General features: G+C 34.3%; 2 protein-coding genes and 1 non-coding gene across 3 annotated transcripts; 2 read left to right on the top strand and 1 right to left on the bottom strand.

Annotated features, from left to right (window-relative positions):
* Positions 1-13,508: 13,508 nt before the first annotated feature.
* Positions 13,509-13,616, bottom strand: LOC112781777 (small nucleolar RNA R71). The gene has a single exon (XR_003192537.1). It is a non-coding gene; the product is annotated as a small nucleolar RNA R71 (small nucleolar RNA).
* A 26,387-nt stretch (positions 13,617-40,003) lies between these two features.
* On the top strand, positions 40,004-43,169 carry LOC112776383 (malate dehydrogenase). Its single transcript, XM_025820534.3, has 7 exons — positions 40,004-40,208; positions 41,091-41,249; positions 41,378-41,553; positions 41,987-42,264; positions 42,377-42,512; positions 42,600-42,711; positions 42,848-43,169. The coding sequence occupies exons 1-7, from the start codon at positions 40,166-40,168 to the stop codon at positions 42,940-42,942; spliced, it is 999 nt and encodes a 332-aa protein (XP_025676319.1). The 5' UTR covers positions 40,004-40,165; the 3' UTR covers positions 42,943-43,169.
* Positions 43,170-48,858: 5,689 nt separating this feature from the next.
* LOC112776382 (malate dehydrogenase, cytoplasmic) lies at positions 48,859-52,228 on the top strand. Its single transcript, XM_025820533.3, has 7 exons — positions 48,859-49,152; positions 50,119-50,277; positions 50,395-50,570; positions 51,049-51,326; positions 51,437-51,572; positions 51,658-51,769; positions 51,891-52,228. The coding sequence occupies exons 1-7, from the start codon at positions 49,110-49,112 to the stop codon at positions 51,983-51,985; spliced, it is 999 nt and encodes a 332-aa protein (XP_025676318.1). The 5' UTR covers positions 48,859-49,109; the 3' UTR covers positions 51,986-52,228.
* Positions 52,229-72,089: the final 19,861 nt, after the last annotated feature.

The following is a 72,089-nucleotide window of genomic DNA, read 5'->3' as shown; positions in this document are numbered from 1 at the left end:
TCCTTTAAGATTAGCGCTCTAAATCGCACTTTAAAAATTTCTACCTCCCCTAATTATAATTCCTCATTCCTTAATCTTATTTACTCATAATCAATTTTCTCAACTGTAGTACCAGACAGATCTTAGCAGGTACTGCCGGTCAAAATTCTACTGCGCGCTTTTACGCAGAAAACTATGTTTTCCGACTCGGAAAAATTCACTGAATCCAAATATCATATTTAAATTATCAAATTCCAATTGTCAAATCTTCCAAGCATATTCGCTCCTATTTAACTCATTATTTAATTAATTTCGGTTAGACCGGGTATTACATCTATAAATATTGTTATCAATGAGAAAGCATTCTACTTTAAAGAAAACTATTTTTTTTTCTATGGTATTTTTTTAACTGGACAAGTTGTGAACTATTCCACTACGTATAGGGTTGGCAGTGAGGCCGGTTTTTGCCTTACCCGGCCATACCCGCTATCCTTAAACTTCTCAACTACTCGCTCCACCTATACCTACGGGTAGTAAAATATTGTATACTAACCCTTTTCTGCGAGTAGTAAAATATTGTACCCCAACTCTTTCCTGCGGGTACCCTCCCCATTCTTATCCGTCCTATAACAATTAAATAATACTTTAAGATTTACATATTCATAAATAAATTAAGATAAAAAATTAAAATTTATACATAAATTAAATTGCAAACATAAAATTCATATAATGTCAAATAACATGAAATAAAAAAAATTAATGTCTGATCACTACAAATTTAACATGAAATGTATTAGCATTACTCTAAATGTTAATCTCAATATCATTAGGAGCAACAATGTTGTTGTGTGTGTCCTTTCTAACATTACTAGCCATGGAATAATCTTAAACTACCTATATTTAAAAAATTGAAAAATCTAAACAAACCATATATAAAGTATTTATTGGAAAAAACTGAGCAAACTATTACAACATCAGCAATTAAATCCATTGCACATATATTAATCAACCAAAATCACAAAAACTCTAATTCTCAATCAACATATATAAACTATTGCAACATGCCAACATCAGTAATTAAAACCCAAAGTCAATAACGATTTAAAATGAAAAATACAAAATAAACTTTATGTAATGACAACATTCACATTTTAACGAAGAATCAATCATGAAACATATTTATTTTTATATATAATAATCTTATAATCAATCATGAAAACTATTAGTACATAATATGGACAGAAATAATTAAAATGTAGATTAGACCCATTGGACATATATAAACAAAATTGCAACACAAATTCACAACTTCACCAATAAAATTGTAACACAATGCAAACTCACAACTTCACCAAGTAGTCAAGTACAGATTCAACGAAATACGGATTCAATCATTCATAGAGAGAGAGAGAGAGAGAGAGAGAGAGAGAGAGAGAGAGAGAGAGAGAGAGAGAGAGAGAGAGAGAGACTTATCTGCAGACAGATAAATAGAGGAGGAAGACAGCGACACTCTCAAGAGAAAGGGGCTCCGGTGATAGACTCACACAAAGTTGCAGCAACGACCAAGTGATGAGTCTGTGAAATAAGAAAAGAAGAACTTAACAGACTCATAATGTGATGGGAGAGAGAGGGGGAGAGGAATTTACCTAGAGAAAAGGGGTTCAACAGGAGGAAGGCGGCGACAAGCTTAAGGAATTTACCTAGAGGAAAATGGGCTTAGCAGAAAGGTAGCGACGGGCTCAACAACGACGGTGACGGGTTCAGCAGCGACGGCGACGAGAGCTGTGAAGGTAGGTAGTGACAAGCTCAGTAGCGAGACGACGGAAGCTGTGACGAAAATGAGAGATGTGAGGTTTTCTGTGGAGAAGTCGAGAAGAAGAAGACTCTGGGTGCGGATGACTGAGTCTCTCTGATGTGGCTATGGAGTGTGGACTCAGACTGTGAATTATTGAATCTATGATGTGAGGCAAATTCTAACCCATAAAAGGTGTTTATATGTATATACCCTGAGGCGGGTACACCTTAAACCTGATCTCATTCTGCCCCGCTCGAACACTCGCCCTGAACAAAACCTGCCACACCTCGAGTCGAGTTATTATTCGTTTTGACTGGGTAGGGACGGGTCGGATACTCACGGATTTCGATACTCCTGTAAAGTCTAACCACGTAGTGATACTCCATTTATTAAGGGTCAATCGCTTGCCAATGGATTGCTATGCACGCAAAGCGAGATTCAAACATCCTAATACTTACTTAAGCGGATGAGTGAGATAGTCACTCAACAAACTCAAATTGATTAAGACAAATATTAATTATTTTTAATATTAAAAATCCTTAAAGTTTGATTTTAATTATAATTTTGTAAAATATTTATAATAATTATTATTATATATATTTTTATTTAATTTTCTTTAATAAAAGTCTTTATATAATTTTATATGTTATCTCGTATAAAGTACGAGAACATACACTAATTTTAAATTAAAAATAAAAATATTCAATTAATACTAAATTAATTTAATTATCTATTTTTAGAATAAATCATTCTGATTATACGTGATTGATTTGTAAAATTAAAATTTTATTATAATTTTTTAATTAATATTTTTTTTATTTATGTAGACGTTTATATTAATTATTTAATTAATAATTTTCATATTCTTAAGATATATTATTTTGTTTACATAATTCTAAATATTTTTTATTTATATATACATATATATTTATTATACGTAAATATATTTAAATCATGTATATTAATTATTTTTTTATTATGATTATTTTTTAGCCTACAAACATTTAATAATTTTGTATTTTTTATTATTAATATTATTGTACGTGTAATTTTTATAAATCACAGTTATCTTTATTAATCACGATAATCTTTATAAATCACATTGGACAACTAAATTTTAATTATAGTCATTAATTTAATATATATTAATGCTAAATTAATCACACTAGACAAATAAAATTTTAATTAATGCTAAATTAATTATATATATATATATATATTAATTATAGTTATTAATTGTAGTTATTAACTTAATTTTCTTTATACCTATGATTTTTTTATATATCTAAATATACATTATTCGACAACTAAATATTAATCCAATGATCCTATTAATTATATATTAGTAAAATTTTAACTTAACTAAGAGTTTATTTGGAAAGTATTTGAGGGTAAAAAAAAATTTTACTTTCTTTAAAAAAAGAATTTATTTCTATTTAATATTCAATTTCATGATTTAGAATAACTTTAATATACTAATAGAATAAAATTTAATTCATTGGTTTGAAATAATTCTTACATGAGTTAAATTTTTTTCTTTTACAATTTTGTCCTTAACAAAATTATTTTATTAAACATCCACTTATTTAAATAGGAATATTTTTGACATTTGACATATTAAGTTAAATTGATGTGAGAATTAATTTCAAAATCAGACCTCTTCTAGTTGGATTTGTAAATAAGGAAAAAATTAAAATTAAAATTTTCAAAGGATTTTAAATTATTGCTTTTTACTTATTCCAAAATAAGAAAAAAAATTCTAATTTTTGAATGAATTCTAATATATAGATTTCCAAACAAGCTCTAAATATATCGTATTGGACAACTAAAATTTTTAATTTTATAGTTGTTGATAAACTTTAAACCAACTATTAACTATTTTATACAACGTTAAAAAATTTTTTTAGTACAACTAATAGTATTATATAAGATTTAGTTTTTGTTTGAGTAATAAATCTAAAAGTATTATTTATTATTAGCAAATTTTTTAACTTAATTATTTTGTTTTTTTAGTTATACTGGGAGTCAATAAAAATAAAAATAAATTTAAAAACAAAAAAAATCATATTAAAAATTTTAAAAATAACATAACCAAAAATAATAGTCGTAATATATAAATTGAGGTAACAATTTAAAAATCTATATATGTTTTCCTTACCTTTACGCTTTAGTTATCGTGTGTGAACGCTTCGCGCTTTTGTATCTCTATTTTCTGTGTCTTTGAGCTTTTATTTTTTCATCGAGCTTTTAGTGTATTATATCCCTGATTATATATTGTTGTATGGAGTTTTAGAACTGTCGTGACGCCTTGTCGTCCTTTGCTTTACGGCTAGAGGTAAGGCTTAGGGTGATAGGGTGTTACACTTAGTGGTCTTTTCAGGTGAACGTGTACTAGTTTTAGGATCTGTGTGGTTACAAACCACACTAGGTGAGCATTCTCTAACTAAAACTTTAGATATTCAATATCTTGTCATTGATTGTTTCAGTCCTTATAATTTAATACTTGGTCGTCCTTTTTTGAATAACTTTGGTGCCATAGTATCCACAATTCATCTGTGTGTCAAGTTTCATGTATAGGATGATCTTATTGCTACCATCTACAGTGACCACCATGAGGCTCAGCACTGCTACAATGCCAATCTAAGGACGTCTGCTTCTAACCGAGCTATAGGTGCACACGTCAATGTTGTTCACAACTCGGTTGATCTTCCACCATTAGTCGAGTTATATCCGAGAATCGAGCTTGAAGACCGACCTACTCCAATGGAAGAACTACAAAGAGATTTCTTTAACTAATTATCTAAACAAGTTTACTTATGTATGTGCAGCTTTGCAGGGAGACAAGAAGGATAAGCTCCAACAATTTCTTCAACAAAATGTAGATTTGTTTACTTGGACTCCCACAGATATGCCCGGCATAGAGCTTTCTGTTATCTCTCACAAGCTGGCATTAAATTCATCTGTCCGACCTATAGCACAGAAAAAGCGCAACCTTGGCATGGATAAGCATCAAACATCCTTAGAGGAGACTAAGAAACTTATTGATGTTGGCTTCATACGTTAAATTAGGTTTACAATGGTTAACTAATGTTGTCGTGGTAAAAAAGCATAATGGTAAATAGCGCATGTGTGTTGATTTTACTGATTAGAACAAAGCTTGCCCAAAGGATGCATATCCTTTACCATCTATTGCGGCTTTTGTTGATAATGCCTCTGGTTTTGGTACTTTAAGTTTTATGGATGCATATTCTGGTTATAACCAGATTTTGATGCATCCTTCATATCAAGATAAAACTGCTTTTATAACTAAATATGGTAACTTTTGTTATAAGTTATGCCTTTTGGTCTTTAGAATGCAGTGGCTACCTATCAATGAATTATGGATAAAGTATTTTCCAAACAAATTGGTCGGAACATGGAGGTATATGTTGATAAAATAGTGGCAAAGACCAAGATTGGTCAACCTCACATTGTTGACCTTACTGAAATCTTCGCTGAAATAAGAAAGTACAACATGCGATGAACCCAGAAAAATGTGCTTTTGGTGTTTAAGGAGGTAAATTTCTTGGTTTCTTACTCACAAGCTGAGGTATAGAAGCCAATCCTGACAAATGCCGAGCTATCCTAGAAATGAAGAGTCCTCAGACCGTCAAAGAAGTTCAATGGTTAATAGGGAGATTTGCTGCTTTATCTAGATTTCTGCCTTATTTAGCTTCTAAATATTTTTGCTTTTTTCAATCATTGAAAAAGAAAAATAATTTTAATTAGGATGATGTATGTGAGAATGCTTTTACAAACCTTAAAGCTATCCTTTTGAAACCCCCATCTTACAAAAGATTGAGCATGCGAAGGAGCTTTATCTTTATTTATCTATTACTGATTGGCCATTAGTTCTGTTCTTGTCATAGAGAGGAATAAATTACAACATCCTATGTACTTCATCAGCAAATCACTGCAACATGCCGAGCTTCACTATCCAAAGATAATAAAGTTTGGCCTGGCTTTAGTGTTTATGGCTAGGCATCTCCAACCTTATTTCCAAAGCCATGTTATTATTGTTCGGACTAAGCAACCATTACGATAAGTGCTTACTAAACCAAAGTTAGCCAGCCGACTTATCAAATCGTCTGTCAAACGTTCTGAGTTTGATATTTAGTATCAAAGTCAAGGATCCATCAAATCCCAATATTTAGTGGACTTTGTCGCCTATTTACCGCTCCTAACTCAGATGACCATTCCATTGAATGGACCCTTTATGTTGATAGTGCTTCTAATTCACAAGGATGTGGAGCTCGTATCCTTCTTGAAGATGGTAATGGAATTATTTTAGAACATTCTTTACATTTCTCCTTTAAGGCAAGCAATAATCAGGCTAAATATGAAGCCCTCCTTGCTGGCCCAAAATTAGCTATAGACGTGCATATTTCAGAACTAAAGGTGCATTGTGACTCTTTGTTAGTTGTTCAATAGGTAAATAAATTATTCCAAGTCAAAGACCCTCTTTTGATATAATATTTAGCTATTGTCGATTCCCTCATTTCTCATTTTACTAAATTTGAAATGCTTCATATTATGAGAGAACAGAATCTCAGACCTGATATTTTATCTAAATTAGCTAGTACACAATCACATACTTCAACTTTATTACAATCTACTTTGTTACACCCGGTGTAAAATTAACCGATGTTTTAAATGTTACTCAAATTCATGATTGGCGATGGCCTTATATTAAGTATTTAAAAACCGGAAATATACCATCAGAAGTTGGCGATCTAAAGAAGTTTCGACGACAGGCTTTCTTTTTTACCCTATTTAGTGATCAACTCTATAAACGAGGTTATACTCGTCCACTTTTAAAATTCTTAAATAGATCGGAGGCCGATCTTGCTTTAGTAGAAGCTCCTGAAGGAATCTGTGGTATATACATAGGAGCTCAAAGCTTATCTTCAAAAATACTCCAGGCAGGATTCTACTAGCCAAGTTTACAAAGTGATTGTTTTGAAAAAGTGAAGACCTGTATAAACTGTCAGAAACATGCTCCATTAATACATGTTCCAACCGAGCTATTACATAATTCTGAAGTAAGTTGGCCTTTCTACAAATAAGGAATTGATATTTTGGGTCCTTTTCCTATGGCACTAAGTCAGGTCAAATTTTTAGTAGTCGCTATTGATTATTTTTCTAAATGGATTGAAACCCAACCATTAGCAAAAATAACATCTCAAAAAATGATTTCATTTGTCTGAAAACATATCATATATAGATTTGGTATACTTTGACATATTATCACTGACAACGGTTGCTAGTTTGTCGATCATAATTTTACTTTTTTCTTACAGAACTTTAGAATTCATCAACATTTTTCCTCAGTTGAGCACCCACAAACTAACGGATTAGCCGAACCAGCCAACAAAGTCGTCTTACATGCCTTAAGAAAGAAACTGTATGATGCTAAAGGCCTTTGGGCCGAACTAATCTCAGAAATACTTTGGGAATACATTGCTATTGTACATTCTACCATTAAGGAAATTCCTTTCCATTTAGTTTATGGTTATGAAGCAATGATTCCTTTGGAGTTGGATTTTGTCAAAGAAATTTGTGATACGACTACTTTCAAACACCGAACAATGCAACATCATATAGCTCGTTGATATAATTATAAGGTTCACCCTCGATTATTCCACGTTAACGACCTGGTACTCAGAAAGACCGAGAATGCCCGACGACCTCCATCTCATAGAAAGCTTGTTACCAAGTGGAAAGGTCCATTCCGAGTTATAGATGTTCTCGACAACAGAGCATATCGTCTCTAATCTTTAGATGGTACACCTTTACCTAATACTTGGAATATTTCGTCTTTATAGTTGTATTATAGTTAAAAGACAGGGACAGACATGTACTAATTTTCCTACTTGCATGATTTTTTCCAAAAACAAATTTTGCTTGAAGAGATTTTAACAAGGCATGCCTACCTGCACCTTTTTACATTAAGGTATAATAAATTTCACAAACCCAGCATATCCGACTTATACATCGACTATTCTTTATTCAGACTGCAATGATTCAACAATCCATCAATCAAAATTATCTATCAATTTGATCTATACAACCAATATCTGATCTAATACGAATTCTGATATATATGTCATCAATATGACAATCAAATTCAACTAAAACCAATAACCCAAAACTAACCTATACGTCATCACAATGACAATCAAAATCAAACTTCAAATCTATCAATCAAATTATATACATTGGCCATGTATCATTATCAATCAACATTGCTATATCCATTAGTAAATTATGTTTACTATCAATAAGATAAATATCAATCCCAAAACTGATTAATCAAATTCATGAAAATATTGGTGATTACAAAACCAAGCTTATCATTCAACATCATCTGTTCACAAAAGGATGATGCCAACAAACATAGTCTAAATAAGCCACAAAACAAAAGATTATCTAAAATACAAAGATTCGTAAACCCTATTCTTCTGCCACATTTTTACTCTCTTCCTCGACAGTAGCATCATCATCTACAAGCACTCCCTTGCATACAATTTTGGTAGCATCCATTGGGAAAAAGTTTTGCTCAGGCACCAAAAACTTGACTTGAGTAACTGCTCGTTCAAAACCTTCAACAAATATATCAATTTTGGTAGCATCCATTGGGAAAAAGTCTTGCTCAGGCACCAAAAACTTGACTTGAGTAACTGCTCGCTCAAAACCTTCAACAAATATATCAAGGATCTTTGTTTCTTTGTTTTTCTCTAACTTCTTCATTTTTGTAGTAACTTCTATCACCTAATCTTTCATGTTACAAATGTTGCTTTCTTTTCTCTTTAACAACTCTAGATCTTTTTTATGAGTGCACTTCGTTGCTTTCAATTCCTCTTCCTTTCCGAGGAGCTTTTTCCTTAACTCTTCTATCATTTTACTTTTCAACTCTAGTTCATCTTAAAATCATTTGGAGTCATTCTTCTTCTCTAAAATATTTTTATGTTTCTCCTCTTGACTTCGGCCAATACTCGCCAAACAAAAACCGAGCAACTACCCAACAAAAAAGTGTGTTATAATTCAAGTTTATGGCTATTATTCACAAAGCCATACTTATACATACTTGTAGACATTGGTCGATACCAATATCACCGACTTTCTTGACTAGTGTCACATCAGATATTGACTGAAAAGCTTCATCAACTACCACCATAAAAGGAAAATTGTGATCCCACAATGAGATTTCATCACCCCATCTGAAAACCAATACAATTTTTCTTGATTACTCACAAAAACAGTTAGTTCTTCTAAAGGAATTTCTTTCATTCCACCATATAAGTCGTCATTCGCATCATCCATGGCTAAGTCTGTCGTCCTTTTTTGAAGACCATTGGTTTCTTTTTCGAGGGTGGTTGGTTAACTTTCCCCTCCCCATTTCCTCTAACAAAGTTAGACGAAGACCCTTCCACATTCTTGCTTTTGAGGCAAGCTCTTAAACTAGCAGCAGTAACACCTGGGTACTTTCCACCTACAAAAACCAAAATCGAATTCTTAAAATAGTCAAATACAATTATTTTTAAAATAAATCATATTTATCAATCTTACCAAGGTATTTCACCACGGACCCCCTGTTTTCCTCCTAGGGAAACAGTTCTGACACAGATATTAACTTATCTATTTTAATTCCTTTCAACAAAAACTCTATTATACATTCATTTCTAGTATTAATTTTTTGGACCCTAACTCATGCAGTGGCTATGAACACCAGTAAAAGGAAAAGTTTTCACTCAAATGTTCATCCAAAGAAAAGGAAAAATCTTCTTCTATGACTTTAACTTTCAAAAATATTTTTTTGAAATTTTTAAAAGAGAATTTATATAGTTCAAAAATTCCTAAATCAGGAGATCTATTTAGATTCACCCAAATCCCTTTAGCCTAGAAAAGTACAAAAAACAACTTCACCGAGGGTTTTATTTCGAGAAAATCAGTTAAAATCTCAAAATATTTTAAGAAAGTCCAACTATTTGAGTGCAGTTGAAATGGAGCACAATTTAATTGTTTTTACACATAACACTCAAAATCAGTAAAAAGTAGTTTTACTCGAAACTCTTGCAAAACACAACTATGCATATAAAAAAAATTCAAAATCATGTTTTATGTGAAAAACTTTTTCAACCCTACTGCATGATAGCAACTTCACTCAAACATCATACCCTTCTCTCACAATTTTTTATTTTTTTGTAGTTTTTGTTAATTCAGTTATCAATTATTTTCATCTTTTGGTATCAAAATGTGTATCTGGTTTGCTACCAATTTCAATATTTTTTACATACAAAATATAAAATACATCTACTAAATTTTTGTTCTATTGTATAATTTTTTTCTGTTATTTTACTCTTCAGTTATGATCAGATTAATTGTTGTATCCATTAAATCTTATCATGGACAAAAAAAAATTATTCCATAAATTCATACAAGAATTAAAATATTAAAAACAAAGAGAATTATAATTTTTTATGTCAAATATGTTACATACTTATTATTTTATTAGCTCATTATCAAAGAGATGTATACAAGTATACCATATAACAAGCATGAAATCACTGTATGTGTAGACAAAAGCAAAAAGGATTTTAACTAAAAGGCACATGAAAAACAACATATATTATAAAATTAATTAACATCACTTACAAGAAAAAATTATGAAAAACAATAAACGATTTTTCAATTGCAAAAAGTGATCACTTTAATATTATTATTGCTTCAATGCTAACCTAAATCATCACGGATACACATTTAATAATATATAAGTTCATATAATTTTTTAATATTTATCTTGTATTTTAAGATTAAACTTGTAATTTTAAAAGAGAATTAGATCCTTATTCATTAGCTCAAGTATGAAAAAGAAACTAATTCCTCTTCGTATATTTAATTTCTTAAGCATTTTTGGCTTTTTCAAAGCACAAGCTTTAGAATATTCTTAGTTTATTATGGGAAAAACAACACGTGTTTGATTTCACACCAAAAATATATAAAAAAGTTAAGAGAAAAAGAATTTTATTAGAACTTTCTTAGTTAATTACAGGCCAAACAACATGGGTTTGATTTCACGTCAAAAATATATTAAAAAAAAATTAAGAGAAAAAGAATTTGATTTTATAATATAAGGAAATGGGGATAGTTAGAAGAAAAAACATACTAGAGAAATACAAAAAGAAGAGGAAAAAAAAATACAAGTAGATAGAACATACATGATGTGTGATGGAGATGTGTCTGCACTCTGCATTGGAGTTTCTGAATGTTAGGGTGAAAGATATATAAGAACTCAAAGGGCAAAAATTGTAGGAAAAAAAATAAACAAAATTAGAAAATTTGGTGTTAATAAGGGTAATTTTAGATATTTATTATTATATAAGGTTATATTAGACTTTTAAATTTTGATTAGCACAAGTTAATTTTAAAAAGTTTTTTTAGGTATTTTTAAAAGTACCTTTAACTTTTACAAAAAAAACTGCAAGTAGAATGATGAGCGGATAATTTATACGCTTTTTGGCATTGTTTTTAGTATGTTTTTAGTAGGATCTGGTTACTTTTAGGGATGTTTTCATTAGTTTTTATGTTAAATTCACATTTCTGGACTTTACTATGAGTTTGTGTGTTTTTCTGTGATTTCAAGAGTTTCATGGTAACATGTTGAATCCTATCTGGCTGAAAAGCCATACCCAAACTCCTTTGGGATTGGTCTTCAACTAATCACCTCAATGGATGTAAATCCATTCTAAAGCTTGACTGGCTATTAAGCCATGTCTGACCCTTTGATTGGAGCTTTAGATTAAGAACATAAGATTCTTGGAATTCATATTAAAAATTTTGGAATCCTTATTTTTCTTTTTCAAAGAATTTTCGAAAAAATACAAAAAAATTAGAAAATCATAAAAATCAAAAATATTTTTTGTGTTTCTTGTTTGAGTCTTGAGTCATGTTATAAGTTTGGTGTCAATTGCATGTGCATCTTGTATTTTTTTTTGAAAATTCATGCATTCATAGTGTTCTTCATGATCTTCAAGTTGTTCTTGGTAAGTCTTCTTGTTTGATCTTTGCATTTGCATGTTTTGTGTCTTTTCTTGTTTTTCATATGCATTCTTGAATTCTTAGTGTCTAAGCATTAAAGAATTCTAAGTTTGGTGTCTTGCTTGTTTTTCTTGCATTAAAAATTTTTCAAAAATATGTTCTTGGTGTTCATCTTAACATTCATAGTGTTCTTGGTGTTCATCTTGACATTCATAGCATTCTTGCATGCATCACATGTTTTGATCTAAAATTCTCATGCATTGCATCATTTTTCTTGTTTTTCTCTCTCTTCATTAAAAATTCAAAAATAAAAAAAAATATCTTTCCCTTTTTCTCTCTCATAAATTCGAAAATTAGATTTGACCTTTTAAAAAATTTTTAAAATCTAGTTGTTTTTATGAGTCAAATCAAATTTTCAATTTAAAAATATTATCTTTTTCAAAATCTTTTTCAAAAATCAAATCTTTTTCAATTTTCTTAGTTATTTTCGAAAATTCTAAAAACATTTTTCAAAAATATTTTTCTTATTTTTATATCAAATTTTCGAAAATAACATCACCAATTAATGTTTTGATTCAAAAATTTCAAGTTTGTTACTTACTTGTTAAGAAAGTTTCAAACTTTAAGTTCTAGAATCATATCTTGTGATTTCTTGTGAATCAAGTCATTAATTGTGATTTTAAAAATCAAATCTTTTTCAAAACTAATTTCAATCATATCTTTTCAAAAATATCTTTTCTAACTTCCTAACTTCTTATCTTTTCAAAATTGATTTTCAAATTTGTTTCAACTAACTAACTAACTTTTTGTTTGTTTCTTATCTTTTTCTAAACCACCTAACTAACTCTCTCTCTCTCATTTTCGAAAATATCTTTCCCCTTTTTCAAAATCTCTTTTTAATTAACTAATTATTTTAATTTTTTATTTTAATTTTCGAAAATTACTAACCTTTTTCAAAAACTATTTTCGAAAATCACTAACTCCTTTTTCAAAAATAATTTTCGAAAATTCTCTTCTCTCTCATCTCCTTCTATTTGTTTATTCATCTACTAACATCTCTCCCTCACTCAAAAAAAAAAAAGGATCTCTATTATTATTATTTTTCTGTGCCCTCTTCTTTGTCATATGAGCAAGAGCAAGGACAAGAATATTCTTGTTGAAACAGATCCAGAACCTGAAAGGACTCTGAAGAAAAAACTAAGAGAAGCTGAATTACAACAAACCAGCAAGCACCTTTCAGAAATTTTCAAACAGGAAGAGGAGATGGCAGCAGAAAATAATAATAATGCAAGGAGAATGCTTGGTGACTTTACTGCATCTAATTCCAATTTACATGGAAGAAGCATCTCTATCTACCATTGGAGCAAACAATTTTGAGCTGAAACCTCAGCTAGTTTCTCTAATGCAGCAGAACTGCAAGTTTCACGGACTTCCATCTGAAGATCCTTTTCAGTTCTTAACTGAATTCTTGCAGATCTGTGATACTGTTAAGACTAATGGAGTAGATCCTGAAGTCTACAGGCTCATGCTTTTTCCTTTTGCTGTAAGAGACAGAGCTAAAATATGGTTGGACTCTCAACCCAAAGACAGCCTGAACTCTTGGGATAAGCTGGTCACGGCTTTCTTAGCCAAGTTCTTTCCTCCTCAAAAGCTGAGCAAGCTTAGAGTGGATGTTCAAACCTTCAAACAAAAAGATGGTGAATCCCTCTACGAAGCTTGGGAAAGATACAAGCAGCTGACCAAAAAGTGTCCTTCTGACATGCTTTCAGAATGGACCATCTTGGATATATTCTATGATGGTCTGTCTTAGTTATCAAAGATGTCATTGGATACTTCTGCAGGTGGATCCATTCACCTAAAGAAAACGCCTGCAGAAGCTCAAGAACTCATTGACATGGTTGCTAATAACCAGTTCATGTACACTTCTGAGAGGAATCCTGTGAATAATGGGACGCCTATGAAGAAGGGAGTTCTTGAAATTGATACTCTGAATGCCATATTGGCTCAGAATAAAATATTGACTCAGCAAGTCAATATGATTTCTCAGAGTCTGAATGGAATGCAAGCTGCATCCAACAGTACTCAAGAGGCTTCTCCTGAAGAAGAAGCTTATGATCCTGAGAACCCTGCAATAGCAGAGGTAAATTACATGGGTGAACCTTATGGAAACACCTATAATCCATCATGGAGAAATCATCCAAATTTCTCATGGAAGGATCAAAAGCCTCAACAAGGCTTTAATAATGGTGGAAGAAACAGGTTTAGCAATAGCAAGCCTTTTCCATCATCCACTCAGCAACAGACAGAGAATTCTGAGCAGAATCCATCTAGCTTAGCAAATTTAGTCTCTGATCTATCTAAGGCCACTGTGAGTTTCATGAATGAAACAAGGTCTTCCATTAGAAATTTGGAAGCACAAGTGGGCCAGCTGAGTAAAAGGATCACTGAAATCCCTCCTAGTACTCTCCCAAGCAATACAGAAGAGAATCCAAAAGGAGAGTGCAAGGCCATTGACATAACCAAAATGGCCGAACCCAATGAGGGAGAGGAGGACGTGAATCCCAAGGAGGAAGACCTCCTGGGACGCCCAGTGATCAATAAGGAGTTTCCCTCTGAGGAACCAAAGGAGTCTGAGGCTCATCTAGACACCATAGAGATTCCATTGAACCTCCTTATGCCATTCATGAGCTCTGATGAGTATTCCTCTTCTGAAGAGAATGAGGATGTTACTGAAGAGCAAACTGCCAAGTTTCTTGGTGCAATCATGAAGCTGAATGCCAAATTATTTGGTATTGAAACTTGGAAAGATGAACCTCCCTTGTTCATCAATGAACTAAGTGATTTGGATCAACTGACATTGCCTCAGAAGAGACAGGATCCTGGAAAGTTCATAATACCTTGTACCATAGGCACCATGATCTTTAAGGCTCTGTGTGACCTTGGTTCAGGAATAAACCCCATGCCCCTCTCTGTAATAGAGAAACTGGGAATCTATGGGGTGCAAGCTACTAAAATCTCATTAGAGATGGCAGACAATTCAAGAAAACAGGCTTATGGACAAGTAGAGGACGTGTTAGTAAAGGTTGAAGGCCTTTACATCCCTGCTGATTTCATAGTCCTGGATACTGGAAAGGAAGAGGATGAATCCATCATCCTAGGAAGACCTTTCCTAGCCACAGCAAGAGTTGTGATTGATGTGGACAGAGGAGAATTAATCCTTCAATTGAATGAGGACAACCTTGTGTTTACAACTCAAGGATCTCTCTCTGCATCCATGGAGAGGAAGCAGAAAAAGCTTCTCTCAAAGCAGAGTCAAACAAAGCCCCCACAGTTAAACTCTAAGTTTGGTGTTGGAAGGCCACAACTAAACTCTAAGTTTGGTGTTGAACTCCCATATCCAAACTCTAAGTTTGGTGTTGGAGAGTCTCAACAATGCTCTGAACATCTGTGAGGCTCCATGAGAGCCCACTGTCAAGCTATTGACATTAAAGAAGCGCTTGTTGGGAGGCAACCCAATTTTTATTTATCTAACAATATTTTTCTTAGTTATATGTCTTTATAGGTTCATGATCATGTGGAGTCACAAAATAAATATAGAAATTGAAAACGGAATCAAAAACAGCAGAAGAAAAATTACACCCTGGAGGAAGCACCTGCCTGGCATTCAACGCCAGAACAGAGCATGGTTCTGGCGCTGAACGCCCAAAATGGGCAGTGTCTGGGCGCTGAATGCCCAAAATGGGCATTATTTGGGCGCTGAACGCCAGAAATGCGCCCTGGAGAGGAGCTGGCGCTGAACGCCCAGAACAAGCATGGTTCTGGCGTTCAACGCCAGAAATGGGCAACAAATGGGTGTTGAACGCCCAAAATGGGCACCAATCTGGCGCTGAACGCCCAGAGTTGTGTGCAAGGGCATTTTACATGCCTAATTTGGTGCAAGGTTGTAAATCCTTGAACACCTCAGGATCTGTGGACCCCACAGGATCCCCACCTACCTCCACTCACTTCTTCTCACCCCTCTTTCACACAATCCCATAAACACTCTTCCCCAAAACCCTTCACCAATCACCTCAATCCCTCTTCCCCATCACCTCTTCACCACTCACATCCATCCACTCTTCCCCATAAACCTACCTCATAAACTCCACCTACCTTCAAAATTCAAAATCAATTTCCCACCCAAACCCACCCTACATGGCCGAAACACAACCCCTTCTCCCTCTCCTCCATTTTTTCTTCTTCTTCATCTATTCTTTCTTCTCTTGCTCGAGGGTGAGCAAAATTCTAAGTTTGGTGTGGTAAAAGCATAAGCTTTTTGTTTTTCCATTACCATTGATGGCACCTAAGACCGGAGAATCCTCTAGAAAGGGGAAAGGGAAGACAAAAGCTTCCACATCCGAGTCACGGGAGATGGAAAGATTCATCTCCAAAGCTCATCAAGACCACTTCTATGATGTTGTGGCCAAGAAGAAGGTGATCCCTGAGGTCCCTTTCAAACTCAAAAGAAATGAGTATCCGGAGATCCGACATGAAATTCAAAGAAGAGGTTGGGAAGTTCTAACAAATCCCATCCAACAAGTCGGCATCCTAATGGTTCAAGAGTTCTATGCCAATGCATGGATCACCAAGAACCATGATCAAAGTAAGAACCCGGATCCAAAGAACTATGTTACAATGGTTCGGGGGAAATACTTAGATTTTAGTCCAAAAAATGTGAGGTTGGCGTTCAACTTGCCAAACATGGAAGAGAACGCACGCCCCTACACAAGGAGAGTCAACTTTGATCAAAGGTTGGACCAAGTCCTTATGGACATATGTGTAGAAGGAGCTCAATGGAAGATTGACTCCAAAGGCAAGCCGGTTCAACTAAGAAGATTGGACCTCAAGCCTGTAGCTAAAGGATGGTTGGAGTTCATTCAATGCTCAATCATTCCCACTAGCAACCGGTCTGAAGTTACTATAGACCGGGCCATCATGATCCATAGCATCATGATTGGAGAAGAGGTGGAAGTTCATGAGATTATACCTCAAGAACTCTACAAGGTGGCTGACAAGTCCTCCACTATGGCAAGGTTAGCCTTTCCTCACCTCATTTGCCACCTATGCAATTCGGCTGGGATTGACATAGAGGGAGATATCCTCATTAAAGAGGACAAGCCCATCACTAAGAAAAAGATGGAGCAAGCAAGAGAGCCCATTCATGGAGCTCAAGAGGCGCATGAAGCTCATCACCATGAGATCCCGGAGATGCCTCAAATGCACTTTCCTCCACAAAACTATTGGGAGCAAATCAACACCTCCCTAGGAGAATTAAGTTCCAATATGGGACAACTAAGGGTGGAACATCAAGAGCACTCCATCATCCTTCATGAAATAAGAGAAGATCAAAAAGCAATGAGGGAGGAGCAACAAAAACAAGGAAGAGACATAGAAGAGCTCAAGGACATCATTGGTTCCTCAAGAAGGAAACGCCACCATCACTAAGGTGGATTCATTCCTTGTTCTTATTTCTTCTGTTTTTCGTTTTCTATGTTATGTGCTTATCTATGTTTGTGTCTTCATTACATGATCATTAGTAGTTAGTAACTATGTCTTAAAGTTATGAATGTCCTATGAATCCATCACCTCTCTTAAATGAAAAATGTTTTAATTCAAAAGAACAAGAAGTACATGAGTTTCGAATTTATCCTTGAACTTAGTTTAATTATATTGATGTGGTGACAATGCTTCTTGTTTTCTGAATGTATGTTTGAACAGTGCATATGTCTTTTGAAGTTGTTGTTTAAGAATGTTAAATATGTTGGCTCTTGAAAGAATGATGACTAGGAGACATGTTATTTGATAATCTGAAAAATCATAAAAATGATTCTTGAAGCAAGAAAAAGCAGCAAAGAACAAAGCTTGCAGAAAAAAAAAATAAAAATAAAATAGGCGAAAAAAATAGAAAAAAAGAAAAAGAAAAAGCAAGCAGAAAAAGCCAAAAGCTCTTAAAACCAAGAGGCAAGAGCAAAAAGCCAATAACCCTTAAAACCAAAAGGCAAGGGAAAATAAAAAGGATCCCAAGGCTTTGAGCATCAGTGGATAGGAGGGCCTAAAGGAATAAAATCCTGGTCTAAGCGGCTAAACCAAGCTGTCCCTAACCATGTGCTTGTGGCGTGAAGGTGTCAAGTGAAAACTTGAGACTGAGCGGTTAAAGTCAAGGTCCAAAGCAAAAAAAGAGTGTGCTTAAGAACCCTGGACACCTCTAATTGGGGACTTTAGCAAAGCTGAGTCACAATCTGAAAAGGTTCACCCAATTATGTGTCTGTGGCATTTATGTATCCGGTGGTAATACTGGAAAACAAAGTGCTTAGGGCCATGGCCAAGACTCATAAAATAGCTGTGTTCAAGAATCATCATACTAAACTAGGAGAATCAATAACACTATCTGAACTCTAAGTTCCTATAGATGCCAATCATTCTGAACCTCAATGGATAAAGTGAGATGCCAAAACTATTCAAGAGGCAAAAAGCTATAAGTCCCGCTCTTTTGATTGGAGCTATGTTTCATTGATAGTTTGGAATTTATAGTATATTCTCTTCTTTTTACCCTATTTAATTTTCAGTTGCTTGGGGACAAGCAACAATTTAAGTTTGGTGTTGTGATGAGCGGATAATTTATACGCTTTTTGGCATTGTTTTTAGTAGGATCTAGTTACTTTTAGGGATGTTTTCATTAGTTTTTATGTTAAATTCACATTTCTGGACTTTACTATGAGTTTGTGTGTTTTTCTGTGATTTCAGATATTTTCTGACTGAAATTGAGAGACTTGAGCAAAAATCAGATTCAGAGGTTGAAGAAGGACTGCTGATGCTGTTGGATTCTGACCTCCCTACACTCAAAGTGGATTTTCTGGAGCTACAGAACTCGAAATGGCACGCTTCCAATTGCGTTGGAAAGTATACATCCAGGGCTTTCCAGAAATATATAATAGTTCATACTTTGGCCAAGAATAGACGACGCAAACTGGCGTTCAACGCCAGCTCTCTGCCCAATTCTGGCGTCCAGCGCCAGAAAAGGATCCAAAACCAGAGTTGAACGCCCAAACTGGCACAAATGCTGGCGTTCAACTCCAAGAAGGACCTCTACACGTGCAACACTCAAGCTCAGCCCAAGCACACACCAAGTGGGCCCCGGAAGTGGTTTTATGCATCAATTACTTATTTCTGTAAACCCTAGTGACTAGTTTATTATAAATAGGACCTTTTACTATCGTATTAGACATCTTTGGATCATCTTTGGACACCTGGTTCTTAGATCAGAGGGGCTGGCCATTCGGCCATGCCTGGACCTTTCACTTATGTATTTTTAACGGTAGAGTTTCTGTACTCCATAGATTAAGGTGTGGAGCTCTGCTGTTCCTCAAAGATTAATGCAAAGTACTACTGTTTTCTATTCAATTCATCTTATTTTGCTTCTAAGATATTCATTCGCACTTCAACTTGAATGTGATGAACGTGACAATCATCATCATTCCCTATGAACGCTTGCCTGACAACCACTTCCGTTCTACTTTCGATTGAATGAGTGTCTCTTAGATCTCTTAATCAGAATCTTCGTGGTATAAGCTAGATTGATGGTGGCATTCAAGAGAATCCGGAAAGTCTAAACCTTGTCTGTGGTATTCCGAGTAGGATTCAATGATTGAATGACTGTGACGAGCTTCAAACTCGCGATTGCTGGGCGTAGTGACAGACGCAAAAGGATAGTAAATCCTATTCCAGTATGATCGAGAACCGACAGATGAATAGCCGTGCCGTGATAGGGTGCGTTGACCATGTTCACTGAGAGGATAGGATGTAACCATTGACAAGGGTGATGCCTCCAGACGATTAGCCGTGCCGTGACAGGGCATTTGGATCATTTTCCCGAGAGAAGACCGAAAGTAGCCATTGACAATGGTGATGCATTACATAAAGCCAGCCATGGAAAGGAGTAAGACTGATTGGATGAAGATAGCAGGAAAGCAGAGGTTCAGAGGAATGAAAGCATCTCTATTCGCTTATCTGAAATTCTCACCAATGATTTAAATAAGTATTTCTATTCCTATTTTATTAATTATTTTCGAAAACCCCATTACTATTTTATATCTGCCTGACTGAGATTTACAAGGTGACCATAGCTTGCTTCATACCAACAATCTCCGTGGGATTCGACCCTTACTCACGTAAGGTATTACTTGGACGACCCAGTGCACTTGCTGGTTAGTTGTGCGAAGTTGTGAACCATGGTATTGGCATCATATTTTTGGCGCCATTACCAGGAAAAGAAAGAGCGATGAATTTTACATAATCAAAGTGTAATCACAATTTCTGCGCACCATAGAAGCACATGAGCTTTTTAATTTACCAAATACAAAGCGAAGTGCTTGTATTTTTGAAAAATTTTTAATTTATTTCTTCAAAAAATTTTACTAAACTAAGCCTAAATGTATGCGACTAAACTAGAAATTAATAAATAAATATGATTGTTACTGTTTTGTTGATATTATTGACTTTAATGTATCCATCCACACAATATGAAACTGTGTTTGTTTATAAATACAAGACACCGAAATATAAATACAAAGATATATAATTATATTTAATTGATAAAATATGGACAAAAATATTGTGTTTTAAGACACTGAATTAATGTATATTATATCCTTCTTATTATGAAAGATACAAAGACATAGAGACATAACTTATTTTTTTTTATCTTTTTTATGTAAAATATCATTTTTGTCCTTGACATTTGAGATAAGTTTTATTTGTGTCCCTAATGTTTAAATTGTCCTATTTATATCCTTAACATTTGAAAATGTCTTTAATATTATTCTACCGTCAATTACACTAATGAACTGTGATGAACTTGCTACATGGACGCTAGTGTCCAATATGGCAAACCACCCCCTTCTTATCGCTAGTGAATATTCTGAAAAAAATAAATATATAATAAAAACAAATAGTTAAAAAGGATAGAGAATCCTAAATTGTAAAACCTTTTCCTACTTCTATCTCTTTTCTACATTTTCTCCTCTCTTCTTTTGGTTGTTAATTCCATGGGTTTGCAGGGCTCCCAAGGTACATGTAGTAGTAGCCAGCAGGTCGAAGCCACAACCAGGCCCGTCGAAGGAGAACATGTTATTGTGGTGAGAAACTCGTGCTTGCAACTTCATCCACTGCAGAGAATCTTGGACAGAGATTCTAAAACTGTGTTAATTATGGGGTAAGTACAAAATGTTGTCTTTCTATTGATAGTTATAACTTGAAGATATTTGCTTATGTGATTGGCTTGTATTCTTTTTTTTTTTTGGATTAGATTGGGATAAAACGTGGGTACTTTGTTTGGGCATAGTTAGAGATGACCCAAGAGTTGCAAAAATGAAAAGAAAAGTCACAACTTTAAAAGGCAAATTGGAAATGGTTCATCTAGTTTTTAAAAGGTAAATTGGAAATGGTTCATCTAGTTCATCAATGGTTAAGTGTAATTTGTGCCTTCAATTTATATCTTTGCAATACATTAGTTTTATAATTATTTTGACATATAGAAAAATGACAACAGTTCTGTAATAGAACATAACATAATACTTTGCTCATTAAGCATAATGTTGCAACAATTCAAAAACAAGTACAAATACAATAATCTGATTAGGATTGTGGCATTAAGGTCTTAGCCAAATACATTGAGTAAATGATCAAATTAGTTCTTGAAAGATCATTCATTCTCCAAATTAATCTCTGAAAGATTTTTTAATCAAATTCGTCCTTTAAAGATTTTAAATTAGTCATATTAGTCCTTTCATCATTTCCATTACTAACGGTGTTAGAGTTTATTGATGTGGTATGTTAAGTAATATCACAACACACACCTAGTAATCTTAATTGACTATTAATATGATTAGTTTATGAAATCGGATCAAATTAACTCCCAAATTAAGGGATTCCAATGTCAATTAGATTTTGATTTAATCTAATTTCATAAACTTATTATGTTAATAGTCAATTAATACTCCTAAGTGTGTGTTGTGGTACCACATTAGTAAATTTTGACACTATCAACAAAGAAAGTGATGGAAGGACCAACATAATTAACTTACAATCTTTGAAGGATGAATTTAATTAAAAAAATTTTGAGGACCAATTTAAAAAATGAGTGATTTTTCAAGGACAAATTTGACCATTTACTCTGCATAATATTGTATATGAAGTAGTAGCTTCACCAATAAAAGACTTAAATCAAGAAACCTAATTTGTGATTCAAAACAAAAAGCAAAAGGCATCCAATCTGCAGAATAATGTAACTGAACTAGTAGCTTTACTCCATTTTCTTCCATGCTTTGGGAGATGTTTTGGCCATGAATTGAGAGAAGGTCACTATCTTCATTGGACTTGGCAGCACCCTAGGTATAGTTGCACCCTAGGCATAGTTTGTGACTGCTGGTACTCATAGTATTCATAGGTGACTTTTTCTTTGGATGTGTAGTTGGCCCTTTTTTATTCCCCACCTTGTTGCTGCCTTGTTGAGATCCTTTATAAGACGCAACTTTTGAAGTAAGTCTTAAAGTAGTTCTACTCTCCTTGATGTGCCCTTTGAAGTAGATCCAACCACATTCTTTTCCTGTGCACCATTGATATGTATTATTAATATAACTTTAAATCAGTCAATAAAAAAAGTTAATAGATGTTGCACTCTTTGACCAATAGTACCATCAACTTTCTCACATCAGACTCAATAGTACCATTAACTTTCTCATATGATTCTTTACTTTTTGACTCAGCATGTTGCACTTTACTTGATCCAGCATTGTCCTATCTAAGCTAGGCCCAACAGCATGGCCTTTATACATAACAACTAGGCCAGGTCCAACTATATCATCTATTTTTGTTGTTGGAGTATTCCTACACAAGTGACATCCTCTCTATTTCTTGGACTTCACTTGTCTAGTGAACAACATAAAGCTCAACCATATCCTCCTTCACACCAATATTTGCCATGTCCATTGCATCCTTGTTATTTCTCAACATCCTCAAACTTTTCTCTGTCCCAACCTTTAATGATTTATACCACATGACAGCAATGCCATTCTTCAAATAATCTTGTTTGCTGACTATTTCATACACCTCGATTAGGCTCCACTCATCCTCATTATAATAGTCCACAATAGTACTCTCTCTACCCAAATACCTCAGAAGCCCTCCTTCAAGACCAAATCTTCCTTGATGAAAAACTTTCACGCTAAAATAACTCATGTCTTCAGCTAAACCCCTGTTGGATGTATCAACCATCATTAGAGAAAGGGAATAAATGAGTAAGCTAAGCATAACAGTTTACAACCTCCAAAATCCAACATCGTTAACAGATTCAAATAAAAAACAAATTAGCCCTAATTAGTAATCACACTAAATATATCTTAAACTCAAACAAGATCAATCAACAGTTACCATTTTTCATAGCATGCATTATTAAGTACAAAATGAACATGAAAAAAAATTCTACATACCGTTTGACTCTGGGTGATTTCAATAGCTTTTGAAGATCGAGACGCAGCAATTCTCTCATTCACAAACAAGATTGATCCACAATATATCTTAAAAATGCAAGCTCTCACTGAGATAAAGTTCGAAGAAGAAAAATGGTGGTAGGGTTCATAGAGTTTGGAGAATGGAACTTTACATTCTTTTTTCTTCTAACTGAGATGTTTCGTATAGCGAAAGAAAGAAACATTAGGTGCGAAGGGATACACGTATAGATACTCACATTTGGAGTTACCAATGTTATTGTCCACTTAGGCAAGTCTGTCGCTGATCCATTAGTGTAATTGACGATATGATAACATTGAAGATAATTTCAAATGTTAGAGACACAAATAGGACGATTTAAATGTTATAGACACAAATAGGACTTACCTCAAATGTTAGGGACAAAAATGATACTTTATTCTTTTTCTTTTTATTGTCACTATTAATATTTTATAATTATATTTTTTACTATTCTATTTTTTTCTAAATTTTACGTGAAAGAAAAAATGTAAATAAATTAAACTTTTTATTATTTGTTCTATTTTATATTCAGTTTATCATTAAATAAAATATAGAAATATTAATTTTTATATTTCTATCTTTTGTATTGTATTATCTGTAAACCCCGGTTAAATTAGTAGATAATTAGTCAATAAATTAGTTTTTAATAAGGAGGATTAGAAATGTGAATATTATATTAAATTAGGGTAGAGCTCATCGAAACGAGAATTTTGACACTAATTTCGAAGAAAACGGTCCAAAATTAGACCGAAAAACCGAACTGGTTGAACCGGACCCAAACCGGGCTGTCAGTCCAACCAGACCAGCCCTTTTAAATGAACCCAACCTTTGTCTTCTTCCCATTTTTGAAACAACGAAGCTTTCAGCTTCTAGGGAGAGGAGAAACGAGAAAAGCTCCTAACCCTTACGTTACTTTCTAAATCCCATAACTTCTCCGTCCGAGCTCCGATTGCCGCACCGTTTGCGGCCACGCGTTCACCGCGTCGAGCTCTACATTTTTACCAGAACAATTTCATAGGTAACATGTTATTTTACACTCAGCCTTCATTTCCCCCAATTTTCAAATTTGAGAAGGAATATTGAATTTCTTTAATTTTTGATGTTTTAGGATCCAATTAGCTTGAGAAAAACGTCCACTCTTGCTTATGTGAAGCTTGGGTAAGGTGAGGATACGATAATTCTATTTTATTTTTATTGGATTTGAGGTTTGAGTATTAAATTGGATATATATATATATATATGTGTGTGTGTGTGTGTGTGTGTGTGTGTGTGTGTGTTATGAATGTGTATTAGGTTGTGAATAAATAATTGGAGCTTGAAATTGTGAATACTGGAACTTGGAGGAAGCGAATTAGTTGAGGTTTTGAGGGCTGTGTTCTTTTAGAAAAATTGTCTTGGAATAATACTTAGAAATTGGCTAAGGTATGGTTTAGGTTTCTTGCATTTAATATATAATGTTCTGTGAAAACTTAGGCTAGATGACCATAGGATAAGTTGGAATGCAGGTGTATGTTTAATGTTTAGTAATTTGTCGATGAATATATTTGGTTGAAGTTTATTGGATAATTAGTTATTAATTTTGGATGGTGAATGTTGTTATGTTAATTTGGAGATAATTATGGTTGAATGTTATTGTTGATGAACATGGTTGATTTGGTGCTTGTTGATTAACTAATGATTTGGTGAATTATTGATTTGAGGTATAATTATTGTAGAGGTTGTTGTGATAATGAGGTATTTTGTGTTAGAAGCCTAGGATTAGTGAACTATGATCCTTAGTTGAATTTTGGTTGTTGGATTTGAATATTGTAAGAGTATAATTGTTGATCTGAGGTAGATTTATTGTGGTGACTATTATGATGATGAGGAAGGGTATGTTGAATTGAAAAGAAAGCAGGTTTGGACCCGAAAAGGGTGGCAAAGTCCAAGTTTTAGAGGAGATGCTGCCGAAATTTTATAAAAATTAGAGATTTTGTTTATATGATTATTTAAAAAGATTTAGATTCAAAGGTTATATGGTTTGATTTAGAGTTATTAAGAAAATGAGCATTTTTTAAGTTTGATTCATTTAGAAAAAAATGAATTATGTTTTGAATTGGAACTATTGATGGACGAAATGAGAGGTGTGATAATGAAGGATAAGGATTGAATATGATTGACGTATAATGATGAATGAGATGCGATTGAGAATGATGTGGATATTGATGAATTATAATTGAATTATTTATATGGCTTATGAATTTGAATAATCTGGGATACGAGATTCCCTGGATCAAGTGCCGTGGCTTGCCACCACGTGTACCAGATTGAAAACTCGATACTCTGTTGACCCTACGACTTAAGTGTGACCGGGCACTATATAAATTCCCGGGAATGTTGCCCCCATTGAGCAATATTGATTATTTGAGAAAAAGCTATGCATAGACTCTTGGGAATGCACATCGGGGGGACAGTCTAAGGACAATTCAGACTTGTCGGGTTGGCTGGATAACCGACAGATGAGTCTCATCAGCCATAGGACAGGCATGCATCATATACATATTACTTGAATTACTTGCTTGTGCTTTAATTGGGTGTGCCTATATGTACTTGCCATGCTAAATGTGTATTTGTTACCTGTAGTCATTGTAACCTTCTTGTGTTTGCCTTTATCTGTCTATTTGTCTGTGAAAATGCGTGATGGAGTTGGAAGTATGGAGGAATAGCAGTATGGGACTTAGATTTAAGGTTAAGTTAAGTTAGGTTTAAATGCCTTTAGAAAACCACTTTTTATGGCTCCTATTTAACACTTTAAGCTCTATAATCTGAGTGTCGGTGTTCTAGGATTGCCTCTGGCATTCCCATGACCTTATATATTATGTGTGTGACACCTTTACCATACTGAGAACCTCCGATTTTTATTCCATACTATGTTGTTGTTTTTCAGATGTAGGTCGAGAGGCATCTCGTTAGGCGTCTGGACCCTTGAAGCGAAGTGGTTACTGGGCTATTTTGTTGTACAGTGATGTATATATATGTACCTAGCTTTCTCTCCGCATAATTTGTTCTTTTTGATCCTCTTAGAGGTTTATGGAGAGGCAGGATTGTGTATATGTACTTTTGGGTTTTGGGATATGTATGTATATATATATATGTGTAAATATTCTCCGGCCAGTGTTGACTTTGCAGGCTGAGTTAGGAGCTTGTTATTTTGTTTCTTTGGCACTCTATTTCTATTTCTATTATCTTATGTTTAATAATTATGATTTTCTTAGCACGTAAGTTAACTCGTACCTTGAGTGTTGCGCTTTTATTTCGCGATTTTTATTTCCTCTATTCTTCAAGGCTCCTAGCATATTATAATTCTTCTGCTATTATATATATACTCATTTTATTTTAGAGGTCGTAATACCACACCACCTCTGTTTTACGACTTAAGCGTAAAGTTTAGTGTGGTAGGGTGTTAAATTATCAATATTCTATCTTATTCTATTTTTAAAGTCGAACGCACCTGTACAAATCAGAATAAAAATTGAGCATGCGTATGTATTACTTGTTGCATGTTGATATGAATAAATATGAGAAGCGGCACCACAATCTACTCAGTACTCGCTTAGATTGTGTGGTTTATTTGATAGATCAAATTATTTATTTAAATAATTGTTAGCACAAAAGTTCGACGTAGCACAAAAGTTTGACGCAACATAATTGTTAACAACACAAAGGTGTTTTGGTCGACAAGAGTTATCTAGAGACGAAAAGGAGAATTTTAGGCATAGTTATCAAAACCGAACCGGTAATCAACCCGGTCATATGACCGGGTCACTGGGTCACTGGTTCAACCGGTGGGTCACTGATTCACCCGGTTAACCCGGTCATAACTAAAAAAAATAAAATTTTATAAATAATTTAAAATGATGTCTTAAAATTTAAAATATAAGTCTTTACAAACATTAATAATTCAATATTAAACATAACTAATGATCCAAAAAAGATAATAAATTAATCTCTAAATACAAATATCTTTTCAATTAAAAATCTACCACAACCTTATGCAATATTTATGACATGTGAGGGATTGGTGTAGATCTGTTCCAAACAATTATTCAGCATTTCCATGAACACAATCCCCTTCCTTTAAGTGTCATGTGAGGCAGCCAGGCACGTCTCAATTCTCGCAGAATGGTATGGCACGTACCCGTCCTGGAAATAGCATTACCAGTTAACAGCAAACTGACTTAATCCTAAAGTAAAAGCAAACTATCACGCATATTCTTAAAATTATTATGTGCCTCTATCCAGACAACCTAAGTTTTTCAGGAAAATGATCCAATGTCTTCTGCTGAAAGAAAGAAAAATAGAAAGTGAACTCCATTAGAACCTCGTCAAAGCAGTTAACTCACCTATGACAGGAAAATGCTTAGGACCATTAAATCAACACTTGTTTTTTCATATGCAACTAACCATGTATACATTTAAGTACCATAAAAAATAACAAATTTAACTATTCAACCAAAATTCACTAAAATTTTCTCAAGTTCAACATCAACTCTAAAAGACCAAATACAGCAGTAGTAACTACCAGATTCAACAATAATTCTAAATAAAATTTACATCAAATCAGAGAAAGAACATAAAGAACAGCAACAACAACTCTAAAAAACCAATATTCAACAAATAGAAAGAAGTAAAGAACAATAACTCCTCTAAAATTTGCTCATGTTCACCAAAATTAACATCGAATCAGAGAAAGAATAGCAACAACAACTCTAAAAATCCAACATTCAACAAACAGAAAGAACAGCAACAACTATAAAATTTGCTTAGGTTCACCAAAATTAGCATCGAACTAGAGAAATAACAGCAACATCAACTCTAAAAACTGAATAAAACAGCAACAACCACATTTAACAACCACCAGATTCACCGAAATCAACATTAAACTAGAGAAAGAACAGGGTCGAAAATTGGAGCTCACCTAGTTGAGAAGACGACGACCACCACCACCCGACGAAGCAAACACAGGGTCACGGACTCGCAGTGAGAGAACGAGAGCATGACGCGGTGAGATACCCAGAGGCTGAGAGTGACGAACTGGCGACGAGGGGAGAGACAAGGTGAGGGTGAGGGGATGCCGGCGCCGAGCTCGTGAGAGGGACAAGGTGAGAGTGAGAGGCTGTCCGTTGCCGACGCCAAGCTTGAGAGAGCAAAGACAGAGAGACGAAGGCACGAGGTTGGCTTTGGAAGTTAGGGTTCATTTCACTGAAAAAGGGGGGTGGGGTGGGTCTGAAACTGAAACGACATCGTTTCAGGGGAAAAAAATAAAAAAAATTAATAAACATGACCCGGACCGGCTTGGATTAACCGCCGGGTCACCGGGTTTGCATTAAACCCGTCGGGTCAAATCGGGTTCGACCAGATCTGTTGCATAGACGGTTCAACGAGTGGCTCGACCCGGTCAGGTAACCGGGTGACCGGGTTTCCGGTCGAACCGGCCAGGTCGTGCCGGGTTTGATAACTATGATTTTAGGTCAATCTAGGAAAGTACAAATAACATATAGGAAATAGATGTGACTCTTAAATGGAGATGAACGTGGGGACTATTATTTTACCATCAAGATATGGTAAGAACTTGGGTAGTTAAACTTGGAGAGTAAGTAAAACAAGAACATTGATAAGAGATCAATAACTACTCATTACAATACAAAATTCTTCTCTATAAATAGAAGAGTCAAAGAATTTTAATGGGACTTCCATTCAACACTTCAAATTACACTAAATTTCTGCAAATTTCTAGTCGCACCAACGCAAAGAAAATTCATGGAGTGTGCATGTGAGTATTTAAAGTTAATTTATTTTATTATTTTCTTTCAAGCATTGCCTAATTTCCATTTGTTTATCTTTATTTTTGTCTTGTTTTTAGTTTCTTTCTTTGTTTACTAGTTTTTTTTTGTCCATTTTTATTCATTTATTTACATCTTTATTTAAGAATGTTTTGATGGCATTTTTCAAATTTCTTTTGATATGAAGTTTTGATTCATTTGTATTCACATAATTTTATCATTTGTAAAGTTAGTTTCTATACTATAATCGATAAATCTCAGGTCAAGCTCACTTCTTTAAAAGGAATCGTATCTACTCCTTAAATTAAAATTTTGGATACAAGCTTGATTGATCCTTTGTTTCAAAAATAAACCAAAATCAAGCAAAACAATAATATATGTTTATATCTTTATAATATTTTTATATAAAAATATTACAAGTATTTTTATGAAAGTAACTATATGTAGATTAAAATGTCTAGTTAGCATATGTTTGAGAATAAAAATACAAATTTTTTAGTGTCTTAAGAATTCATAAGAATTCAAGTCAAATTTGTCAAAATATGATTCACGAGTTAATACTCAAAATGACCCATAAAATTTGATTGCTGACTCAATTTAGTCCTCAAACTTTCAAGTGACTCTAATTGAACTCCAAAATTTTAATCCGTGCCTTAATTTGGCCCTTCGGTCGTTTTTCGTCATCGAAAAGCTGCCCTAACAATTTTAATTAACACCTGGCATTGTCTAAATGACGTCGTTTAACTTTTGGAGCCGAAAATATTGAGAAACGATATCGTGTGACATGAGGAGGGGATTAAACAAAAACCCAAACGTTAACCACTTCAAAAGTAAAACCCCAATTGACCTTTCTTCTTCCTCCTCCAACTCCTCTCGTATACATACCCTCAAAGAAGAACCATGGTTGTCGCTATAACTTTACTTGTTTCGCCCCCATTGTTAAGACGAAGTACCTGGGAATCACCACTTCTTCAAAAACAGGTTAGTAACAAAATAGTTGCTCTCAAAATACAATGCTTTATTTTTTGCAAAATGTTGGTTGAAGTTTGTTTTTTTACTTTTTTTTGCTCTACTTCATCAGTGAATCTTTGAGGGACATTAGTTTATTATAGTTGTTAGTGATGGTATGATTCCTGTATGCTAGAGTTTAATTTTTTTTTGTATGTATGTTGTTGTGATCAACTGAATCTTTTAAATTATTAGAACAATGTAGAAGATGTACATCACATAAACCTGGTGAAATCAGTAATGAGAGTTCTTAGTATTGTAGAAACATAGTCTTGGTAGAATTAATTTGTGTTGGAATGAGAAAGGATTGCATGAGACATATTGGATTTAAACTAGACACCTTTAACAAAATACTCTACTTTAAAATTCAAGTTTTAACACCTCTTTTTTTTAATAGCTGTCAGAACACTTTTGATTGATTAACTTATTCAATATATCGGAACTAAGCCCCACTTGAATTGCTTGTAATCTGAATTACTATTTTCAATATATTGAACTTAATGTTGTTTTTAACCATTGTCTCTTTTTTAATCTTATTTGTAGATGGATGATGGTATAATAATTGTGTATCATCATGGAGATAATTTTGTCACCAAACCAAATGACAGTTTGGTTTATGACAATGATCACATTGATGAGTTGATTGGGTTGGATGAGAATTTACTAGATGTATTTTCATTGAGAGATTACTATAAGGTCATAAGTTATGATAACATGGTTGAGTATTGGTGGCTCGTTCCTGGTAGACCTATGAAGAGTTGACTACGAGCACTAAGTCATGACAAGGAGTTGTTAGAGATGTGATTCTATACAAAGAATGAGAAAAGAGTGCACATATACTATGAGCATGAAGTTTCCCAACCCATGGTAGATAAAGTACCTGAGTTGATAGAGATAACACTTAATGCCACTGGTGTATAAACAAGGATGTCAAAGGGACCACACCTAGCCCAAAGAATGATACACCAACCATTCCTTCTGAAGAAACCAACCCTGAACCACTTGAATTTACTACAACCCATAACAAATCACCCATCAACTCCACAACTGAAGGCCCTTCCAATGCAGCATCCAATCTCCCACCTCAATCTACTTCCAACCCCCCCCCCCATTAAAGGAGACACCCCAATCGAAACTAGCACTTAAGCCCACACCTAAGCACAAACTAGCACCTAAGGAGACACCTAAGCCCGAGTCCACATCCAAACTAGCACCTAACCCCAAGTGCACATCGAATACAACTAAGCCCATACCCAAGTCCAGATCCAAGCCCAATCTAACACCCAAATCAGGATCTAAGCCCAATCTAACACCCAAATTAGCATCCAAATCTAAGGGCACTTCATCCAAATCAACTCCTACTACAACCAGGTTCTTTGCTAGACTAAAAGAAAAAGTGGTGGGATAAATACAGGATACTGGCCTAAATGACAGCAATAGCAGTGACAGTGACTCACATGACCCCTACAAATCTACAGAAGACATCCTATATAAGTTTGGACCACAAGACAGATTCACTGAATCAGATATTAAAGGTGGCAATCTGGGACAAGGTTGGGGGAATTGAAGTTGAAGCATGCTCCAGGTGCTGCCTGGAAGAAGGGCAAAGAGAAAATAGTGGAGGAAGATGATGGTCTTGTTGTGGAGAATTCAGATGAAGAAGTAGACTGGCTGCAAGTGTTGGGAAACAGAGGAAACAACCAAGAATCTTATGATGCATATGATCCAATTCACGATGATTCTGATGAAAATAACTCTTGTAAGTATGAAGAATTGAAAACCCCCTAAACTCAGATGAGGAATGGAGTGATGATGATGCTAATGATGTGTTTCCTATCTTCTCTGAGGGTAGCCAATTTGGTGAACTAAAGCTTCAAGTTGGAATGAAGTTCAATAACAAGAATGAATTTATGGATGCTATGAGGAAATTCACTATTTAAGAGGGTAGGGAGATTAAATATAGAAGGAATGAGAGCTGTATGCAAGTGGATAGCCGGAGAAGATGAGGATATGATTAGATGTCCATGGGTTGCTTATGCATCCAGAGATTCTGAGGAGACATGCTAGTAGTTGAAAATCTTTAATAATGAACACATATGTCATTATGTCCTAGGATGAACAAAAATAGGGCTGCCAACAGAAGATGGCTTGCTGGCAAGTTGGTTAAGAAATTGAGGAGGTATCCGAGCTTAAAGCACAACCAGGCTAAAGCATATTTCAGGAGAAGGTGTGATCTGGACCTAAACAAATCATCACTCACCAGAGCTTTAATAGATGCAAGAAATATTGTTTAGGGTGATGCAACTACTCAGTATGGTTTGGTTAGAGACTATGCAGAGACTCTACTTAAGAGTAATTCAGGTTCAACAGTAAAGATTGGTACATATCTTCAAAAAGAGGATCCTATATTTAAAAAAATGTATGTATGCCTAGATGGATGTAAGAGGGGTTTTAAGGCTGGCTACTGCCCACTGATCGGACTCGACAAAGCCTTCTTGAAGACTCCATTTGGGGGGACAAATACTCTCAACAGTGGCTTAGGATGCCAACAACCATATATATCCAATTGTGTGGAAAATTGTTCATGTCGAGAATAAAGAGAATTTGAGGTGATTTTTGGACCAACTGCTTGATGATTTGGGTGACTACATGGCTAACAAATGGACTTTTATGTCAGACATGCAGAAAGTAAATGAATAAATGTATTTATATGTTTTATTGATGTTTGTTGCGAGGACTGTTATTAGTACAGTTAAAATATTTAGGTGGTTGATTTGAGTTTATTTAAGTTAATTGTAGGGTCTAATTGAGGTCATTTAAGTTATTTGTGGGGTCTATTTGAGGCAAAATAATAAAATTTGCATGTGTGACTGGTTTAGGATTTGGCTTTAGCAGTAAAGGAGCTCATGTCCAATGTACACTATAGATTCTGTGTCTGGCATCTATGGAAGAATTTTAACAAATAGTGGAAAGAATAGGAGTATAGAAGACTATTATGGGAGTGTGCTAGAAAAATAACTCATCATAATTTTGATCAAAAGATGGATAGATTAAAGAGACATAACAAGCAAGCATGGGCATACCTGGATAAGTGACCTAGAGAAGCATGAAAAAGGGCATATTTCCAACATGATAAAAAAAATTGACAACATTTATAACAATGCTTGCGAGGTTTTTAACTCGAGGATCAAGAAATACAGAGCTAAGCAAATAATCATCCTGTTAGAGAAGGTTCGGATGTTTGTGATGCGGTCGATTGCAAAAAATAAGGTCAAGTTATCCCACCATGTTGGTAAACTCCCACTAATACAACACAGTAGATTACAGAAAATTCGAAAAAAAGTCTAAAAAATGGACACCGATTTAGAGTGGAAGTGAAGGGTATCAAAGATTTGAGATCCACGGTTGGCCTACCAACATGGCTATTGACTTAGAAAAAATTATCTGTACTTGTAGATTTTGACAAATAACAGGTAATAAAGTTGTTATTAACTAGTGATTTCTATTTGTTTATATCATTTGAATAAACAGATTTTGGAATAAATAATGACTGGTTTGTATTTAATTAAGTGTTGTTATTTGTTTAACAAGTGATTAGTCTCTAGTGATTGGTCTCTATTTATTTATACCATTTGAATAAATAGATTTTGAAATAGATAGTGACTGATTTGTATTTAATTAAGTGTTGTTATTTGTTCAACTAGTGATTAGTCTCTAGTGATTGGTCTCTATTTATTTATACCATTTGATTAAATAGATTTTGCAATAGATAGTGATTGGTTTGTATTTAATTAAGTGTTGTTATTTGTTTAACTAGTGATATGTCTCTATTTATTTATACCATTTGATTAAATATAATTTTTAGTACTATTTCATAATATTTGTCTTTGTAGACATGCCGTGTGTCCATGCATGTGTAGCCATCTCTAAGATTAATCAAAATTCGGAGGATTTTTGTCATCATTGGCTGACCATGAAAGCCTATAAAGATACCTACAGACAATCTTTCAATCCAATATCAAAGTAGGATCTTTGGGAAAGAAGTCAATACAATAGGTCTCATGCACCCAAAATGAGGAGAAAGTCTGGGCCAATAACCAAAAAAAGAAGGAAGGACGCTGATGAAGAGTCCTCTAGTGTTAAGAAATCAAAAACTTCAACCAAGTTGAAGAGGCAATACAAGAAATTCACATGTACTTACTATAGTACGAGAGGACATACAAAGAGGAATTGCGCTCACAAAAAGGCTAATGACCTTGCTAGAGCCCTTACTAATGCAGCAGCAGCTATTATTGCAAAAGAAAAAGGTTCCAAGGCTGGAGAGACTACAGACCCAGCAAATGCTGCTACTGCTGACACACAAACTGGTGAGATTAATGCAAATGCTTCAATAGCACCACTTCAAGCTGTTGATGATGCACAAACTTCAGAGATTGTACTCACCCAACCAACTTATTCACAGTCAGAAAATCAAGAACATGTAGTGATTTGTTTCTAATATTTGATTAACTGTTGACTAGTTTGTATTGGTTTATAATACACGATTAAATGTTGATTGGATATAATTGGTTGATACTATTTGATTATATATTGATTGATTTTTATTAAGTTGTATTAGTTTTTAATTCTGTTAAAAATTTTACTAGGTCCCTCCATCAGACCCACCTCCACCTCCAAAACAGGTGACAAGGCCTGTGAAGCTATAATCTAAGAGAAAAATAACTTTCAAGATGGATCCAATGCAAGGAGCAAGTTTTGAGACAGTTGCACGCTTGGCAGAGTTTATAAAATTTGTCCCCACCCCAGGTTTCAAACCACCACCAACAAAATAAAATATGATTTGCAATGTTGACTGAAAGAACTTGTGTAGGATATATTTCGTAGAGAGCCTTTTCAAACTATGTTCTTTTGATATTTTGAGACTCTATTACGTAGAGTATTTGATTTTGGATTAGGATATTTTAAAACTGTGTTATGTAGAGTATTGTGGTATGTTACAGATACTGCTATTGTTAATGCTGCTTATCACTGATGACAATGATTAATCACTATAAATTACTAAATGAATGACTATCTTTTATTTTTTTTTTATAACTTATTTTGTAAAATTTTATATCTCTTTTATATAATCTCATTTTTAAACAACTTTCACAGGATACATCATTATCTAAGAGAGTGTAAAATTCCATTTTTATTTTGTCATCAACTTTCAGGTCTATGAAAAAAAAAAAATCAAATATATAATAATATTTTATTCACATAATTGATATCACATTTACATATATTTCATCCCACCTAATCTATAAGCTACAATCATAAATTCTGAAATAATGACAAACACAGACAACATAATATTCCACATTCTTAATATTCTAATTTCAGCTTCAACTGCACTAATTTTCCATCCCAGAGATATTTTTCAATGATCTTCACTAACTGGAATTTTATTTCTCCCAACTATGGCTTCTTCTTCTTCTTCAACATTTGTCCATTTAAAAAAATCACACCATCTCTTATTGGGAGTCTGCAACACCAAAAACCCAAAAAAAATTGAGAGGAAGAACAACTACAAAACCAAGAATAATTTGATAAATAAGACACAAAATCAAGTTGTAACAATTCAACCAACTCACATTATAGTTAGACATCCATAAAATGGTCTCTCTAGATTGGAATCCGTCCTACACCACCGAAGAATAGGACGCAATCCACAACCGCACCAATGCAGAACCTTCCCACCTCTATCACGGTGTGTGTCCTACACCCAGCCACCATGTGAACAAGCTCTACTAGAACTACCTGAGTCATGGCTGCTGCTCCCCAACATCCTTCTCAATTCTTGAAGAGACTACTATGATTTGAGAAAATTTGGGCTGCTAGGTTTTATGTTCAAATTGTGATGGGTTAAATTGGTGCCTTGAAGAATTTGGCAACGTCATCTAACCGTTAGGTGCCAAGTGTTAATTAAAATTGCTAAGTCAGCTTTCTGGTAACGAAAAACGACGGAAGGACCAAATTGAGACACAGGTCAAAATTTCGGAGTACAATTAGAGTCAATTAAAAGTTTGAGGGCTAAATTGTATCGAAAGTCAAATTTTAGGAGCCATTTTAAGTATTAATTCTATGATTTACCTATAATTTTTAATTTATCCTCTTTTAATTTTATTTTCTTTTACTTTTAAATTTTATTTTTCATGTTTGTCCTTCTTTACAAGGTGTTTGAAAAATTAGTCTCTTCTTTACAAGCTGTTTGAAAACTCCTTTAAAATTCAATTTTTATGGTAATTGAATTCAATTCCAATGTTTGAAACAAAAATAATTAAATTAGTTTAGATGGAATTCAAGTCAATTTTATTGTTTTCTTTCAAAATCAATTCCAATCTATGATGCACGAACATAGGACACGTCACGACACAGGATACGCCAGCACACAAATTTTAAAATCTTATAAGACATGGGGACACCCATATATATAAAATATAAATTAATTTTCTAGTATTTTAAAAGTCTTATTTTAATTATATAAAGTATTTAAAATATTTTTTTGCTTTAATAAATAATAATATATACTATTTCTAAATTTATTTCAATAATACATGTTAATAATAATGTTGGACACGCTGACACGTGATGATATTTAGGTGTATCCAAGTGTGTCTGGAGAAAATTTTTTTATTTTTTCTTAAGACAGTTGGACACAACAGAGACACGTGTCGGACGAGTGTCGTGTCCAAAATGTGTCCGACACGTAGACACGACAACTCAGCAAAGTGTCTGTACTTCATAGATTCCAACCAAAATAGGTCCAATTTGAAATTCTATTCTATTGGAATTTCACTCAAAACTTCAAATGTCTAAAATATCCTTATAATCTAATTACTTTTTCTTAACTTTTCTTATTTACTTTCTTTCAACGCCTCCCACCTTTCAACATACAATTTCTCTTCTCTTACCACCTTCATCCTTTTCTTTTCCTTCCCTTCTCCTTCAACTCACTTAATATAATATATACTTATTTTTTTTAAAAGATCTACTATGTAGATTTAAAAAAATATTCATATGTATAAATTTTATGTGTTTAATTTAGATTAGTAACACTAAACGTTTGTTAGTCTATTATGTCTAAATATTTTAAGTTAAGTTGTGTCAGTCATGATACTAGCAAAAGTAGAATAATTTTATCTCATTTTAATGACATTAATTAGTTGCTATAATTTTTATTAGTAACTATTTTTTTTACTTGCTATGCCATTAAACCACTTAATAAGTTTGTTCTTAATGGTTCATATTTATTTTTTTGCTGTTGGTTTATTGTTAGAATTAACCATAAAAAATTATTTAATTCTTTTAATTAATAATAATATTTTTTAAGTTTAATATTTTAGATTAATCTAATTTTTATTTTTTAAAAGAGGTAAACAAATTTTAGTTTGAATAAAATTTAGTTAAAAATATAAATTTTTTAATTATTTCATATAATTTAATAAATAAGTATATTTATTATTTAAATATAATGTTATATTAATAAAGAATAAAATAATTATCCTTTATAAAATTTAAATTCATTTAGTAAACATTCTAATTACTGAAATTTAATTAAATTCTATAATTTTATTAATTTATTTTAAATATTAGAATTCAATTTAATTTTGATTAAAATTTAATTTTTAATAGAATTTAATTTAATTTTATACTATTAAAAATTTTTACAGAGGCCGCTAAAATAACTAATTCCACCCTTGTTTGATTTATTATCTTCTTCTTCTATCATAATTTTTGTTTAATATTTAGGAAAAAAGTGTTGACTCTTGAGCTTCACTAAGGTCAATTTTTTTATCAAGAGAAGAAAAGAAAAATTAAAAATTAATTTTATGTCTATTTTTTATTAAAAAATATTAAATAATTATTAAAATTTATTATTTTTTATTATTAATTAATTAGTAATTTAATTTTTTTAATTTAATAATTCAATAATATATTTTATCATATACGTTTAAATATTAATAACTAAATAATAATTAAAATTAATAATCGATTATTTATTTTCCTAAACAAATTATTTCATAGAATATATATATATATATATATATATATAAACAAGTTTTTCTATTGCAAGGACAAACTTGCTAATGATTGTAAAGTTTATCCACTGTAACGGCAAACTTCAATATTTTTATGAAGTTCATCCACTGAAACAGCAAACTGAAAGTCAGATGCAACTGAAAATAGCATGTTTTCGCTCCTAAGATTTGTATAATGAATCCACAAAAATATTACAATAGCCGCTCATCTAACGCATCCTCAACTAACTTCCCACAAACCATGTCTCTGAACCACGACAAGTTGACGGTCCACTTATTCCAGTTCTATCTGTAGTTTAGATTTGGTACATGTCCTAATAATTGTTGCCATAGCTCTTCTGTAGAACGCTCCTCATAGTACTACTCTCAACCATCAACGCAACTACTAAGTGGGTCTCTATCAACATTCAGACCCATTTGATATGACATGTCTTGTAGGGTGATCATTATCTCATCACATAGCATGTGAAATATGTGGAACTCTAGCCGTCATTTCTCCACCAACGCGAATATCAAAGGCCAATTATGATTCCTCTCAACCATGTATACCACATGATCGAAACTAGTCTATTGAAAACATTTTCTGATACGTTCATCGGGTCTGATCACTAAATTTCGACCATCCGTAACATCCTAATAAGCTAAAAAATAATTAACATTTTTGTCAAATATGTTTAAAATAATATACATTTATTTAAACTTATCAAACACTAAAAATTAAACATCATACCAGTTAACCAAATCTACCAACAATATGTTCTATCTGATCTAATCTATACAACATATTTTCATACCCTACTAATTCTTGGTCTATCAAATTATTTAAAATCAAATAAGTACAAAATTAATAACAATAATTTTTATACCTACATAATTCAAAAATCCTTAATATTCTACAGAATAACTATCAACAAGCAACTAAATCTAATTAACTTTTATAATAATGTCTAAATCACTTATTCTTATATTTTTGAATAATTAATTTTAAATGATTATCTTTATATTTTCTACTAAATCATTCTAAATAATAAATTTCAAAATTTTAATTAATTAAGTCTATATAATTATAAATTTAATATTTTTAATGTATTATTTGCTATATATGTGCTATCAACAATTTTATTCAAAATTAAAATTATAAAAATAAAATAAATTTAAAATAAAAAAATAAATTAGATAACTTCATAATAATTAGTAACTTTGCCGTTGTTATGGACAAACTTGCTTCAAACTTTAAAAAAATATATTTTAAAAATTAAAGATGAAATAATTTATTTTCAAAAATAAATATTTTTTTTTCAGAAAATTTGTCCCATATGTATACACTTCCAACTGAAATACAAAATGATAGTCGCATTTGTTTTTCACTTTTATTTAACTTCAAAATATTACAAAGAATAAACACTAAATTAATTTTTAATCTTATAAATCAATTCTTAATAAAATTTTATTATAAAATCATTATATCTCAAAAAATATATCAATTTAAGATAAATTAATTCTCTTCACAACAATAAGAAACCAATTTTATATAATTAAAAAATTTATTAAAAATAAAATATTCAATCTAAAGTTTTTTAGGAGTAATTTGAATATTTATTGATCATGAATTATGAATGAAAATAATTGATTTGGGATATGCTAAAGTCAAGAATTATGAACCGAATGCGACGTCGTTTCAGGACATCTAAACGTGGCAAGTGGCAACGACCAACGGCGATCTCCGCAAGAATAAATAGAAAGGAAGGGTCCTCTTTAGTTCACACACACTCTCCCTTTGACTAACCTACACTATTATTCCTCATTTCTTCTTCCATTTTCTTCGATCGACGGTTCCAATGGCCAAAGATCCAGTTCGCGTTCTCGTCACCGGTGCTGCAGGTACCTTCTTTCCTTCCCTACCTGTGTTTCTCATCATCATCAACATATCCACACTTTGATCTTCTGTTTCATTTGCTTCCACTTGTGCTTTATTGTAATTTTTTTGCAGCTTATGAATTCTAGGTTTGTGTCAAAATTGATGCCTTTGTTTTGTTTAATGGATCTTCTATTCTGATTTAGATCAGATCTGATCCTATGAATCGATGATTTTTCATGCCGATTTAAAAGCTTCAGATTTATTTTCATGGTGTAAACTGGTTCGGGAATCGGGATTCGCTTTGTTTTGAACTGGGTTGTGGTTTCATAATGCATTAGGAGCTGGAAGTTCATTTTTTCTTTAATAGTTTTGGGATCTGTCTTGTTATGCTATCTGAGCTTTGGGTACTGAAGAACAACTAATTTTGTGACATTCAGTGTAGAAAATTGACCTTTTGACGATGTTATTATAAAAAATTGTTACAGATGATTGATTTCCCTTTTATTTTTTTGAAGTTACTAATTGATCTCCTTTTGATTAGCTCAAAATAAAACCGGGAGTCACGTTGAACTTTTCTGATGGCGCTATTCATTTCTTTTTTGTGGTATTTATCTAAGATTTTTTTCTAGAGTCTTGTTTTAAAGGAGATGCTATATGCTATATATATATATGGCATACCATGAATTTGATGATGGAATATCAAATTTTTCTCCATGTCACAAAATATATAAAGCTAGCTGTAGATTGTTTCATGAATACTTGTAATAACTTAGTTGAGATAATTCTCTGAATGTACTATGGTGGTATGCATCAATTTGCTTTTCAGTAGCACAGTTCTTTTATATTTTTGTGCAGCTGGAAAGAAAACAGACATTGTCTTACTAATAAAATACTTTAAACTTTAGGGCAAATCGGGTATGCTCTTGTCCCTATGATTGCCAGGGGAGTGATGCTCGGCGCTGACCAGCCTGTGATCCTTCACATGCTTGATATCCCACCAGCAGCAGAGGCACTGAATGGTGTTAAAATGGAGTTGGTTGATGCTGCATTCCCTCTTCTCAAAGGTTTGAGTTTCCTCCAATTAAATGTTACATGAGATTCATGGTTTACCACTTTGGACTTGACACTGGGTTATTTCGTTTATATGAGTTATCCACAACCTAATGAGATATTTTGAAATCATTCGTGTCAGGTGTTGTTGCTACAACTGATGTGGTTGAGGCATGCACTGGTGTCAATATTGCTGTAATGGTTGGTGGCTTCCCAAGGAAAGAAGGTATGGAGAGGAAAGATGTAATGTCCAAAAATGTCTCCATTTACAAGTCCCAGGCTTCTGCTCTTGAAAAGCATGCTGCTGCAAACTGCAAGGTAACATTCAAGATATGTTGGAGATGCATGTTGTGTTCTGCCTATTGATTGAATGCTAATTTGTCATGATTTCTGTGTGGTGATGTCGTATGTACAACCACTATACCATAAGGATTGCTGATTCTATTATATGTTCCCATTAAGATATCTGGGGTTAGAATTCTTTTAATACTGATGTGAATTCATGTACAAGATGAAAGTTTTTACTTAAATTACCTTGGACTGTGTTATTTAAAGCATTGCACCTGATCAAATGTGTAATTCGATTTGTATCTTGAAAGTTGAAGTCCTTGTGATCACAGGGTGTTGAAAAATATCTTTTCCTTTTTTAATTGAAATAAGATATGTTCTACTTAGTTTTGATATGATATGTTTCAGTTTTATATGTTTCTTGGAACATTTATAAGCTTTAATTCTCTGGATTATCATGCAGGTTCTGGTTGTTGCTAACCCGGCAAACACCAATGCTTTGATCTTGAAGGAATTTGCTCCATCCATTCCTGAGAAAAATATTTCTTGTTTGACTAGACTGGATCATAACAGGGCCTTGGGTCAAATTTCTGAAAGACTGAATGTTCAAGTTTCGGATGTGAAAAATGTTATTATCTGGGGTAACCACTCATCAACTCAGTACCCTGATGTCAACCATGCAACTGTTAGAACCCCAGCTGGGGAAAAGGCTGTCCGGGAGCTTGTTGCTGATGATGCCTGGTATGTTGACTAAACTACAAGAACCAACTTATCAGTTTCAATGTTTTTTTTTTTTTTTTTTTTCTTTCTTTTTCTTCAAAATAAACTTCTTATTGAGCATTCCATTATCTAGGTTGAATGGGGAATTCATAACTACTGTCCAACAACGTGGTGCTGCAATCATTAAAGCTAGAAAGCTCTCAAGTGCACTATCTGCTGCCAGTGCTGCATGTGACCACATTAGAGACTGGGTTCTCGGAACTCCTGAGGTTGGTCGGATTAGTCCTGATCTTCTTTTAGGTTCTATATGAAGTTCCCAGCTCAGTTTTCTCAATTTTTTGTCTCTTCTGGTTCAGGGTACCTGGGTGTCAATGGGAGTTTATTCTGATGGATCTTACAATGTGCCTGCTGGACTGATCTATTCATTCCCTGTCTATTGTCAAAATGGAGAATGGAAAATTGTTCAAGGTAAGAGCTTGGTTGATTGTTTCGAAGAAATGAATGAGGCACATTTGATCTTTATATTGTAGTATTATTTTTTTAACTTATGTCCCTCCACATTCCTATATTTTAATTATAAATTGTTATTTTCTACTAAACACAGGACTTACAATTGATGAGTTCTCAAGGAAGAAACTGGACCTGACAGCAGAAGAGCTCTCCGAGGAGAAGGCTTTGGCTTACTCATGCCTCTCTTAGACCGCTGCTTGTTTACCTATAGAATTAGGCGCAATTTTTGAATAATGCCTTTCCAAGATCCCGAGAAACTTTTGATGGAGTCTCCATTTTTTTGGAAATTACTTGTGTATTGTAGTGTCTGTTCCGTAGTATATTTGACCTTTATGATTTTTAACTCATGGCCATGGATCAGAGGCGTAATCTTATATGCTTATGAAGCTTATGTGACCAATCTAGGTCTTTATTTTCGTTTTTGGTGTGTGAATGCCAATGCAAGTGTCTTCTTTTTTTTTCTTTCTATTTTCATCAGTACTTGGTGGAAACATTATTTTGGTAATTTGGTTATACCTGTTTACTAGTGTAAGCCATTACAAAGGGTCAATAAATCAAAATAGTGAAGTCATATCTCTCTGATATCTCTTCTTTGATTTGGCTGGACATGCACAATGCATTTCTCTCTGCTTCAGCGATTGCACGTCAGTACAATTTGGTGGTACATTACGTTAGGTTCAAGAATCAACATGGATTATTTTATTTTACTTTACTATTATTAATTATTTTATCTTTGGCCTATGATGTCCGGATACACATGAACATGAGGCACAACGACATATGAATTTAAAATTTTTTTAAGACACTGGGACATACATATATATAATATAAAGTATTTTTTAAATAAATTGTATTGATATTTTGGTATTTTATTGATATTAAAATATAAATTAATTTTTTAATTATTTTTAATGTCTTAGTTTAATTATATAAAGTATTTAAAATATTTTTTATTTTAATAAATAATAATATATACTATTTTTAAATTTATTTCAAGAATACATGTTAAAAATAAGATGGGATATGCTAGTATGTAATGGAATTTAAGTGTATCATTTGGGAAAAAATTTTTTATTTTTTATTAAGATAAAGTTGGACAAGTGTTGTGTCCGAAATGTGTCGGACATAGCGACTCAATTCAGCGAAGTGTCCATGTTTCGTAGTCTTTGGCTATATCTACTTATCTGTTACCTGTTGGACGAGTCACAATTGTGTTACCGTTCTTGGAGGTTCCACAACGGTTACAAGGTTTCAAATTGTTTTAGCAACGCTTGGTTTTGTTATCACTTTGCTTTGAATTGAGTGTTGGTTTAGTGGGGACAAGTGAGAGAGGAATATGGTAGCAGTAGAGAGGGAAAACAAAGAAAAAAAAGAGAGAGGGCGGGGGGTGCCCCATCTTGCAAGAAATCCATTGATGATGGGTACTCTACAGATTACATTATCTATTATCTATTAGATAGGATTTTGTCTTGATTTTTTCTTTCCTTGTCCTTTTTTCTATTTATCCTGAAGCTGAATTATGGCTTATGAGAGACATGGCAAAGTTCAAATCAAACAATGGATGGGTTCAACCAAAAGACAAATTTCACATGTTTGGGCATATATATCTTCTTTATTAATTATTATGTTTTCCTTTTGTATTTCTTTCAAGGGAATAATAACTATTTATATTTTTTGTGATGTTTAGGTTGAATCAATTAAACTAAAAAACGTTTGAAGAAGAATGTTATAAACTTAATCGATGATGTTATGTGACCAAGTTATTTTGATAATTAAGTTCAACTAAATTGTTCCAATAATTTATTAGCACAATAAAAATTAGTCAAAAAATAAAGATGAGACGCATAAAGAAAAAAAAGAAGAGAAAAAAAATTGACTAGACTTGGTAACAAAAATAACTTGGTTATTTAATATTTTTTTAATTTAATATGCATCCTTATGTCTTGAACTTGTATTTTATTCGGTAGAATTAAAAACAGATATCTGGTTATGTATTTTTATAATAAAAATTACATTTTACACATGCTATTTAAATATTCATTAAGAAGTTAATTTGATGACAATTAAAAAAATTATATTGTATCAAAATTAAAATTAACTTTTTTAAAATAATTAAGCACTAGAAAATTAAATTACTATTTGTTGATTTTCGTATTGCATGTGAATTGAGAAAAAAGATGGCTTAAATAAGATTTTTTTTTTGGTGACCGGCTTAAATAAGATTTTAATCCTTATAAAATACTCATATTTTGATTTTGAGTTTTATTAATTTATTTTTTCGGTTTTGGACAAGTAAACTTTGAAAGGTTTTTATTTTAATATTTGATGTTAGTTTGCTCCATTAAGTATTGACGAGAAATCATTAAGATTCAATTTAGGTAAACAGTTTAATTAAGTTTATTTTAAAAAAATAGTTTAAACAACAAATATTTATATTAAAAGTAGCTTATACATAAGTTATTTTGAGTTTGATTTTTTAGTTCTAAAAGTACTTATTTTAAAAGAAATATGATAAAAAAAATTTATTATGAGAAAAGTTAATTTTTTTAACTTCTCTATAAGTATTTAAATAGTATTTTAAAAATCTACAATTTAATTTTAAAAATTATATCAGACATTACTATTACTATTTTTTATAAATAAAAAACTCAAAAAAATAATTTTTGAAACTTTTTAAACGAGACCCTAAATATTAACATAGTAAGCTGAAATGTTGATGTTGTTAGACATATCGCACCAACACTTAGGGGAATAAAGTCTTGAAAATAATTAAAATAGGGATTATTTAAATTTTATTTGACCAAAAACAAAAGACTATAGAAATCAGAAATTATTTAAGCCGGAAAAATTTAATAAATCATTAATGTTATGATAATTTACATTTATTCGAAAACTACACCATAAATATAAAGACGGAAAATTTTTTTTCCTAAAATTAATTTACCACAGTTCAAAAATGTGCACTAAAAGAATATGGATTAATACAAATATAAACTATGTTTAAAATTGAAATAAAAAATAAATTAAAAGATTTAAAAGAAGAATAATTAAAGTATACAAATTAATAGGCCAAAAAAATAATGTTTCTAACTAATATTAATTCATATGCATTGAATTTTTCAAATCAATACAAAATGATTTTTTCTAAAATTTCAATTTCACAATAAGCTTTATTCAAGAATTCAAAAATAAAATAAAATTGTTAAATTAAAAATAGAACAATTAATAATAAAAATTAGTATATTAAAATATAAATATTTAAAAATTAGAAAAAAAATATTAAAATAATTATAGAAATTATAAAAAAAATTCAAATCTTAAAAATTATTAAATTTACAAAATGAGAAATTAAAATGATAATGAAATAGAAGTAAACAAACAATATTATGAAATTTATAAAAAATAATAAAAAGATAAAATAGTTCTTAATAAATATTTTGTTAAAAATTTAAATTTTAAACAAGTTAAAAAATTAGTATCAAGCACACGCTATTGAGAGCGGTGGGAGAGGCGATTCTTATTTATACACTCTCTTGTTTTAAACTCTCGGACACGCTGTTGACTGAGATTCATAACATGCTCTCGCAATTTTGGTGGGTCAAAAAGGCGCAGAACGAAGAATGGTTTGAATTAAATGGGACACAATGACGAGACCGAAGAAAGATGGAGGGCTGAGGATCAAGGACCTAAGGGCACAAAATTTGGCTTTATTGGGCAAGCAATGTTGGCGCCTAATGAAATACCGTAATTCTACTCTATCAAGAATGCTCAAAGCTAAATATTTCAGATATACAGATTTTCTACATGCAGAGATAGGAAGCGTACTGTCGTGGGGCTGGAGAAGTGTTCTTGAAGGGCGCAAGGTGATCGAGAAAGGCTTGGTATGGAAAATAGGCTCTGGCACTAATGTTCGCATCTTCTATGACCCCTGGCTTCCACCACCAGTGCCCCTTAATGTCCCACAAAATGCACTCACAATCCTGCCAAATCTGCAAGTGTATTACATTAGTACGTTACTAAATCCTGATAGAAGTTGGAATAGAAATCTGATTGAGTCGATTTTTTCAGTTGATATATGCAATACAATTTTTTCAATCAAACCAAAAGAGGAGGAGGATGAAGTTAATTGGTGCTGGACAAAATCTGGTATATATGAAGTTGGGTCAGGATATAAAATTGCTTACGGATTCTTTCATTCTCCTACTTCATTGAGGCCCTAGAACATACACAACAGAGTCTGGAATAGCATTTGGGAGTTGAAATTACCACACAAAATTAAGATTTTTCTATGAAAAAGTCTTCATGAAAAGCTTCCGGTGTTGCAACAAGTTCACAGCCGGTTCGCATCCACTCCTGCCACTTGTCCAAGATGCATGTTGAAGGCTGAATCAATTTCTCATGCTTTGTTCCAATGCCCCCTGTTTTCAATAATATGGAGTCTAAACTTAATAACCCCTGACCTATGGATGAGAGAAGAAGAGACCTTTTTCAATTGGTGTCAACGAGTCTTATCCTGGGCAGCGGCTCAATTCGACGGTAGACAAAAGACCCTCTTTCATAGCGGCGCTGTGTTGGAGCACTTGGAAAGCGAGGAATCAATGTGTTTTTGATAAGGTAATAAGTCCGGCACCAGAGATAGTAAAAGAAGCCAGCAATTTAGTGCGTGAACTCGTGAGCCATACCTGATAGATGCTGATAATTTTTTTTACTCTTACTCTACTCTTCTTTAAACTCTTAAGTCTTTCAATCACAGTTGGTAATAAATGGAAATACCCAGTTCTTTTGTACTTCCTTATGGAAATACTTTTATTTTATATTAATAAAATAATATTTATCTTTGAAAAAAAATTAGTATCAAAGTCCAAGTAACAATTTCAAAAAAAGACAATAGTAATGATTTCAAAAAAAGACAATACTTTTAATTTATGTTACGTGTAAAAAAATTTGACCCAATATATGACAATTTATTATTTGTTTAGGTGCCATTTTTTTTTTTATCAAAGATAGAAGACTCGAACCCGCAATCTCTTAATTGAGTATGGAGAGACTATACCATTTGAGCTATTACTCATTGGCTTGTTTGGGTGCCATTAAGTTAATAAAAGATATATTTTTTAATGAAATAAGATTTTTTTATTTTTCAGTATATTTAAAAAATTTTTAGTAGTAAAAATAAAAGTACTAGAAAAATTAAAAAAGCATCTTTTTTAAGAAGCTATAATTTATTTTTTTAAAAAGATCTTTTTTTCTTAAAAAGAAAGATATTTTTCAGATAATAAATAAACAAAAAAAATACTTTTATTATTATATCCTAACATAATTGATAAATAAAAATACTTTTTTCTATCAATTTTATTCTTTATACATGTTATTATTTTATTTATAAAATTCTTATTATATTCTTTTTTTCTGTTATTTATTATTTATAGTTTTTGTTAATTTTTTTTTTGATATTTTACACTTTTATAATTATAGTTTTTGTGTATTATATTTATTATTATTTTTTTATAATATAATTTATTAATCCCATTAAGTAAAGTAAATTAAACAAAAAAATTAATCATAAATAATAATAATAGTAAAAAATTATAGTGTATTAAAAAAAAATATTAAAAAAATACTATATAAAAAATATATTAGAACAAATATTAAAAAATTAAACATGCATATAAAAATAATATTATAATTTAATATCATGTCCTTTTAGTAATTATCTATCTAAAAATAATTTTAATTAATATTTTTTAAAAAATATTTGTTTTATCAAAATCAATTTTAGTATAATTACCAAACATAAATCATATTAACACAAATTCATTTCTACCAAAATCAATTATATAAAATCACTTTTATTCAAATTCCATTTCAATTTGATAAACACCAACCCAAAAACACACTAAGTGCCCTCCTTATTCAAATTTTTAGAATAGATTTAGTTTGTGTTTTTATTTTCTTTTTTTATTTTTAATATTTTTTATTTTTTAAATTTTAAAAAAAATAAAAATAAAAAATAAAAATAAAAAATATAATTTTATTATTTTTATTTATTTTCACAAAAATAAAAAATATTAAAAATAAAACCAAAAATAAAAATACAAACCAAACGAGCCTAATTATCCATTTCTGCTACTTTTTCTCATGGTTAATCATTAATAAATAATAATTATAGAATCGGATGCGGCGTCGTTTCGTGGTGTCATAACGTGGCAATAGCGGTCGCCGCAAGAATAAAAGGATAGAAGGTTCTCCTTTCGTCAACAGTTACACTCACTCTCTGTCTTAGCTTAGCTATTCATCTTCATCCTCTTCTCTTCCCGTCTTCCGTTCCGTTCCGGTTTCTTCGATAGACAGTTCCGATGGCCAAGGACCCCGTTCGCGTTCTGGTCACCGGTGCTGCAGGTACGTTCCCTCTTTCACTATCATAGTCCACACTCTCATATCCGTTTCATTTGCTTCCATATATATTTTTTTTTTGGGTAGTATTTTCCCGATTATAAATTCTGGTTTCGAGTCAAAAACTTCGCATTTGTTTGGTCTGTAGTTTGATTTGAGATCAAATTAGATCTGATCCTCTCCTATTAAGTTCAAACTATTCGTTTGGATTTTTGGTGTAGAATTGTTGGTTACCTGTTTGAAGTGTGTATTTCTTGTAATTGGATCTGTGTTGAACTGGATTGTGATTTTTTGCTGCATTAGGTGCTGATAGTTCATCTTGTAGTTTTGGGATCATTTACTTGTTAATTCTCGGACATTCAGTTTAGTAAGGATCTTCTTGTACAAATTTGTTATCTTTCTTTAAGTTCCTTGTAGATTTATTTGTGATAAATGTATATAAATTCCGTATCATTTTGAACGTGTCTGTTGGCGCAATTTCACTTTGTAGTATATATATTATGGTTTCTGAAGTCTTATCTTTGAACGGGGTGTTTTTATACTCTTTATTTTTAGTTAGGCCATTTTCAAGATGGAGTATTCATTTTTTTTCTTTTCAGTATATATAACATTATTAGCTGTACTCTGAAATTGCTATGCTAGTCTTCATCAATTTGGTTTTCATTTGCAGAGTTCTTATTTCTGTGGTTCTGGGAAAGAATATTTTGTGCCACTTTCAGGATCTGTTGAAAACCCCTTTCAAGCCTAAATATCACGGTTTTCTGTTGCATTTTTCTAGTGTGGTTTCTATCATGATAATTGGATTTTATAGTGAGATGATTCATTGCTTGACACCCACTTGGGCGTAACCTGGAATCTGGATGCATAATAAGTTTGCTCTTATTTGCTTTCAAGTTCAGAATATGTATCTAAACTATCTGATGCAAAAGTCTTGTATTTTGCTTTACTGATAAAATTATTTGCCAACTTTAGGGCAAATTGGGTATGCCCTTGTCCCTATGATTGCTAGGGGAGTAATGCTGGGCCCTGACCAGCCTGTAATCCTCCACATGCTTGATATTCCACCCGCAGCCGAGTCACTGAATGGCGTTAAGATGGAGTTGGTTGATGCTGCATTTCCCCTTCTTAAAGGTTTGAGTTTCAGTCCAGTTACATGTTACATGAACTTGATCATTTTGGACATTAGTTTCTTTTGGTTGTGTACATTATCTATGATGTAATGAGATATTATGAAATCATTTGTTTCAGGTGTGGTTGCTACAACTGATGTGGTTGAGGCATGCACTGGGGTTAACATTGCTGTCATGGTTGGTGGTTTCCCAAGAAAAGAAGGTATGGAGAGGAAAGATGTGATGTCCAAAAATGTCTCAATCTATAAGTCCCAGGCTTCTGCTCTTGAAAAGCATGCTGCTGCAAACTGCAAGGTAACCTTCTGAAACAGAATCTTTCGATTACACAAAAGAATCATCAATTTGTGTTAACTCCTAGTTTTTCATATGTTGGAGATGCATGTTTTGTTCTGCCTAATGATTGAATGCTATTTTTGTCATGAAACGTCGTATGTACAACCAATATACCATAAGGATTTATGCTGATTCTATTATATGTTCAGACAAGATTTTGGGGTTGGAATTCTTTTAATATTGAGGTGAATTCATATACAAGATGAAAGTTTTTATTTAAATTAGCTTGCTGTGTTATTTAAAGCATTGCACCTGATCAAATGTGTAATTCAATTTGTATCTTGAAAGTTGAAATCCTTGTGATCACATGGTGTTGAAAAATATCTCTGCTTTTTTAATTGAAATAAGATATGTTCTATTTAGTTTTGATATGATATGTTTCAGTTTTATATGTTTCTTGGAACATTTATAAGCTTTAATTCTCTGGATTATCATGCAGGTTCTGGTTGTTGCTAACCCGGCAAACACCAATGCTTTGATCTTGAAGGAATTTGCTCCATCCATTCCTGAGAAAAATATTTCTTGTTTGACTAGACTGGATCATAACAGGGCCTTGGGTCAAATTTCTGAAAGACTGAATGTTCAAGTTTCGGATGTGAAAAATGTTATTATCTGGGGTAACCACTCATCAACTCAGTACCCTGATGTCAACCATGCAACTGTTAGAACCCCAGCTGGGGAAAAGGCTGTCCGGGAGCTTGTTGCTGATGATGCCTGGTATGTTGACTAAACTACAAGAACCAACTTATCAGTTTCAATGTTTTTTTTTTTTTTTTTTCTTTCTTTTTCTTCAAAATAAACTTCTTATTGAGCATTCCATTATCTAGGTTGAATGGGGAATTCATAACTACTGTCCAACAACGTGGTGCTGCAATCATTAAAGCTAGAAAGCTCTCAAGTGCACTATCTGCTGCCAGTGCTGCATGTGACCACATTAGAGACTGGGTTCTCGGAACTCCTGAGGTTGGTCGGATTAGTCCTGATCTTCTTTTGGGTTCTATATGAAGTTCCCAGCTCAGTTTTCTCAATTTTTTGTCTTCTGGTTCAGGGTACCTGGGTGTCAATGGGAGTTTATTCTGATGGATCTTACAATGTGCCTGCTGGACTGATCTATTCATTCCCTGTCTACTGTCAAAATGGAGAATGGAAAATTGTTCAAGGTAAGAGCTTGGTTAATTGTTTTGAAGAAATTGAATGAGGCATGTTTGATCTTTATAGTATTTTTTTCCCACCACATTCCTATATTTTAAATGTTAAATTGTTATTTTCTACTGAACACAGGACTTTCAATTGACGAGTTCTCAAGGAAGAAACTGGATTTGACAGCAGAAGAGCTCTCTGAGGAGAAGGCTTTGGCATACTCATGCCTCTCTTAGACTGCTGCTTGTTTTCTTTGCCTGACAACTGCGGTTTCCCTTGTTTACCTACAGAATTAGGGTCAATTTTTCAATAATGCCTTTCCAAGATCCGGAGGAACTTTTGATGGAGTCTCCATTTTATTGGAAATTACTTGTGTATTGAAGTGTCTATTCCCAAGTATATTTGAGCTTAATGTTTTATAACTCATGGCCATGGATCTGAGGCGTAATCTTATATGCGTATGAAGCTTATGTTACCAATCCGGGTTTTTATTTTCGTTTTTTGGTGTGTCAATGCCAGTGCAAGTCTTTTTTCTATTTTCATCATGTACGCGGTGGAAACATTGTTTTAGTTGTACCTTTTTGCTTGAGTAAGCCATTACAAAGGTTCAAAAACTCGGAGTTTGTGGTTTCACAACTCATAATGAGGGCTTGAAAGTTCAATTTCTTTATTCGGTTGGACATGCACAATGGATTTCTATCTGCATAAGCGATTGCACGCAACGTACAATTTGGTAGTACGTTACTACATTAGGTTCAAGAATCAACATGGATTTTATTTTATTTTACTTTTATATTATTAATTATTTTGTCTTTGGCCATATCTAACCTTTCGGACGAGTCACAGTTGTGTTACCGTACTTGGAGCTTTCACAACGGTTACCAGATCTCATTATTTCAGTACGCTTGCTTTTGTTATCACTGTTTTGAATCGAGTGTTGGGTTGGAAGGGGCAAGCGAGAGGTTTATTAATTTAAATAAATATTAAAAAAAATTTTATTTTTCAAATACGCATGAATTTAAAGCAGTGTCAAAATAGGTGATTTTTTTATTTAAATTAAATAAATATAGAAATTACTTAAGTATATAAAATATAAAGTAATTATTTAAATGCATAATATTATCACATCTCGGGTATTAAAAAATAGGCATATTTTGAGTACTCAGACCCCATTTTATAACATAACGACGACTGACATATCCAAGATGCACTTGGGATACGTGTTAAGTGGGGAAACAGGTGCTGAGTACTCGAAATGCGTGTAAATTTTGAATATGATGTCAGTATTTGAGAACGCTTAAACATGTAATGCGAGTCAAAGCACCCGAAATATGTGTATTATAGTATAATTGTCTATGCATCCTAGATATCTTGAAGAATATATATATATATATATATATATTGTTTTCATCGAGATCGAATCTAAATAAAATTGAATCACAATGTAATTTTCTTGTTTCTGAATGGGCTTCTTCAATTCTTTTCTTTTAGGTTTCTGTTCTACTCTGAGTACAGATCTGCCCGATTCTTATTTGCACATATAAGACAAATACTGCAATACCACATCTTTTTGCTTTTGCTACCAACCCCCTATTCTGAATTTCTTTTTTCACATATATGACATGCTAGAAATAGTAATCCTTGGTATATTATCCAATTGGGTTTGTCTAAATAGAGCATGGATGCTTCATTTTATTTATTGGTACAGTCAATATAGATTTGGTTACTTGTCTAAACAGAGCTTCTAAATGTTTACTCAATTGCAACAATATAGATTTGATTACTTGTATGTCCTAAAACATATTTATATAAACCGTGGAACCCTCCCACATTTTAACATTTACATATAAACCGTGGTACCCTACCACGATTTATGAAGAGAGAATAATAAACATAAACCGTGGTATTCTATCACGGTTTATGGAGAAGAGACATAAACACATAAAGCGTGGTATCCTCCTACGATTTATGAAGAATAGACATGAAGAAAAATGGTTCACATATAACATATACTCTTCATCATACTTGTAATATTAATATGCATAAATATAATTTAAAAAAAATAGTATAAATATACAACTTGAACATATATATTCTTTATCAGTAATTGAAATTTCACTTTTTTATTTCTCATCTTTGTTTTATATTTTCTCTAATAATAATAATAATAATAATAATAATAATAATAACACATATAGACAAACAATTCAGTATAATAAAAGTGCTCATAGGTTCCTCTCTTATTTACTTTCATTTTCCATTCTTAAAGATAACGCCAATAAACATATAGTCCTATATTTTTTAAATTAAACATATTATCACGGAGGAAGTTATAACATGCACAAAATTTTGACACATATCAAGCATCCAATGCAAAAATATTTATACGACAAAAAATAGTATAACTAACCTCTTAGTCGATATAAAATAGAAAAAAAAATATTTTTAAATAAATATATATAAGAATATTTAATCAAATATATTATATTTTTTAAGTATTAACGTGAGAATGTTACTGTAGTATTTTTTTACATCGTACTCTTATTCTAATACTCTCAATAATCTTATTCTTAATATTAATTTGAAATTCAACGTTTATGATTTTATTATTATCTGTGATTAATTTTTTTATTTAATTTATCATTTTTAATGGAATCATAATCTATATTATAAAAAATTACACTAAAACATAGTATACGAGAATTACAATTATAAAGAGAGTACTAAAAATAATAAAAAAATTAAATATTTATTTTGTAGTAATTGAAACAAATCTGAAAGTTTTTATGATCTTTTTTATACAGTATATTTTTAGTATTTTTAGTACTCTTTTTTTAATATGCTATAATTTTTTACTATTATTATTATTTACAGTTAATTTTTTGTTTAATTTACTTTACCTAATAGAATCAATAAATCATATTATAAAAAGATAATAACAAACATAATACACAAAAATCATAATTATAAAAGTGTATAATGTCAAACAAACAGTTGAAAAAAATAAAAATAATAAATAATAGAAAAATAGAGCTCATATAAATAGAAATAACAAGAATTCTATAAATAATACAATAATATACATAAAGGATCAAGTTAGTAGAAGGTAAATAAATAGTTAGTATCTATGGTTAAAAGCCCATTAAGAAAACGTAGAAGTTAAAAATAGTTACTTCTTGTAAACGTGGTTTTGGTAACAAAATCACTTTTGCGTTTATGAGAAAAAAAAATTGCCAAACCAAAAAATGAAGCTTTCAATAAATCTAAACGTACTTCCTTTTCAATGGATTTTCCAAACACACCCCAAATACCCTAAAACCCCCAACAATGAAATCCCCCCAAAGGTTTCGCGAATTGCGTATATAATTATATATACAGGTGCCCATAAACCGTGGGAGGGTACCACGGCTTATGCCCAAACATCCTTCTTCATAAACCGTGGGTGGGTAGCACGGTTTAGCACAGTTTATGTCCCCATTGTGGCTTCATAATCCGTGGTAATAGGGTCACACAGTTTTCTTATTTGATGATTCCTTCATAAACCGTGTTAGCTTACCATGGTTTGTATATATTTTCTAAAACGTGAGAGGGTTCCACGGTTTATATAGATATGTTTCAGGACATATAAGTAACCAAATTTGTATTTTTGTATTTGAGTAAACTTTTCTTCCTTTCATTTTATATAGGTAAATTGTCCATATATATATATATATACTCCCATCTTAACCCATACCCTCACAATTCAATCTTTTCTTTCTCCTCTCTCTTTATCCTTCAACTTTGTTCTCATGGAGAATAATAAGATCTTTATTGTAATTTATCCCAATGGGGTGGTAAGAAACGATGATGAAGGAGTGACTTTTGTCGGTATGGTCTCTCCTAGTCCGATAACGCGATCTATGTACTGATCGATCACATACCCAGATGCACCCACGATATGAAATATGTCATCGATGTTTTTAACAATTCTGAGTCAATGTCAAACTGGGTCTGGTCCCAGGAACTCCATCATCCTGGTGATGAGCAGTGTTGGAGCTACCTGGGTGAGGATCCTGACCATGTCCACCTCGCCCAATAAAGGATCCCAGAGAGGGAATATATGCATGTGTAGCTGTCGTAGGATCCTCCGATATATCCTCATGTCGTGCATGTAAGACCCGGTTAATTAACGGCTAATTAACCCATATATGAGAATTTATTCTAGAAAGCCAAAAATGATATTTTTATGGCTAAATGTGATAGAGAAATTTGAGACGAGAATTTTGGTACCAATTTTATAGAAAACGGACCAAGATTGGACCGAACGGGCCAAACCGGGCCAACCGGACCCAAAGTGAGCCCTTGGCCTAACATAACTAAACCAAAACCCTAGTTTTCAGCACTCTCTCTCCTCACAACACACTCAAACACGCTGAAAACTAATATGGAGGGGGAAAGAACACTCTCTCAAGTTCTCTCCCTTGGTTGATCTTCAAACCACCATAACTTTTGATCTAGAGCTCCGATTGCCGCTCCGTTTGCGGCTACGCGTTCACCGCGGAGAGCTCTACAAAACCCATACAATTAATCTTGAGGTAAGCCACGTTTTACTGTTCGAAATTCCAGCCCTTGATTTCGAGTTTCATGAGCAAAAATGTTGAGATTTTGGGTTCTTTGATGTTATAGGACCCAACTCTCTTGAAGGAGAAGGTTAATCTTATCTCCTTGGACCTTGGGTGTGGTAATATTCTCAATCCTAGTGTAATTTGTTGTTCTATGAGGTTTGGGTATTGAGATGTTGTGTATGGGTATGATGATTGTGGCTTAGGTTGTGTATATGTGAATATTGGAGCTTGATTGGTGATTTTGGAAAGCTTAGAAGAGGGTTTTGTGTGATAAAATCTGTTCTTGGAGGTGTTGATACCTTGAGAGCTTGTGGACAAGTGGTTTGGAAGTGCTCCGGTTGAGCTTGGAAAATCGGCTAAGGTATGGTTTCGGTTTCCCGTATCTAATATGTAATGTGGTAGGAAATACTTAGGCTAGAGGCCCTAAGATAGGCATTGAATTGTTGGTGTTGTTGAATGGTTGAGATATATGATGTGTTCATATATGTGATTATGAATATTGATGCCTTGATTGTGTGATATATGAGGAATGCATGTTGTGATATATGCTTGATGGATGATTGAGGTTGAATTGATGGGTGGTACCATGTTGATGGTGAGTATGATGTTGATCATGTATAATGATGGTTGATTTGGAAATTGATATTATTGGAAATTGGGATGAGAAGGATGTATGACATGAGATTGTGTTTGTCCTTTAGCCATTAATTGAGAAGTGTTAAAATGGTTGGAGGTAGTTTTGAGAATTTTGGTAAAATGTCAATGTGTGAGTTGAGGATGGCATGTTGTTGAATTTGGTACACTTTGATTGATTTCAAAGAAAAGGGATGAAATTGGCATGTTTTGATGGATTTTGAAAAGAGTTGAAAGTGGCTTGTTTTGAAAATGGCACTTTGTGGTTTTGAATGAAAATATGGTTTTTGGGCATACTTTGACGGGACATAACTTGGACTACGGATCTTTGATTTGTGCCAAATTTGTTTAGAAATTAAATTGGATCCGGGATGTCCATGCCGTTCGAAGAACGGGTGAAAAATGATTTAAAATGAGAGAGTTATGACCGTCGGAAGATTGGGGTTGAATCTGTGAATTCTGCAGCTTTTAACTTAGAAAATTTTTAGCAGAATGACCCCTCGCGCGTAGGCGCACTTGGCGCATACGCGCCGTTCTTCGAGAAAGCATCATCCACGCGTGCGCGTGGTGTGCGCGAGCACGTCGATGCGCTGCATCGACTGCCCAGCCATTTTCCAGAGAGTTGTGCCAGAGTTGTGCCTGGGGCACAATGTATTCGCGCGTATGCGTGGCTGACGCGTGCGCGTCATTTGGCTAATTTTCAATCCGCGCGTTCGCGCGTATGACGCTTGCCCGTCGATGAGTTTTAAGTTCATCCACGCGTGCGCGTGGAGTGCGCGTACGCGTGGCCCTGTTTTCATCCCAAAGTTGATTTTTGAGTTTTAAAAGCCAAATCTCATACTTCTAAGCCTCCGATCTCACCACTTATGTCTTAAATCATTATGGTATGCCTAGCATGAGAAAAATGGCTAGCGAATGTGGTAACTTGCGAGTGAAGCAAGGGAAAAATGAATGATCAATGAGGATCAAAGATGATTATGTTTGGGTTAGGAGTGATATCCTCGGGTTCCTTCTCTCTCTTGAAAGTGAAAGCCGAAGACGTTGAAGAAGGTACGGAAGCCGGGAAAACCACAAAAGCAATAGTGTGCGCGGTACGGACTTTTTTAAACCACAATCAATCTTGCTTGCAATCGAAGAAGCAAATAGGGGCTATTGTCCAGCTCGAGCCGTACAATGCAAAATCGCATTGACGATTCCTTTCATTTCGCACAACAGACCCTTGATGGGACTTCCGAATCCGGGAAGTCCTTCTCGAAAGAGTCATCTAAGGCTTTTCGAGATGCGGAGGATGGCGGTGGAAGTGCTTGTTATGCCATGGGCCGAAGGGCCGTAATTGTTAATGAATTGGCTGGTTATGGATTTAACCGTGAGTCGGATGGCTAGATTATTGCCGTGTTACGGCGGAGCCATGATTATGGCTAAGTATAAATGCATATATGCTGTTGAATGAATTGTGAATGTTGCACTTCCACCATCGGAGATGAGGGTTTCCCTGGGTAGTAGCAATGGCTAGCCACCACGTGCTCCAGGTTGAGACTCGAAGCTTTTTTGACCCTATGTCGTAAGTGTGGCCGGGCACTGTGAAAGGCCCGGATGAGCTTGCCCCCATAAATATTCACCAGTGATGGTGATGGTTAAATATTCACCAGTGAGGGTGATGGATATGGATCATGATTATGATCAAGTTTATGATGAGTATAACTCAAGTTGGGGATGCACGACAGAGGGACAGTCCAATGGTTAGCTACCAGGACTTGTCGGGTTGGCTCTATAATCGACAGATGATATCATCAGCCACTAGGGATAGGCATGCATCATAAGCATACTACATGAATTGTTTGAGATTGCCTATTTGACTGCATATTACTTGCTAATTGTCTAAATGCCTTATCTGTTCCTATTTGTAAATCTCTTGTCTGATATAACTGTGTTTGCTATATTATACTTCTGCTGGTGGTTGGGAGGTCTGAAGGAATTGGAAAGGGAAGTATTAGTTAGACTGAAGAATCTTTAGTCAGTTTCCACTTACGGTTTAGCTTGTTTATAAGCTTTGATATTATTTGGAGGAAGTTCTAGGATTGCCTTCAGCTTTCCTCTATTATTATGTATTATATATGTGGAAGTTGTTACCGTGCTGGGGACCTCTGGTTCTCACCCATGCGGATTTTTTGGTTTTCAGATGCAGGACGCGAGGCTTCTCGTTGAGGCATGCTGGAGACTTCTGGACTAGCGAAGATCCTTTGTTCTCGGGACTCTGTTTTGGGTTATATATCTTGTTTAGATACTTTTATCTCCATTAAATAATACAAACTGTGATGACTCCTCTTATAGGAGGTTTTGGAGAATAGGTTTCTATATTTGTGTCCCTTTGGGTTTTCCTTGGGGTTTTCCTTATTTTATTATATGTATATATTGCTATGCTCGGACCGGTTATCTTCGCAGCCGGATTTTGAGTCTTGATATTCCTGTTTTTGACACTCTTTTGTATATATGATCTCGCGATAGCTTATCCCGGTTCATCATGTTTATCGATCGGAGTGTTGCGCTTTCGAGTTACGGTTTTTTTGTTTACCCCCTTTTTCTACAAAGGCTCCTAGTTATAATCAATCATTCATACTACTATACGTACTAAATTTTTGTTTTAGAGGTCGTAATACCTTGCCATCTCTGAATTATGACTTAAGCATAAGACTCTGTATGGTAGGGTGTTACATTATGGTATCAGAGCAGTTCGTTCCTATAGAGCCTGAGGAATGGACTGACTATGCTTCTGTGCATTCTCTGTATATGTGTCATGTGCTATTAGTATATCTGCTTGATATAATTGGCATAAACGTTCATGAGCATGCATTTGGGACTTTGAAGCACTAAACTTCCGATATTGAGACTGATCAACTTAATATCGATTGTTTGGTGTGTATAGGAACCAGATAGCGCCTCGTGGACGCGGTAGAGGCCGTGTGAGAGGACATACGAATGCTCGTGCGCCGGAGACTAATCCTAATGACCCGGTGAACTTTATGACTGCGTTGGAGAACATGGCTGCTGCTATGCAAGCCACTGCTGAGGCTCTTGGTCAACAGATGAACAACCATGGTAATGACGGAGTTAGAGTTCAGGGTCTGATGACACTGGTGAACTTTTTGAAGGTTAATCCACCAAAGTTCAAGGGAACTACTAGCCCGACTGAAGCCGATACGTGGTTTCAAGCTATGGAACGAGCACTGCAAGCGCAGGTGGTACCTGAAGGGCAGCGTATAGAGTTCGTACCTATTTGCTCACTGGTGAAGCGTCGCATTGGTGGCAGGGTATCCGACGCCTTCTGCAGCAGGGTGATGATTATATCACCTGGGATGTCTTCCAAGAGGAGTTCTATAAGAAGTACTTTCCGACTTCTGCTAGGACGGCCAAGGAGCTTGAATTGTTGCAGCTGAAGCAGGGTGCTATGTCCGTATCCGAGTATACTGACAAGTTTGAGGAGCTGTTCAGATTCTCTCGTATGTGTCAAGGGACTCCGGTGGAATATGAGGAATAGAAGTGTGTTAAGTACGAAGGAGGACTCCGCAGCGATATTTTCAGTTCAGTGGGACCAATGGAGATTAGGACTTTCTCCGAGTTGGTGAACAAGTGTAGGGTTACTGAAGAGTGTGTGAAGAGGGCAACCGCTGAGAAAGGAAGTCACAAAGGATCATTTTCACAGAACCGAGGGAAGAGCTTTGCACCTAGAGGTCCGCCTTTCAAGAGGGGAGGTTTTTTTAGGAGGCCCAACAACAACTACTCCCAAGGGAAAAGGTTTGGGAAGCAGCCTCAGAATGATCAAGCTTGTACTAGGTGTGGAAGTCACCATCCGGGAGCACCATGCAAGGCCGGATGGGGTTTGTGCTACAATTGTGGAAAGGTGGGGCATAAAGCCACAAGTTGTCCAGAGAAGCAAAAGCAAGGTGCTGGGAAAGCACAACAGATTGGTCGGGTGTTCACCACCTCAGCTGTGGGTGCAGAGGGATCCGAGACACTCATTCGAGGTAACTGTGAAATGGCTGGTCAAACTTTAAATGCTTTATTTGATTCGGGAGCATCGCATTCATTCATTGCATTTGAGAAAGCCCATGAGTTAGGATTGAAGATCATAACCTTAGGTTATGACTTAAAAGTGTATAATGCTACCCATGAAGCCATGGTAACTAGGCTAGGATGCCCGAAAGTTTCGTTTAGGTTTAAGCAGCGTGATTTCGTCCATAACTTAATCTGCTTACCGATGATCGGTCTTGACTTTATCTTGGGATTGGACTGGTTATCTGAGAACCATGTCCTGCTAGATTGTTCTACAAAGTCGGTGTACTTTATGCCGGAAGATACAGAAAGGCCGGTCGTGGTGAATAATTATTACTTGAATTCGATGATGGTGAACTGTTCCGGAATCGAATGTCAGGGTATCCTGTTGTTAACCGCTGGTGTTTCGGGTGATGATCAAAGGTTGGATCAGATTCCGGTAGTGTGTGAGTTTCCGGAAGTGTTTCCCGATGATATTGAGGAATTTCCACCTAACCGAGAGGTCGAGTTTGCTATTGAGTTGGTGCCTGGGATGGGACCAATCTCAAGTGCTCCTTATAGGATGTCACCGTCAGAGATGGCCGAGCTAAAGTCTCAGTTAGAGGAATTGTTGGGTAAGAACTTTATCCGACTAAGTGTTTTCCCGTGGGGTGCTCCAGTGTTACTGGTAAAGAAGAAAGATGGAAGTATGCGACTCTGTGTGGATTACAGGCAGCTGAACAAGGTCGCCATAAAGAATAAATACCCATTGCCGAGAATTGATGATCTCATGGACCAGTTACAAGGAGCTGGGGTTTTCTCTAAGATCGATTTGCGATCCGGTTATCACCAGATAAGGGTGAGGGGTGAGGATATCCCTAAGACCGCTTTCAGGACTCGTTATGGTCATTACGAGTACACCGTAATGTCTTTTGGGTTGACGAACGCTCCTGCGGTATTCATGGATTACATGAATAGAGTATTCCGTCCGTTTCTGGATAAATTCGTTGTTGTCTTCATTCACGACATACTGATTTACTCCAAGACTGAAGAAGATCATGCAGAACACTTGAGGACTGTGTTGCAGATTTTAAAGGAGAAGAAACTCTATGCGAAACTGTCTAAGTGTGAGTTCTGGAAGAGTGAGGTGAAGTTTTTGGGTCACGTGGTGAGTAAGAAGGGAATAGCCGTAGATCCAACCAAAGTAGAAGCTGTGATGGATTGGAGGCAACCAACCACAGTAACTGAGATAAGGAGTTTTCTGGGTTTAGCTGGCTATTACCGAAGGTTCATCAAAGGCTTTTCGCAATTAGCCTTGTCGTTGACAAAGTTAACTCGCAAAGACACTCCGTTTGTTTGGACTCCTGAGTGCGAGGAGAGCTTTCAGGCATTGAAGAAAAAGTTGACCACTGCACCTGTGTTAGTGTTACCTGAGCCGAACGAGCCTTTTGAGGTGTACTGTGATGCCTCATTAAAGGGTCTAGGATGCGTGCTAATGCAACATCATAATGTGGTGGCGTATGCCTCACGACAGTTGAGACCTCACGAAGTTAGTTATCCTATGCACGATTTGGAACTCGCTGCGGTTGTGTTTGCCTTGAAGGTGTGGAGGTATTATCTCTATGGGGTTAAGTTCCAAGTCTTCTCTGATCACAATAGCTTGAAATATCTCTTTGATCAGAAAGAGCTTAATATGAGGCAGAGGAGGTGGATGGAATTATTGAAGGACTATGACTTTGAGTTGAATTACCATCCGGAAAAAGCGAATGTAGTGGCGGATGCGTTAAGTCGAAAGTCATTATATGCGGCTTGGATGATGCTTCAAGAGGAGAAGTTGCTTAAGGGATTCGAGAGTCTAAAAATTGGTGCTCGAGAAGTATTTGGAACCTTGTGTTTGAGCCGATTAGAAATCTCGAGTGACTTTAAGTCCGAACTCCTAAAGGCTCATGAAAATGATGAAGCATTATGGAAGGTGTTACCGGCTATCGAGCAAGGAAAACAGTAGAGAGTGTCGGAAGAAAAAGATGGGTTATGGAGATTGAAGGGTAGGATCATTGTGCCGGATGTTGGTACTTTGAGGCAAGATATCTTAAAGGAGGCACACCAAAGCGGATTCTCCATTCACCCGGGAAGTACTAAGATGTACCATGATTTAAAGGCGATGTTTTGGTGGCCGGGTATGAAGAATGATGTGGCGGAATATGTTTCAAAGTGCTTAACTTGTCAAAAGGTAAAGATTGAACATCAAAGACCTTCCGGGATGTTGCAACCTTTAGAGGTTCCGCAATGGAAGTGGGAGAGTATTGAAATTGACACAATTTGTCGGGATTGCCAAGGACTAGGACTGGTTTTGATGCTATCTGGGTGATTGTGGACCGGCTGACAAAGTCAGCTCACTTTTTGCCCATTCGGATGACTTACACCCTTGAGGAGCTAGCACGGATATACATAAAGGAGATTGTGAGACTCCATGGTGTACCTACTACTATAATCTCTGATAGAGATCCTCGTTTCACTTCGAGGTTATGGGGTGCATTTCAGAAAGCTTTTGGAACCCGATTAAGCTTGAGTACAGCTTACCATCCTCAAACAGATGGTCAATCCGAGAGGACGATCCAAACACTAGAGGATATGTTGAGAGCTTGTGTTTTGGACCAACCGGCGAGTTGGGATCGGTATATGCCGTTAGTGGAGTTTGCATACAATAATAGTTACCATGCGAGCATCGGAATGGCTCCGTATGAGGCATTGTATGGGAGGAAATGTCAATCTCCGCTATGTTGGTATGAAGCTGGAGAGAAAGGCTTGTTGGGGCCGAAAATGATAGCTGAGACTACTGAACAAGTGAAGAAAATCTGAGATAGGATGCTTACGGCGCAGAGTTGCCAAAAGAGTTACGCCGATCAGAGGCGGAAGCCCTTGGAATTTGAGGCAGGAGATCATGTTTTCCTGAAGGTTACTCCGACCACAGGAGTAGGTAGGGTGATTAAAGCAAAGAAGTTGAATCCTCGGTACATTGGTCCATTTCAGATCCTGGAGAGGATTGGACCGGTGGCGTATCGAATGGCTCTACCACCTCATCTTTCAAACCTGCACGATGTATTTCACGTGTCGCAGCTTCGAAAGTACACTCCTGATGCTAGCCATGTGTTAGAACCTGAATCGGTTCAGTTAAGAGAAGATTTGACGCTTCCAGTGGCTCCAGTCAGAATTGATGATACTAGTATCAAACGGTTGCGTGGAAAAGAGGTTTCATTGGTCAAAGTGGCATGGAGTCGAGGCGGTATTGAGGAACACACTTGGGAACTTGAGTCGGAGATGCGAACGGATTATCCGAACTTATTCTCAGGTAATTGAATTTGAATTTGAATTTTGTGGGCAAAATTCCCAATTAGGTGGGTAGAATGTCAGACCCGGTTAATTAACGGCTAATTAACCCATATATGAGAATTTATTCTAGAAAGCCAAAAATGATATTTTTATGGCTAAATGTGATAGAGGAATTTGAGACGAGAATTTTGGTACCAATTTTATAGAAAACGGACCAAGATTGGACCGAACGGGCCAAACCGGGCCAACCGGACCCAAAGTGAGCCCTTGGCCCAACATAACTAAACCAAAACCCTAGTTTTTAGCACTCTCTCTCCTCACAACACACTCAAACACGCTGAAAACTAATATGGAGGGGGAAAGAACACTCTCTCAAATTCTCTCCCTTGGTTGATCTTCAAACCACCATAACTTTTGATCTAGAGCTCCGATTGCCGCTCCATTTGCGGCCACGCGTTCACCGCGGAGAGCTCTACAAAACCCATACAATTAATCTTGAGGTAAGCCACGTTTTACTGTTAGAAATTCCAGCCCTTGATTTCGAGTTTCATGAGCAAAAATGTTGAGATTTTGGGTTCTTTGATGTTATAGGACCCAACTCTCTTGAAGGAGAAGGTTAATCTTATCTCCTTGGACCTTGGGTGTGGTAATATTCTCAACCCTAGTGTAATTTGTTGTTCTATGAGGTTTGGGTATTGAGATGTTGTGTATGGGTATGATGATTGTGGCTTAGGTTGTGTATATGTGAATATTGGAGCTTGATTGGTGATTTTGGAAAGCTTAGAAGAGGGTTTTGTGTGATAAAATCTGTTCTTGGAGGTGTTGATACCTTGAGAGCTTGTGGACAAGTGGTTTGGAAGTGCTCCGGTTGAGCTTGGGAAATCGGCTAAGGTATGGTTTCGGTTTCCCGTATCTAATATGTAATGTGGTAGGAAATACTTAGGCTAGAGGCCCTAAGATAGGCATTGAATTGTTGGTGTTGTTGAATGGTTGAGATATATGATGTGTTCATATATGTGATTATGAATATTGATGCCTTGATTGTGTGATATATGAGGAATGCATGTTGTGATATATGCTTGATGGATGATTGAGGTTGAATTGATGGGTGGTACCATGTTGATGGTGAGTATGATGTTGATCATGTATAATGATGGTTGATTTGGAAATTGATATTATTGGAAATTGGGATGAGAAGGATGTATGACATGAGATTGTGTTTGTCCTTTAGCCATTAATTGAGAAGTGTTAAAATGGTTGGAGGTAGTTTTGAGAATTTTGGTAAAATGTCAATGTGTGAGTTGATGATGGCTTGTTGTTGAATTTGGTACACTTTGATTGATTTCAAAGAAAAGGGATGAAATTGGCATGTTTTGATGGATATTGAAAAGAGTTGAAAGTGGCTTGTTTTGAAAATGGCACTTTGTGGTTTTGAATGAAAATATGGTTTTTGGGCATACTTTGACGGGACATAACTTGGACTACGGATCTTTGATTTGTGCCAAATCTGTTTAAAAATGAAATTGGATCCGGGATGTCCATGCCGTTCGAAGAACGGGTGAAAAATGATTTAAAATGAGAGAGTTATGACCGTCGGAAGATTGGGGTTGAATTTGTGAATTCTGCAGCTTTTAACTTAGAAAATTTTTAGCAGAATGACCCCTCGCGCGTAGGCGCACTTGGCGCGTACGCGCCGTTCTTCGAGAAAGCATCATCCACGCGTGCGCGTGGTGTGCGCGAGCACGTCGATGCGCTGCATCGACTGCCCAGCCATTTTCCAGAGAGTTGTGCCAGAGTTGTGCCAGTTTTGTGCCTGGGGCACAATGTATTCGCGCGTATGCGTGGCTGACGCGTGCGCGTCGTTTGGCTAATTTTCAATCCGCGCGTTCGCGCGTATGACGCTTGCCCGTCGATGAGTTTTAAGTTCATCCACGCGTGCGCGTGGAGTGCGCGTACGCGTGGCCCTGTTTTCATCCCAAAGTTGATTTTTGAGTTTTAAAAGCCAAATCTCATACTTCTAAGCCTCCGATCTCACCACTTATGTCTTAAATCATTATGGTATGCCTAGCATGAGAAAAATGGCTAGCGAATGTGGTAACTTGCGAGTGAAGCAAGGGAAAAATGAATGATCAATGAGGATCAAAGATGATTATGTGAGATGCGGAGGATGGCGGTGGAAGTGCTTATTATGCCATGGGCCGAAGGGCCGTAATTGTTAATGAATTGGCTGGTTATGGATTTAACCGTGAGCCGGATGGCTAGATTATTGCCGTGTTACGGCGGAGCCATGATTATGGCTAAGTATAAATGCATATATGCTGTTGAATGAATTGTGAATGTTGCACTTCCACCATCGGAGATGAGGGTTTCCCTGGGTAGTAGCAGTGGCTAGCCACCACGTGCTCCAGGTTGAGACTCGAAGCTCTTTTGACCCTATGTCGTAAGTGTGGTCGGGCACTGTGAAAGGCCGGATGAGCTCGCCCCCATAAATATTCACCAGTGATGGTGATGGTTAAATATTCACCAGTGAGGGTGATGGATATGGATCATGATTATGATCAAGTTTATGATGAGTATAACTCGAGTTGGGGATGCACGACAGAGGGACAGTCCAATGGTTAGCTACCAGGACTTGTCGGGTTGGCTCTATAATCGACAGATGATATCATCAGCCACTAGGGATAGGCATGCATCATAAGCATACTACATGAATTGTTTGAGATTGCCTATTTGACTGCATATTACTTGCTAATTGTCTAAATTCCTTATCTGTTCCTATTTGTAAATCTCTTGTCTGATATAACTGTGTTTGCTATATTATACTTTTGCTGGTGGTTGGGAGGTCTGAAGGAATTGGAAAGGGAAGTATTAGTTAGACTGAAGAATCTTTAGTCAGTTTCCACTTACGGTTTAGCTTGTTTATAAGCTTTGATATTATCTGGAGGAAGTTCTAGGATTGCCTTCGGCTTTCCTCTATTATTATGTATTATATATGTGGAAGTTGTTACCGTGCTGGGGACCTCTGGTTCTCACCCATGCGGATTTTGTGGTTTTCAGATGCAGGACGCGAGCCTTCTCGTTGAGGCATGCTGGAGACTTCTGGACTAGCGAAGATCCCTTGTTCTCGGGACTCTGTTTTGGGTTATATATCTTGTTTAGATACTTTTATCTCCATTAAATAATACAAACTGTGATGACTCCTCTTATAGGAGGTTTTGGAGAATAGGTTTCTATATTTGTGTCCCTTTGGGTTTTCCTTGGGGTTTTTCTTATTTTATTATATGTATATATTGCTATGCTCGGACCGGTTATCTTCGCAGCCGGATTTTGAGTCTTGATATTCCTGTTTTTGACACTCTTTTGTATATATGATCTCGCGATAGCTTATCCCGGTTTGTCACGTTTATCGATCGGAGTGTTGCGCTTTCGAGTTACGGTTTTTTTGTTTACCCCCTTTTTCTACAAAGGCTCCTAGTTATAATCAATCATTCATACTACTATACGTACTAAATTTTTGTTTTAGAGGTCGTAATACCTTGCCATCTCTTAATTATGACTTAAGCATAAGACTCTGTATGGTAGGGTGTTACAGTGCATACTCAGCCTCCTCGTCTGACAGTTGATAATCTCCCCCATCTTGTTGATCATCTCCCTTAGCCCTCTGATCATCTCCCTCAACTCGCACTGACGTGTTGATCGTGTAGCTCCAAGTCGGTCTCCAAACATCATCTCGGGCACGCCTTCTAGCCCATCGTCTCTGATCTGGGGCAGCTGGTGGAAGCTGTAAGTCATCTTCCCGGACAGTAGGAAGGATATCAGCAGGCAGTGCTGCTACTCTCAAATTAGCCAGGATGTCCTCCTCAGATAGAAATCGAACTCTACATGCTTGCTGCTACCATGTGAGGTACTCTTGTGTTGGATAAAGATCAGGGATCCCATCAATGTTCACCAAGTGGTGTAGCTGGTAATGTCCCTTAAACAGGTCGTACTAGTCATGGTGCACGTCGGGCCACCAGGCATCATCACTCCTCGTCGTCTTGAACAAAAAGTTGTCAACGTTTACCGGATCTGCTGGCCTGTGCTGCTGCCTCTCGAGCTATCTCTTCACTCTGTCAACATGATGAAACTTTACAAAGTGAAAGCAGACGAGGGGAACAACAGTCCTCCATGTATAAATATCTCCGTCACTACTAAGTCAGTCAAGAGCAATCTGATATAACTGGTGATCCTCATATGTTGTCCATCGAAATTAGAAAAATCGCATAAAGTACAATAATTAGGAATTAATCATCAATGCACGAAATAAAGTAAAAAAACAAAACATGTCGTACCTGATCAAAAGTGAGGCCATTGATGCGACGATGTAAAGTTTGGATCTTGTCATCGTGGCGATCCCTACTTTGTTGTCCTAAGCCTGCCAACTTACACACAATAAAAAAATTAATAACAGAAACTAGTTATTTACAATAATTAACTCATATCCACTGTGTATAAGTTGTTAAATTAAAATTTTAACAATAAGTACATATCTAACTGTAAGTGGGAACCTAATAACGTCATATCCCGGCGAAGGAAACCTATGGTAGATCAAGGAGGCAACAAGTGGCATGCACCCCGCAATATCAGTCACATCACACCCAGCAATGGTGCAGAGTGAGTGGTACGTGTGTGCCAGCAGTACAGACCCTCCAAGACAACTGTCTGCATCGATCAAAATCTACCAGCAATGGCAGCCATCTCAAAGGAACAACTGTAGCTGACATGTTCGTGAAAAGAAAACCCCCGATGAGCATCATCAAGTAGCACCTTGCGTACTTACGGAGTGTCTTCGAATCTGCCCTAGCTGAAATGTGTGAAACCCTGCTCCTCAGCCAGGTTATCCTCAAACTGAAAACCTGCTTCCCTCCCTCTGGTTGTGATGGCGGCCTGCCTCCAAGTAAATCCTCAATCTACTCTCACGTAGGGTATCAATAGTATTGCTAAAAGTCTCTGGTACAACCCCCAATCGGCTCACCCTCAATATGTAGATCAAGATGGTAGGCAACATCTTGAAACGTAATGCTAGCCTCACTCCATGAAAGGTAGAAGCTGTGTGTCTCAACCTCCACAACTCGACAAATGCAGAGATCAATAAATTGTTAAACATGAAATCCCTCAACTCTACTGCATGTTCAAATGCCTCCCTTATATAAGGCAATAAGACGTCCAACAGGGGGGATCCAAGGTCACACGGCGTGACAATAGTAATCGAGGCCTCTGCAATAGTCGCAACATTTACTCTTGCAAATTAATCTCATGAACCATTAATTATGTTTAATAATTATTAAATATTATAAACCTAGTAGATAAATATCGTTAATAAAATATTATATTCCATACAACATTAATTTTCATTGTTAAATATTCATGGTATTAAATAAAAAAAGAAAAGTGAAGCAAGATTTAAAAAATAAATTATTCATGTTGTATTATTTTAACCTGACTAGTAATATTTTTGATGACTTCAATCCAATAATAAATTTTAACAAAAAAATCTGATCTCACAAATATTTTATTTGAATAATATATTTATTTAATTTAACTAACATATCAATTTATGTTTACCTATTATATTTATTTAACTTAAGTTAAAATTAATTATAAAAATATTAAACCATACTATTCCTACCTAAGTTAATATAGAACTTTTAACTAACAAAATTAAAATACCTAACACATTAATTAAATTAATAAAGCCTAAAGACCTAAACTAATTATTTACTGAAAATAAAAGAGGAAAAAAACTAACCTCAAAATCTAAAGGGCAATGTACCTATATAAAATGAAAGAGAGAAATCTTTACCTGATTACAATATTTACAAAGTGGTTATGTGAGTGTCTTTTTTTATTATTATATAAACCGTGGGAGCTAACCACGGTTTCAAATTTGTGTATAAACTGTAGGAGTCTAGAACGATTTTCACTTGGAAAAGTTTGAGCATAAACCGTGGCTGCTCACCACGGATTGTGAAGGGAAATTGCGAGCCATAAACCATGCTAGGTCACCACGGTTTATAAAGAAAAAGCTGTAAGCATAAAATTCTGTTGGCTATTACGGTTTATGCTTAGAGTAGTATAAATACATAATTATTATTATTATTATTATTATTATTATTATTATTATTATTATTATTATTATTATTATTATTATTATTATTATTATTGGGAGTTGTTAGTATTATTATTATTGTTATTGTTAGTATTATTATTCCGGTTGGTATTGTTATTATTGTTATGGTTGTTATTATTAGTGTTATTGTTGTTATTATTATTCATATTGATGTTATTGTTATGCTTGTTAGTAATTATTGTTATTGTCGTTATTATTATTGTTTTTGTTTCATTATTGTTATTACTATCATTAGAGAAAATAGAAAACCAATATTGGTGGCCAAGCAAGTGTGCGTGATCATAAAACCCCATAAATTACTACGGATTATGCGCGTGGGGTAACATAAATATAAAATTCACCTATCACATTGACTAAACTGATTTTATTTACGTAAAGTTTGTTCATGGACTCAACAAACTTGTTTACATTTTAATACGATTTGAATTGTATTTGTATATTTCTATAAATTTTAATCAATTTAATTTTATTTAAATAATTAAATTTTTAAATTATAAAATTTGTATTAGTTTGTAATTTAAATTTTAAATAGATATAATTTAAATTAATGATTTATAAAATTATATGTATTCGTATTATTTTATACTCATATGATTAATTATATTTATTCGATTTTAAAAAAAAAACATGGTTAATTTTTTTTATTTAAATACATTCATATTATTTTCAAATTAAAAGAATATACTTATTTAAAATAATATGAGTACGTTGATTTAAATTTAAAAAATTTTAAAATAATAAGAATATGTTTATTTAAAATAATATATTCCTTTAATCTTTGTTTTCTGCTCTCCTGTGGCAGAGATTCCTTTAATTATTTTTCTTTCTTTTACTTTTCGTTCTTCCTCTTTTCTTTCTTATCAAACTAAACTCAAAACATAACTTAAAGCAAAATTCCTTCTCAAAAGATTGAGTTTAAAACATCATACTTTTCTTAATAAATCGGTTTGAAAACAAAACTCTTTTCGTAATAAATCGAAATCAAGTAATATTCTTAAATTAAATTTGCTTTTAAATAACACTTTAAATAAAGTCTTAGAGTTTTATAAAAACTTGCCAACAATTCCTTTAAAATTCGGGTTTTGCCACCCTTCAAGGATCCCAACCTAACCACCTTTCAAACCCTTTTCAAAACATTTTCAAGTAACAAATCATTTTTAATATTCACACCGTTCAAAATATTAAATAGAATCAAATCATTTTCTTTAAAGCTAAGCCTCTTTCTATTTCAATAAAATTAGCCTGTTTCAAATCTTATGCTTTTGAAACTAAAGAAAATTCATTTCTTTATTCAGACTTTACAAATCCCTCCGACCATACTCCTTTAACATTTAATACTAACCAAAATCACATTCTTGCGTATTTTTACCAGCCCTTCATCAGCACCTATTCATCATCATACTAATACCAAAATCAGTTACCATCCACTTCCATAACCATAAATTCCAACATCAAACACAGTCTCAATTCAAATCCAATTCATAAACTCAAATCACATTTCAATTTAGCAAGCAACACCAAATTGACCAACACTCACAATTACAACAAATTTTTATCAATTAGACACACAAAATA

The sequence above is a fragment of the Arachis hypogaea genome, chromosome 19 (assembly GCF_003086295.3).
Source record: "Arachis hypogaea cultivar Tifrunner chromosome 19, arahy.Tifrunner.gnm2.J5K5, whole genome shotgun sequence".
Classification (NCBI taxonomy): Eukaryota; Viridiplantae; Streptophyta; class Magnoliopsida; order Fabales; family Fabaceae; genus Arachis; species Arachis hypogaea.
Note: the sequence above shows the minus strand (reverse complement) of the source record. Positions and strands in the feature narration are given on the sequence as shown.

Bases quoted from the DNA above. Each gene is read 5' to 3' on its own strand.
- LOC112776383 (XM_025820534.3), top strand. From the start codon at position 40,166: ATGGCCAAAGATCCAGTTCGCGTTCTCGTCACCGGTGCTGCAG. The intron at 40,209-41,090 runs GTACCTTCTTTC...TTTAAACTTTAG, and splicing joins TCTCGTCACCGGTGCTGCAG to GGCAAATCGGGTATGCTCTT. The intron at 41,250-41,377 runs GTTTGAGTTTCC...CATTCGTGTCAG, and splicing joins TGCATTCCCTCTTCTCAAAG to GTGTTGTTGCTACAACTGAT.
- LOC112776382 (XM_025820533.3), top strand. From the start codon at position 49,110: ATGGCCAAGGACCCCGTTCGCGTTCTGGTCACCGGTGCTGCAG. The intron at 50,278-50,394 runs GTTTGAGTTTCA...CATTTGTTTCAG, and splicing joins TGCATTTCCCCTTCTTAAAG to GTGTGGTTGCTACAACTGAT. The intron at 50,571-51,048 runs GTAACCTTCTGA...ATTATCATGCAG, and splicing joins ATGCTGCTGCAAACTGCAAG to GTTCTGGTTGTTGCTAACCC.